Raw genomic sequence first — 72,089 nt, 5'->3', positions numbered from 1 at the left:
GGGTCGTAACGGAGAAACAGCGTCGTCGTCGTGTTCATGGGGAGGCAACGGAATGCGTCGTGTTCATGGGGAGGCAACGGGAATGCGTCGTGTTCATCGGGAGGCAACGGAACGCGTGGGAGCCAACCGGCTGGGTCGGAACGGAATGCGTGGTCGTGTATATTGGGAGGGCTTGGACAGAGCAAGTGATGGAAACGAGGCCTGGCGTACCGCACAATGGAGGAAACGGCCTTGTGTTCGACCGGCCACGTTCGAAACGGGATCCTGTTCATCGGGAGGGGTCTGGCGTACCGCAAAACGGAGGAAACGGACCTCCTACGGTCGAAACGGGGTCCTGTTGATCGGGAGGGGTGTGGCATACCGCAAAACAGACAAAATGGACCTCCTACGGTCGAAACGGGGGTCTTGTTGATTGGGAGGGGTGTGGTGTACCGCAAAACAGACAAAATGGACTTGTGTTGGAGCGCTACGGTCGAAACGGGGGTTCTGTTCATCGGGAGGGGTGTGGTGTACCGCAAAACGGGACTCCACGGGATACTGTTCATCTCCACCGTCGACCTCCTCCAGCCTCCACGGGCTATCGTCGACCTCCTCCAGCCTCCACGGGCTCCTGTTCATCCAGCCTCCATCGCGCGCTACTCCACCAGCCCCTGTTCAACCACCCCTCCACGGGCACCCCTCCACCGTCTACAGTTCATCCAGCCCTCCACACCATGGGGTCCTGTTCAACCACCCCTCCACGGCCACCCCTCCACCGTCTACTGTTCATCCAGCCCTCCACACTACGGGGTCCTATTCATCCAGAGGCAACGCCACACTCACTGTTCATCCAAACCCCCCCCCCCCCGCAACGCTCACTGTTCAACCAACCGATCGGCTTCAGTTAGCAGCAGTAGCAAAGGAATCGCTCCATCGGGTTCAGTTAACAGCCATCGATCGGTCGCTCAGGTTCAGTAACGCGTAGCCTGCAGTGCAATCGCTCGGGTTCAGTTAGAGCCCAACACCTCGCTCGGGTTCAGTTAGAGCCAACGCCTTGCACACACGCGCATACCTGTACGAGAGAAACGCGCATCGCTCGGCCCCCGACCTCCCACCGTAACCGGCAACTTCCCGAAATTTTCCTCCCCCTCGCATCTACCACGGTTTTTTCCGTCATGGACGGCCCAAAGAATGTCATGCAGTTGCGTCTCCAGCCCGCCCAGGACGAAAAGCCCATTTTCTGTCATGATTTTTTGTCATAGAAGTAGGAGCCCACCACATCTATGATGATACCGGGTTTGTCCACCAATTATGTATGACAGAAAAAAAATCGTTCGGCCCAAAATGTCACGGATGTGTCTTTTTTTTGTAGTGATTACATGGTAAATCTCATCCAACCCATCACCATCCAGCAAGCCTACGATGGAATTACTCATGCACGGCAATGATCATCATGAAATTGGTGATGGAGGATGGTTGATGATGATGACGGCGACGAATCCCCCTCTCCGGATCCCCCAACAGACTCCAGATCAGCCCTCCCGAGAGAGATTTGGGCTTGGCGGCGGCTCCGTATCGTAAAACGCGATGAAACTTTCTCTCTGATTTTTTCTCCGTGAAATGGAATATATAGAGTTGGAGTTGAGATCGGTGGAGCATCAGGGGGGGCCACAAGACAGGGGGGCGCCCAGGGGGAGGGGGCGCGCCCCCACCCTCGTGGACAGGGTGTGGGCCCCCTGGCCTTGATTCTTTCTCCAATATTTTTTATATTTTCCAAAAGTTATCTCCGTGGATTTTCAGGTCACTCCGAGAACTTTTGTTTTCTGCACAATAAACAACACCATGGCAGTTCTGCTGAAAACAGCGTCAGTCCGGGTTAGTTTCATTCAAATCATGCAAGTTAGAGTCCAAAACAAGGGCAAAAGTGTTTGGAAAAGTAGATACGTTGGAGACATATCAACTCCCCCATGCTTAAACTTTTGCTTGTCCTCAAGCAATTCAATTGATAAACTGAAAATTATAAAGAAAAATTATTACAAACTCTGTTTGCTCTTGTTGTTGTAAATATGTAGAGCCAGCATTCAAGTTTTCAGGAAAGATTATGAACTAACCATATTCACAATAACACTTAGGTCTCATGTTTACTCATATCAATGGCGTAACCAACTAGCGAGCAATAATAATAAATCTCAGATGACAACAGTTCCCTAAAACAATCATATTATGATATAACAAGATGGTATCTCGCTAGCCCTTTCTGAGACTGCAAAACATAAATGTAGAGCACCTTTAAAGATCAAGGACTGAATAAACATTGTAATTCATGGTAAAAGAGATCCAGGCAAGTCATACCCGATATAAACTAATAGTAATGAATGCAAATGATAGTGTGCTCTCCAGCGGGTGCTTTTTAATAAGAGGGTGATGACTCAACATAAAAGTAAATAGATAGGCCCTTCGCAGAGGGAAGCACGGATTTGTAGAGGTGCCAGAGCTCAATTTTGAAATAGAGATGAATAACATTTTGAGTGGTATACTTTCACTGTCAACGGAACAACTATGAGATCTCGATATTTTTCATGCTTCATACATTACAGGCGGTTCCCAAACAGAATGGTAAAGTTTATACTCCCCCACCACCAACAAGCATCAATCCATGGCTTGCTCGAAACAACGAGTGCCTCCAACTAGCAAGAGCCCTGGGGGAGTTTTGTTTAATTATTTCGATTTGCTTTGATCTTTTTGATCATGGGACTGGGCATCCCGGTTACCAGCCATTTTCTCGTGAATGAGGAGCGGAGTCCACTCCTCTTGAGGATAACCCACCTAGCATGGAAGATACAGACAACCCTAGTTGATACATGAGCTGCTCGAGCATAGAAAACAGAATTTCATTTGAAGGTTTGGAGTTTGGCACATACAAATTTACTTGGAACAGCAGGTAGATACCGCATATAGGAAGGTATGGTGGACTCATATGGAATAACTTTGAGGTTTATGGAGTTTGGATGCACAAGCAGTATTCCCGCTTAGTACAGGTGAGGGCTAGCAAAAGATTAGGAAGCGACCAACTGAGAGAGCAACAACATTCATGAACATGCATTAAAATTAATCAACACCGAGTGCAAGCATGAGTAGGATATAATCCACCATGAACATAAATATCGTGAAGGCTACGTTGATTTGTTTCAACTACATGCGTGAACATGTGCCAAGTCAAGTCACTCAAATCATTCAAAGGAGGATACCATCCTATCATACCACATTACAACCATTTTAATAGCATGTTGGCACGCAAGATAAACCATTATAATAAGCTCCTAGCTAATTAAGCATGGCATAAGTAACTATAATCTCTAATTGTCATTACAAACATGTTTATTCATAATAGGCTGAATCAGGAACGATGAACTCATCATATTTACAAAAACAAGAGAGGTCGAGTTCATACCAGCTTCTCTCATCTCAATCAGTCCATCATATATCGTCATAATTGCCTTTCACTTGCACGACCGAACGGTGTGTATAATAATAATAGTGCACATGCAGTGGACTAAGCTGGAATCTACAAGCATTCAATTCAAGGGAGAAGACAAAGTAATATGGGCCCTAAGTTAAATCAACAATCATGCATATGAGAGACACTAAGCATTTTCAATATGGTCTTCTCCTCGCAACCCCCAAAGGAAAGAAAAGAAATAAAACTATTTACACGGGAAATCTCCCAACAAGTAAAAGAAGAACGAGAAATATTTTTGGGTTTTCTTTTTAATTACTACTACAAGCATGGAAATTAAACTAACTTTTTTTGATTTTTTCTTAAGGTTTATCAAAAACACAAGAAGAAAGCTAGAAAAAGAAATTAAACTAGCATGGATAGTACAATGAAAAAGCATGAGCACCGATGACTAAAATAAGTGTGTGAACATGAATGTAAAGTCGATGAGAAATATGTACTCCCCCAAGCTTAGGCTTTTGGCCTAAGTTGGTCTAATGCCAAGGATAGCCTGGCTGATATCCGAAGTTATAACTGGGATCATACTGAGATGCAGCAGCCAATGCCTCCTGAGTTGTGGCATGTTGGCGAGCTGCCTCCACTCTACTCTCGTGTTCGGCTGCCTCCTCCCTGGTGACAACATATCTTCGTTTTTCCTGGTAATCAAAAAGGGAAGGAGCAGGGAGAGTAACATGGACAGCGCGACGTCTGTCAAAGATTAGTCGATACTGGAGGAATTGTTCATTCCTCACAAGAAAACGGTGCCTGGCCATAGCGTCAAAATCTAAATAAGTGGCAGACAACTCTATATCACCCTCACGTGGAGATATACCAAGATAATTAGCAACACGGGTCGCATAAATTCCTCCAAATAAATCTCCAGATATACCATTATTATGCAACCTAGTGCAACTATTGCCCCCAAGTTGTAATCTTTATTACCTAATACAGTACTCTTGAGGACACAAAGATCAGGGACGCACATGTGACATGCTTCATCTTTACCGTTAATACATCTACCAATGAAGAGAGCAAAATAATGTATAGCAGGAAAATGAATGCTCCCTATGGTAGCTTGTGCTATATCCCTAGATTCTCCCACGGTGATACTAGCAAGAAAGTCTTTATATTCAGATTTGTGTGGTTCATTAACATTGCCCCACTGTGGGAGTTTGCAAGCAGTTGTAAAATCTTCTAGGTCCATGGTATAAGATTGATCATAAATATCAAACAGGACATTCTGAGAATTACGCGAAGATGTATATTTAAATCTTCTCACTAATGAATCAGTCAATTGGTAGTACTGAAGACACTTCTCTTGTATGAAGTCCTCAAGATCGGCATTATGCACATATGCGTCAAATTCATCCTTGAAGCCTGCATTAACCATGAACTCTTCTGACGGCCACTCACAAGACCGTACCTCGGCTTCCCTTGGTGGTTCATCGTCTTGCTCACGCATAGCATGCCTAGGTCCTCTCTTTGTTGAGGAACCACCTTGGTACATTTTCCTGGACATATTTCTTCCTCTGAAAAATTTCTGAAATTTTTAGTAACTCAAAATAAAAGTGAATCAAACTAGACAAGATTGATAGCAACTACTCCCACAAGTGCCTAGAGCCTATATCATGCATTAGAATTACTTGGGACCTCATAAATTTGACATGCAAGCTCAAGAACAGGGTCACCTATGTAGCAAAAATTTGCAATGAATAAAGCACTAGAACAAAAACTAATTGGACCAATGGAGGAGTCACATACCAAGCAACAATTTCCCAAAGCACTTTTGTGAATGGAGCTTTGAGCAAGGATATCGAAAATTGCAGCAAAATGAGCTAGAACTCGTGCTTGAGCTGGATGGGGATTTTTTTGGGAGGAAGATGGAGTGTGTGGGTGCAGGAATAAGTAGAGGGGGGCCACCGTGGGCCCATGAGACAGTGGGCGCGCAGGGGGAGTGGGCGCGCCCTCCACCCTCGTGGCCAGGTGCTTGCCCCCCCTGCTGTGTTCTCAGTGCCTAAAATCCTCAAATATTCCATAAAAAATATACTAAATTTGCAGGGCATTTGGAGCACTTTTATTTTCGGGAAATTTGTTATTGCATGGATAATTCAAAAAACAGATAGATAATACTATTTTTCTTTATTTATTCTAAATAACAGAAAGTAAAAAGAGGGTACAGAAGGTTGTGCCTTCTAGTTTCATCCATCTCATGATCATCAAAATGAATCCACTAACAAGGTTGATCAAGTCTTGTTAACAAACTCATTCTGAATAACATGGAACCGGAGAAATTTCGAATAACACTAGGTTACCTCAATGGGATATGGACATCCCCAACAATAAGAATATCATACTTTTTCTTGACAGTGGGAAGAGGAAATTAAAAACCTCCAATAATGATAGGTGGAACTTTTCAATAGAATTGATGCTATGAACTTGAGGTTGTTTCCTCGGAAAGTTTACCGTATGCTCATTACCATTAACATGAAAAGTGACATTGCCTTTGTTGCAATCAATAACAGCCCCTGCCGTACTCAAAAAGGGTCTACCAAGGATAATCGACATACTATCGTCCTCGGGAATATCAAGAATAACAAAGTCCATTAAGATAGTGACATTTGCAACCACAACAGGCACATCCTCACAAATACCGACAGGTATGGCAGTTGATTTATCGGCCATTTGCAAAGATATTTCAGTAGGTGTCAACTTATTCAATTCAAGTCTACGATATAAAGAGAGAGACATAACACTAACACCGGCTCCAAGATCACATAAAGCAGTTTTAACATAATTTCTTTAAATGGAGCATGGTATAGTTGGTACCCCTGGATCTCCAAGTTTCTTAGGTATTCCACCCTTAAAAGTGTAATTAGAAAGCATGGTGGAAATTTCAGCTTCCGGTATCTTTCTTTTATTTGTAATGATATCCTTCATGTACTTAGCAGAAGGGTTTACCTTAAGCATATCAATTAAGCGCATACATAAGAAGATAGGTCTAATCATTTCAACAAAGCGCTCAAAATCCTCATCATCCTTTGTCTTGGATAGTTTAGGAGGAAAGGTCATGGGTTTCTGAACCCATGGTTCCCTTTCTTTACCGTGCTTCCTATCAACAAAGTCTCTCTTATCATAATGTTGATTTTTGATTGTGGGTTATCAAGATCAACAACAGGTTCAATCTCTACATCATTATTATTGATAGGTTTAGCATCAACATGAACATTATCATTAACATTATCACTAGGTTCAGGTTCATCACCTGATTGTGTTTCAGCATCAGAAATAGAAATATCATTGGGATTCTCAGGTGTGTCTATAACAGGTTCACTAGAAGCATGCAAAGTCCTATCATTTTTCTTTTTCTTCTTTTTAGAAGGACTAGATGCATCTACATTATTTCTATGAGAATCTTGCTCAATTCTCTTAGGGTGGCCATCAGGATACAAAGGATCCTGAGTCATTCTACAAGTTCTAGTAGCCACTCTAACAGCAAAATCATGTTTATTATATAATTCATCGAGCAATCACTTTTAGCTTTAAGTACTTGTTCAGCTTGAGTGGTAACCATAGAAGCATATTTGCTATTGAGTTTAAGTTCACCTTTAACTCTAGCCATATAATCACTCAAGCGTCCAATCATGAAAGCATTACTCTTTAATTCTCTACCAACATAAGCATTAAAACTTTCTTGTCTAGCCATAAAGTCATCAAATTCATCTAAACATTATTGGCTATGAAATTTAGTAGACGGGATTTCAACTTTATCATATCTATAGAGAGAATTTACCTTTACTACCTGTGTCGGCTTATCAAGACAATGTGTTTCTTCAACAGGCGGTATATTAAGACCATGTATTTCTTCAATAGGAGGTAAATTCTTAACATCTTCAGCTTTAATACCTTTTTCTTTAATAGATTTCTTTGCCTCTTACATATCCTTAGGACTGAGAAATAGAACTCCCCTTGTCTTCGGAGTAGGTTTAGGAACAGGCTCAGGAGTTGGCTCAATTTGCTCAGGAATTGGCTCAGGGAGAGTCCAACTATTTTCATTAGTCAACATATTATTCAATAACTATTTATCTTGGTCGACTGTTCTTTCCCTGAAAACACAACCAGCACAACTATCCAAGTGGTCCTTGGAAGCATCGGTTAGTCCATTATAAAAGATATCAAGTATTTCATTTTTCTTAAGAGGATGATCAGGCAAAGCACTAAGTAATTGGAGAAGCCTCCCCCAAGCTTGTGGGAGACTCTCTTCTTCGATTTGCACAAAATTATATATTTCCCGCAAGGCAGCTTGTTTCTTATGAGCAGGGAAATATTTAGCAGAGAAGTAATAAATCATATCCTGGGGACTACGCACACAACCAGGATCAAGAGAATTAAACCAAGTTTTCGCATCACCCTTTAATGAGAACAGAAATATCTTAAGGATATAATAGTAGCGAGACTTCTCATCATTAGTAAACAGGGTGGCTATATCATTTAACTTAGTAAGATGTACCACAATAATTTCAGATTCATTGCCATAAAAAGGATCAGATTCAACCAAAGTAATTATTTCAGGATCAACAGAGAATTCGTAATTCTTATCAGTAACAAAGATAGGTGAAGTAGCAAAAGCAGGGTCATATTTCATTCTAGCATTCAGAGTTTTCTGTTTAAGTTTAGCTAGTAATTTCTTAAGATCAAATCTATCATTGCAAGAAAAAAGATCTCTAGCAGTTTCTTCATCCATAACATAACCCTCAGGAACAACATGCAATTCATACTTAGGGGGAGAACTTTCATCATCACTATCATCAATAATTTCATCTTCAATAATTTCATTCTCTCTAACCCTAGCAAGTTGTTCATCTAGAAATTCACCTAATGGCAAAGTAGTATCAAGCACAGAAGTAGTTTCATCATAAGTATCATGCATAGCAGAAGTGGCATCATCAATAACATGCGACATATCAGAATTCATAGCAGTAGCAGGTTTAGGTGTCGCAAGTTTACTCAAAACAGAAGGAGAATCTAGTGCAGAGCTAGATGGCAGTGCCTTACCTCCCCTCGTAGTTGAGGGAAAAATCGTAGTTATTTCGTCTTTCAAGTTCTTCATAGTGATCAGCAGATATAAATCCCAAGTGACTTAAAGAATAGAGCTATGCTCCCCGGCAACGGCGCCAAAAAATAGTCTTGATAACCCACAAGTATAGGGGGTCGCAACAGTTTTCGAGGGTAGAGTATTCAACCCAAATTTATTGACTCGACACAAGGGGAGCCAAAGAATATTCTCAAGTATTAGCAGTTGAGTTGCCAATTCAACCACACCTGGATAACTTAGTATCTGCAGCAAAGTATTTAGTAGCAAAGTAGTATGATAGTAATGGTAACAGTGGCAAAAGTAACAATAGCAGTTTTGTAGTAGTTGTAACAGTAGCAACGGAAAAGTAAATAAGCGAAGCACAATATGTGAAAAGCTCATAGGAATTGGATCAGTGATGGATAATTATGTCGGATGTGATTCGTCATGTAGTAGTTATAACATAAGGTGACACAAAACTAGTTCCAGTTCATCAATGTAATGCAGGCATGTATTCCGAATATAGTCATACGTGCTTATGAAAAAGAACTTGCCTGACATATTTTGTCCTACCCTCCCGTGGTAGCGGGGTCCTAGTGGAAATTAAAGGATATTAAGGCCTCCTTTTAATAGAGTACCAGACCAAAGCATTAACACATAGTGAATACATGAACTCCTCAAACTACGGTCATCACCGAGAAGTATCCCGATTATTGTCACTTCGGGGTTGTCGGATCATAACACATAATAGGTGACTATAGACTTGCAAGATAGGATCAAGAACTCACATATATTCATGAAAACATAATAGGTTCAGATCTGAAATCATGGCACTCGGGCCCTAGTGACAAGCATTAAGCATAGCAAAGTCATAGCAACATCAATCTCAGACCATAGTGGATACTAGGGAACAAACCCTAACAAAACTAACTTGATTACATGGTAAATCTCATCCAACCCATCACCGTCCAGCAAGTCTACGATGGAATTACTCACGCACAACGGTTTGTGATACGTGTCCAACGTATCTACTTTTCCAAACACTTTTGCCCTTGTTTTGGACTCTAACTTGCATGATTCGAATGAAACTAACCCGGACTGATGCTGTTTTCAGCAGAACTGCCATGGTGTTGTTTATTGTGCAGAAAACAAAAGTTCTCGGAATGACCTGAAAATCCACAGAGATAACTTTTGGACAATATAAAAAATATGGCAAAAGAATCAAGGCCAGAGGGCCCACACCCTGTCCACGAGGGTGGGGGGCGTGCCTCCTCCCCCTGGGTGCGCCCCCCTGTCTCGTGGGCCCCTTGATGCTCCTCCGACCTCAACTCGTAGGCAGCCCTCACAGAAGAAAGTGGACTGACCCAAACGAGAAAGTCTCCAGAGCTTTGTCTGGGATCTCCTTGTACATATGTGACATAGTATTGTGTCCCATTTTCTTCTTGGCATAGACATCCAAGTCATCTTCACTCTCCTTGGGGGCATTGATCAGACTAGCCCATTCCTCTATGGTTGACTGGTACCTTGTGCCTTCTGACATCCAAACTATCCTCCCATCTGGATAGAAGTGTGCTGTGGAGTAGAATTGCATAATGAGTTCATCATTCCAGTTGGTGAGCTTCTGCCCAACAAAATCTGCAACTCCAAAAGCAACAAAACTATCATACACTCCAGGATAGTGTTCTTCATTCTCCTTCATGTAGGTCCAGTCGACCCACCTCATATCACACACTATGGGCTTCTTATCCAACAAGATTGTCTCATAGAAGTCCTGCTGTTCCTTTGTATGGAACTTGTAATCAACATCAGTCCTTCTCCTGGTGGCATATGGATCTGTCATTCTCCATAGCCTTAACCCTGAGTCTCTCTTGATATTCATGTCCTCAGCCACAGGATGAGCATCATTGTGGTCTGGAATCTTGGGCTTTAGCTTCCTCAGGACTTGTCCTTCATCCTCTTCCTCATCAGCAACTTCAGGCACTGGGGCCTTGTTCTTCTCAGCAGCTGGAATACTCCTGGTATTCCTCTTTGGTGCAATCTTGGGCTTGGGGAAGCTTTGGGTGCTTCTTTGGGCTTTGATGTTGCAGCCCCTGATTTTATAGCATCACCCATCAGCTTTTGTGCCTTGGGTGCTGGTGCAGCAACCTCTTCTTCCTCTTCCATCATGGAAGGTTGCCCAACAACTCTGGCCATGGTCTTTTTGACCCTTTCTTTCCTTTTCTTTCCTTTTGCAGCAGGCTCATTGGGATCAGGCTTTTCAGGTATTTGTGTTGATCCTCTGACCTTCAGCATAGGTGTCCTCTTGGCAGGGACCTTCCTATTAAGTCCAGGCTTTGTGGTCTTTGCTGAGCCATACTCCTTTTTGAGCACTACCTTCTTGGAAGTAGCCTCATCTTCTTCTGCCATATAATCCTCATCATCAGATTCTGAGGTTCTCTTCTTCCTTGTCCTGGTGGCAGCTTTAGGCAGATTGCTTGGGGTGCTCCTGCTGCCATCATCTGAAGAACTTGAGGGACTAGTGCCCTCACTCATGTGAATCTGCTCTTCTGACTTGTTCTGACTATCACTTTGGTCTGACATGCTGCAAATCACTGACTGCTGACCCTGTGGATAGTTATAGATGAGATAGAATGGATGAGCATCACAAAATGCAGAGATTTTTGCAGAAAAATGATTCAAAAACTCAGTTTTAGTTTTCCACAGAAAGCATTTCGGATCAATCGATTTTCAAACTCGGTGATACTGAAGCAGTTTTGGAACCTAAACTGGTAAACTCGGTGGGACCGAGTCACAGTTTGGTGGCACCGAGACTGCTAGGGTTTCACAAAGTTCTAAAATCGGTCACACCGATTTGTAATTCTCGGTCAGACCGAGAGTTACTAGTGCAATGGCGTTAGCCAAATCGGTGGGTCCGAGTTTTTCAACTTGGTGGGTCCAAGATGGTTTCGACGGAAACCTAACCCTAAATTCTCAAATCGCACCTATTTTAAGGATTGTATTGACTGGATAGGTGTGTTTCAATCGTGGCAAGATACATAATGAACACAATGTGCTAGGAATCAGATGAGGATAGCACTGTGATCGAGTCCATACCCTAGCTTGGCGATGAACTCGCTACGGCAAGGGTGAATTCCGTTGACGGCGGCGAAGACCAGCGACTGGAGGCGGCTGGCGACAAGGAGACGATCCGGAGACCCTGGAGGCAGAGCGAGCAATGCGCGGGCGAAGGGGTTTGGAGAAATTTCCAAATTTTTGCCCGTGAGTATATATAGCCCAACCCTGTCGGTGTGACCGAGTGGAACAACTCGGTGGCACCGAGATGCATAACTGTATATAGTTACAGCAACTCGGTGGGACCGAAAAGTTCAAATCGGTTGCACCGAGATTGAAAACCTAGATCGACTTAGTGATCTCGGTGGGACCGAAATGGAGGAATCGGTCAGACCGAGAATCACAAAGAAGTTTTGGAAGTTTAAGTCTCTGACAAATCGGGGACTCCGAGTGCTCCTCACAAAGAGTGGTTCGAATCTGACTTGATCAAATTTTCTGATGTAGCATGAATAGAGTTTGAGACGAGAAAAGCATAGATAGCTAGAGAGGGCTCTTAGGCATTCTTGTCCATCCACTTGGCAAAAAGAAAAGAACCCAAACAATCACAGCAACAAGTGGATGTCCACGAATGAGTAAAGTATGCAACCAACATGCTCACACAATAGAATGGCAAATGAAATATGTGGCAAAGCATGCACAACCAATTCTAGCATCTATCAAACAATTGGCGATGACTAGGTCATCTATATATGAGTATATTGACTTAGGAGTCAAATGAGAACATTTGATCATAGGTCATACTCATCGTTTAAGCTCAAGTGGGGTTACCACTTTTACATAATACATTGATGTGTTCACACCATTAGAGTTGTTTTGACTCAATTCTTAGAGTTAAGCTCCCCCTAGATGTGAGATCCCCTTTTAGAGGGATGAACTAACCTTGGGTTTTGTCGATGATGACTTCATGTAGGTGTTGAAGATGTGGATGCTCAATGTTGATGTAGATCATTTGGAGCAATCCTTTGGAGTGAGTTGAACTTTCAACATACCTACATGGGTTAGTCCCACAAGGAACAAACAAGAATATCCATAGACATAGAGTGATGCACACACAAGATGATGTCCATGAAATCATTAGGTTACCTTGTCCCTTGCCTTACCAACATGAGGGTTTGTGACTCCTTGAACTAGTGCAAGATGTGGAAGTTGATTGCACTTGTCCTTGCCATAATGATACGAGGGAAGAATGTTGGCGGAGTCACCCTCAAGAACTCTCTAGTTCTTCTTCTTCGGGATCCACATCATCTTGATGGGAATCCTTGGAGTTGTAGTTGTACTTGATGAAGTAGAACTTGACGTAGTCTTGGGAACCCACTTTACCAAGGCCTTAGGTGCTTCCTCAAATGCATCAATCTCCTCTTGAAGCTTGTCTTTGCCTTTGTTCTTGTGGTCTTGTGGTGGAAGATCATCTTGTGCTTGTGTTCCCTTGAAGGAAGTAGGATCATACTTCTCTTGTTGAGGAACAAACTTCGTCTTGGGGTATTGATCTTCTTCCCACTCAACTCCATTGGCATTGAACTTTCGTTCAAAACCAACACCTTGATTCTTCTGGTGCCTTCCTTGCTTGCGTACAATTTCCTCGAATTGCTTACTCCTGGCAAGGCTCTTGTATACACCTTTCTCTTTGGACCTTTGTCCATGAAGCATCTTCCAGTTCCTTCATTTGGTGAGTCAAATATGTCGTAGGAGTTGGTTGACACAAGTGCTAGACCGGCAACACCTTCATCTTGATTATATTCGGAGTCGGAGTGATAGCTTCTCTTAGAGTGATTGTCGGCGTTGGAGCCGGATACCCATTCACCAACATGAGCTTGATGTCTTCGTTTTGTGTAGCTCCTTGATGACTTGTCCTTCCTTTCCGAATCCTTGCTTCTCCATGAGGGTCTTCGTTCATAACGATCATCTCTACTCCTCCTCTCTCTTGGTGGTGATTCTTCTCTTTTGCTTCTTCTTTTTGGAGAATCTTCTTTTCTTTTGTAGGGTGCCGTACACTCATTGGAATAGTGTCCGGGTCTCCCACAATTGTAGCAATTTCGCTCTCGACTAGAAGATCTTTTGTCATTGTAGGACCTTGACTTCGAGCTTCTTTCTTTGCTTCTACTCTTGTAGAATTTGTTGAAGTTCTTCACCATTAAGCTCAATTCTTCATTGAAGGTTTGTTTCTCACTTGATGATGTGGGGGCTTCACATGAGGCTTTGTAAGCACCACTTGACTTGTTGTGAAGTTCCTCCTTATCCTTGAGTGACATCTCATGAGCAACAATTCTTCCAATGACTTCCGTTCGCTTGAGATCTTTGTAGTTTGGCATCATTTGGATCAATGTGCACATGGTATCGTACTTTCCATCCAATGCTCTTAGGATCTTCTTGATGATGAATCTGTCGGTCATCTCTTCACTCCCTAAGCCGGCAATCTCATTTGTAATAAGAGCAAGCCTAGAGTACATTTCAGCAACACCTTCACCATCCTTCATCTTGAACTTGTCAAGCTGACTTTGGAGCACATCCAGCTTGGATTCCTTGACGGAGTCAGTACCTTCATGCATATCAATCAAAGTATCCCAAATTTCCTTTGCATTCTCAAGACGGCTGATTTTGTTGAATTCTTCGGGGCACAATCCGTTGAAGAGGATATCACAAGCTTGAGCGTTGTATTGCAGCATCTTCAATTCATCCGCATTAGCTTCACGGTTCGGCTCTCTCCCATCAAAGAATTCACCTTGCAAGACAATACAAATAATAGCCCAAATGGCGGGGTTATGTCTGAGAATATGCATTTTCATCTTATGTTTCCAACTAGCAAGATTAGTACCATCACAGTAAGGACCTCTACGGTGATAATTTCCCTTGCTAGACGCCATAATCTCCTAGGTTGTGAAACCAAGGCTATGACCACCAAAAGCTATGGAAATCAAAGCAAATGGAGACCAAGGCTCTGATACCACTTGTAGGACCTTGAAGTATGTCTAGAGGGGGTGATTAGACTACTTGACCAAATAAAACTTAACCTTTTCCCAATTTTAGAGTTTGGCAGATTTTAGCAATCTTTGGACAAGTCAAGCAATCATCACACAAATCAAGCAAGCATGCAAAGAGTATATAGGCAGCGGAAATTAAAGCATGCAACTTGCAAGAAAGTAAAGGGAAGGGTTTGGAGGATTCAAACGCAATTGGAGACACGGATGTTTTTGTCGTGGTTCCGATAGGTGGTGCTATCGTACATCCACGTTGATGGAGACTTCAACCCACGAAGGGTAACGGTTGCGCGAGTCCACAGAGGGCTCCACCCACGAAGGGTCCACGAAGAAGCAACCTTGTCTATCCCACCATGGACGTCGCCCATGAAAGACTTGCCTCACTAGCGGTAGATCGTCACGAAGTAGGCGATCTCCTTGCCCTTACAAACTCCTTGGTTCAACTCCACAATCTTGTCGGAGGCTCCCAAGTGACACCTAGCCAATCTAGGAGACACCACTCTCCAAGAAGTAACAAATGGTGTGTTAATGATGAACTCCTTGCTCTTGTGCTTCAAATGATAGTCTCCCCAACACTCAACTCTCTCTCATAGGATTTGGATCTGGTGGAAAGAAGATTTGAGTGGAAAGCAACTTGGGGAAGGCTAGAGATCAAGATTCATATGGTAGGAATGGAATATCTTGGCCTCAACACATGAGTAGGTGGTTCTCTCTCAGAAATGGTAAGTTGGAAGTGTAGGTTTATTCTGATGGCTCTCTCCACGAATGAAGAGGAGGTGGAGGGGTATATATAGCCTCCACACAAAATCTAACCGTTACACACAATTTACCAAACTCGGTGGGACCGAATCAACAAACTCGGTCGGACCGATTCAGTAAACCTAGTGACCGTTAGGATTTTCGGTGGGACCGACATGCAACTCAGTAGGACTGATATGGTTAGGGTTAGGGCATAACGTAATCTCGGTGAGACCGATTACACAAACTTGGTGAGACCGATTTTGGTAATTAGCTAACCAGAGAGTTGGTCAGGTAAACTCGGTGGGACCAATTTGCTCTTTTCGGTGAGACCGAAATGTTACAAAAGGGAAATAGAGAGTTTACATTGCAATCTTGGTGGGACCGATCGCTCAATTCGGTTAGACCAAAACGTTACGAAGGGAAAGAGAGAGATTACAATCCCATCTCGATGAGACCGAGATCCCTATCGGTAAGACCGATTTGCCTAGGGTTTGTGGCAGTGGCTATGACATTTGAACTCGGTGGCGCCGGATAGAAATAATCGGTGTTACCGATTTTGACTTTTGGTTTAGGTCATATGAGGATGTGAGAAAGTAGTTGAGGGTATTTGGAGCATATCACTAAGCACTTGAAGCAAGAGGCTCATTAAGCAACACATCATCCCTCCTTGATAGTATTGGCTTATCCTATAGACTCAATGTGATCTTGGATCACTAAAATGTAAAATGAAGAGTCTTGAGCTTTTGAGCTTGAGCCAATCCTATGTCCTTGATATTTTGAGGGATCCACTTTCATCATCCATGCCATGCCATTCATTGAGCTTTTCTGAAATAATAGTCTTGGAATAGCATTAGCTCAATGAGCTATATGTTGTTATGAATTAGTAAAACCACCTAGGAATAGTTGCACTTTCAGATAAGGATTATGAATTCTCTGTTGATCCAAAGATAATTACTTTGGTTGAATCTGATCCTTTTTATGGCTATGAATCTGAAACTGTTGTGGCACATCTTACCAAGTTAAATGATATAGCCACCCTATTTACTAATGATGAGAAGTCTCGCTACTATTATATCCTTAAGATATTTCCATTCTCATTAAAGGTGATGATAAAACTTGGTTTAATACTCTCGATCCTGGTTATGTGTGTATAGTCCCCAGGATATGATTTATTACTTCTCTGCTAAATATTTCCCTGCTCATAAGAAACAAGCTGCCTTGCGGGAAATATATAACTTTGTGCAAATCGAAGAAGTGAGTCTCCCACAAGCTTGGGGGAGGCTTCTCCGATTACATAATGCTTTGCCTTATCATCCTCTTAAGAAAAATGAAATACTTGATATCTTTTATAATGGACTAACCGATGCTTCCAAGGACCACTTGGATAGTTGTGCTAGTTGTGTTTTCAGGGAAAGAACAGTCGACCAAGCTGAATTGTTATTGAATAATATGTTGACTAATGAAAATAATTGGACTCTTCCTGAGCCAATTGAGCCAACCCCTGAGCCTATTCCTAAACCAACTCCGAAGAAGAGGGGTGTTCTATTTCTCAGTCTCGAAGATATGCAAGAGGCAAAGAAATCAATGAAAGAAAAGGGTATTAAAGCTGAAGATGTTAAGAATTTACCTCCTATTGAAGAAATACATGGTCTTAATATACCGCCTGTTGAAGAAACACATTGTCTTGATTACCCGACACAGGTAGTAAAGGTAAACTCTCTCTATAGATATGATAAAGTTGAAATCCCGTCTACTAAATTTCGTAGCCAATGCTTAGATAAATTTGATGACTTTATGGCTACACAAGAAAGTTTTAATGCTTATGTTGGTAGAGAATTAAAGAGTAATGCTTTCATGATAGAACACTTGAGTGATTATATGGCTAGAGTTAAAGGTGAACTTAAACTTATTAGCAAATATGCTTCTATGGTTACCACTCAAGCGGAGCAAGTACTTAAAGCTCAAAGTGATTTGCTCGATGAATTAAATAACAAACATGATTTTGCTGTTAGAGTGGCTACTAGAACTGGTAGAATGACTCAGGAACCTTTGTATCCTGAAGGCCACCCTAAGAGAATCGAGCAGGATTCTCAGAGAAATAATTTAGATGCACATAGTCCTTCCAAAAAGCAGAAGAAGAAAAATGATAGGACTTTGCATGCCTCTAGTGAACCTGTTGTAGACACACCTGAGAATCCCAATGATATTTCTATCTCTGATGTTGAAACACAATCAGGTGATGAACATGAACCTAGTGATAATGTTAATGATAATGTTCATGTTGATGCTCAACCTAGCAATAATAATGATGTAGAGATTGAACCTGCTGTTGATCTTGATAACCCACAATCAAAGAATCAATGTTATGATAAGAGAGATTTTGTTGCAAGGAAGCACGGTAAAGAAAGAGAACCATAGGTTCAGAAACCCATGCCTTTTCCTCCTAAACCATCCAAGACAAAGGATGATGAGGATTTTGAGCGCTTTGCTGAAATGATTAAACCTATCTTCTTACATATGCGCTTAACTGATATGCTTAAAGTAAACCCTTATGCTAAATATATGAAGGATATCATTACAAATAAAAGAAAGATACCGGAAGCTGAAATTTCCACCATGCTTGCTAACTATACTTTTAAGGGTGGAATACCAAAGAAACTTGGAGATCCAGGAGTACCAACTATACCATGCTCCATTAAAAGAAATTATGTTAAAACTGCTTTATGTGATCTTGGAGCCGGTGTTAGTGTTATGCCTCTCTCTTTATATCGTAGACTTGAATTGAATAAGTTGACACCTACTGAAATATCTTTGCAAATGGCCGATAAATCAACTGCCATACATGTCGGTATTTGTGAGGATGTGCCTGTTGTGGTTGCAAATGTCACTATCTTAACGAACTTTGTTATTCTTGATATTCCCGAGGACGATAGTATGTCGATTATCCCTGATAGACCCTTTTTGAGTACTGCAGGGGCGGTTATTGACTGCAACAAAGGCAATGTCACTTTTCATGTTAAGGTAATGAGCATACGGTACACTTTCCAAGGAAACATCCTCAAGTTCATAGCATCAATTCTATTGGAAAAGTTCCAACTATCATTATTGGAGGTTTTGAATTTCCTCTTCCTACTATCAAGAAAAAGTATGATATTCTTATTGTTGGGGATGTCCATATCCCCGTTGAGGTAACTTAGTGTCATTCGAAATTTCTCCGGTTCCGTGTTATTCGGAAGGAGTTTGTTAACAAGACTTGATCAACCTTGTTAGTGGATTAATTTTGATGATCATGAGATGGATGAAACTAGAAGGAACAACCTTCTGTACGCTCTTTCTTTTTACTTCCTGTTATTTAGAATAAATAAAGCAAAAATAGTATTATCTATCTGTTTTCTGAATTATCCATGCAATAAAAAATATCCCGAAAATAAAAGTGCTCCAAATGCCCTGCAAATTTAATATGATTTTTTATGGAATATTTGAGGATTTTAGGCACTGAGAACATAGCAGGGGGGCAAGCACCTGGCCACGAGGGTGGAGGGCGCGCCCACTCCTCCTAGGCGCGCCCCCTGTCTCGTGGGCCCACGGTGGCCCCCCTCCACTTATTCCTGCACCCACACAAACCATCTTCGTCCCAAAAAAATCCCCATCCAGCTCAAGCACGAGTTCTAGCTCATTTTGCTGCGGTTTTCGATCTCCTTGCTCAAAGCTCCATTCACAAAACTGCTTTGGGAGATTGTTGCTTGGTATGTGACTCCTCCATTGGCCCAATTAGTTTTTGTTCTAGTGCTTTATTCATTGCAAATTTTTGCTGCATAGGTGACCCTGTTATTGAGCTTGCATGTCAAATTTATGAGGTCCCAAGTAATTCTAATGCATGATATATGCTATAGGAACTTGTAGGAGTAGTTGCGATCAATCTTGTCTAGTTTGATTCACTTTTATTTTGAAGTTACTAAAAATTTTAAAAAAAAAATCAGAGGAAGAAATATGTCTAGGAGAATGTACCAAGGTGGTTCCTCAACAAAGAGAGGACCTAGGCGTGCTATGCGTGAGCAAGACGATGAACCACCAAGGGAAGCCGAGGTGCGGTCTTCTGTGTGGACGTCAGAAGAGTTTATGGTCAATGCAGGCATCAAGAATGAAATTGACGCATATGTGTGTAATGCCGATCTTGAGGACTTCATACAAGATAAGTGTCCTTAGTACAACCAATTGAGTGATTCATTCGTGAGAAGATTTAAATATACATCTTCGCGTAATTCTCAGAATGTCCTGTTTGATATTTATGATCAATCTTATACCATGGATTTAGAAGATTTCACAACTGCTTGCAAACTCCCATAGTGGGGCAATGTTAATGAACCCCACAAATCTGAATATAAAGACTTTCTTGCTAGTATCACTGTGGGAGAATCTAGGGATATAGCACAAGCTACCATAGGGAGCATTCATTTTCCTGTTATACATTATTTTGCTCTCTTCATTGGTAGATGCATTAACGGTAAAGATGAAGCATGTCACATGTGTGTCCCTGATCTTTGTGTCCTCAAGAGTGTTGTTTTAGGTAATAAAAATTACAACTTGGGGGGCAATAGTTGCACGTAGGTTGCATAATAATGGTATATTTGGAGATTTATTTGGAGGAATTTATGTGACCCATGTTGCTAATTATCTTGGTATATCTCCACGTGAGGGTGATATAGAGTTGCCTGGCGCTTATTTAGATTTTGACGCTATGGTCAGGCACCATTTTCTTGTGAGGAATGAACAATTCCTTCAGTATCGACTAATCTTTGATGGATGTCGCGCTGTCCATGTTAGTCTCCTTGCTCCTTCCCTTTTTGATTACCAGGCAAAACAAAGATATGTTGTTACCAGGGAGGAGGCAGCCGAACACGAGAGGAGAGCGGAGGCAGCTCGCCAATATGCCGCAACTCAGGAGGCATTGGCTGCTGCATCTAAGTACGACCCCGGATATATCTTCGGATATCAGCCAGGCTATCCTTGGCATTAGACCAACTTAGGCCAAAAGCCTAAGCTTGGGGGAGTACGTATTTCTCACCGACTTTACATTCATGTTCACACACTATTCTAGTTGTCGGTGCTCATACTCTTTCATTGTATTATCCATGCTAGTTTAATTTATTTTTCTAGCTTTCTTCTTGTGTGTTTGATAAACCTTAAAAAAACTAAAAAAATTAGTTAGTTTAATTTCCATGCTTGTAGTAGTAATTAAAATGAAAACCCAAAAAGATTTCTCGTTCTTCTTTTGCTTGTTGGGAGCTTTCCCGTGTAAATAGTTTTATTTCTTTTCTTTCCTTTGGGGGTCAAGAGGAGAAGACCATAATGAAAATGTTTAGTGGCGCTCGTATGCATGATTTGTTGATTTAACTTCGAGCCCATATTACTTTGTCTTCTCTCTTGAATTGAATGCTTGCAGATTCCAACTTAGTCCAATGCACACACACTATTATTATTATACACACCGTTCGGTCGTGCAAGTGAAAGGAAATAATGACGATATATGGTGGACTGATTGAGATCAGAGAAGCTGGTATGAACTCGACCTTACTTGTTTTTGTAAATATGATGAGTTCATCATTCCTCATTCAGCCTATTATGAATAAACATGTTCAATGACAATTAAAGATTATAGTTGTTTATGCCATGCTTAATTAGCTAGGAGCTTATAATGGTTTACCTTGCGTGTCAACTTGCTATTAAAATGGTTGTGATGTGGTATGATAGGGCGGTATCCTCCTTCGAATGATTCGAGCGACTTGACTTGGCACATGTTCACGCATGTAGTTGAAAACAAAATCAACATAGCCTTCACGATTTTTATGTTCATGGTGGATTATATCCTACTCATGCTTCCACTCAATATTGATTAATTTTAATGCATGTTCATGACTGTTTTCGCTCTCTCAGTTGGTCGCTTCCCAGTCTTTTGCTAGCCTTCACTTGTACTAAGCAGGAATACAACTTGTGCATCCAAACTCCATAAACCCCAAAGTTATTCCATATGAGTCCACCATACCTTCCTATATGCGGTATTTACCTGCCGTTCTAAGTAAATTCGTATGTGCCAAACTCCAAACCTTCAAATAAAATTATGTTTTGTATGCTCGAGCAGCTCATGTTTCAACTAGGGCTGTCTGTATCTTCCATGCTAGGTGGGTTATTCTCAAGAGGAGTGGACTCCGCTCCTCATTCACGAGAAAATGGCTGGTAACCGGGATGCCCAGTCTCATGATCAAAAAGATGAAAGCAAATCAAAATAATTAAAACAAAACTCCCCTAGGACTGTTGTTGGTATGGACGGTACCCCGTTGTTTCGGATGGCCCAGGAGTGTGCTTGTTGGTGGTGGGGGAGTATAAACTTTACCATTCTGTTTGGGAACCGCCTATAATGTACGTAGCATGGAAGATATCGAGATCTCATAGTTGTTGCGTTTACAGTGAAAGTATGCCGCTCAAAATGTTATTCATCTCTATTTTAAGACCGAGCTCTGGCACCTCTACAAATCCCTGCTTCCCTCTGCGAAGGGCCTATCTATTTACTTTTATGTTGAGTCATCACCCTCTTATTAAAAAGCACCCGCTGGAGAGCACACTGTCATTTGCATGCATTACTATTAGTTTATATTGGGTATGACTTGACTGGATCTCTTTTACCATGAATTACAATGTTTAGTCAGTCCTTGATCTTTAAAGGTGCTCTGCATTTATGTTTTGCGGTCTCAGAAAGGGCTAGCGAGATACCATCTTGTTATATCATATTATGATTGTTTTGAGAAAGTGTTGTCATCTAAGATTTATTATTATTGCTCGCTAGTTGATTATGCCATTGATATGAGTAAACATGATACCTAAGTGTTATTGTGAATATGGTTAGTTCATAATCTTTGCTAAAAACTTGAATGATGGCTTTACATATTTACAACAACAAGAGCAAACATAGTTTGTAAAAGTTTTTCTTTATCACTTTCAGTTTATCAACTGAATTGCTTGAGGACAAGCAAAGGTTTAAGCTTGGGGGAGTTGATACGTCTCCAACGTATCTACTTTCCCAAACACTTTTGCCCTTGTTTTGGACTCTAACTTGCATGATTTGAATGAAACTAACCCGGACTGACGTTGTTTTCAGCAGAACTGTCATGGTGTTGTTTATTGTGCAGAAAACAAAAGTTCCCGGAATGACCTAAAAATCCATGGAGATAACTTTTGGAAAATATAGAAAATACTGGCGAAAGAATCAAGGCCAGGGGGCCCACACCCTGTCCACGAGGGTGGGGGCGCGCCCCCTCCCCCTGGGCACGCCCCCTGTCTCATGGGCCCCTTGATGCTCCACCGACCTCAACTCCAACTCTATATATTCTGTTTCACGGAGAAAAAATTAGAGAGAAAGTTTCATCGCATTTTACGATACGGAGCCGCCGCCAAGCCCTAATCTCTCTGGGGAGGGCTGATCTGGAGTCTGTTCGGGGCTCCGGAGAGGGGGATTCGTCGCCGTCGTCATCATCAACCATCCTCCATCACCAATTTCATGATGCTCACCGCCGTGCATGAGTAATTCCATCGTAGGCTTGCAGGACGGTGATGGTTGGATGAGATTTACCATGTAATCAAGTTAGTTTTGTTAGGGTTTGATCCCTAGTATCCACTATGTTCTGAGATTGATGTTGCTATGACTTTGCTATGCTTAATGCTTGTCACTAGGGCCCGAGTGCCATGATTTCAGATCTGAACCTATTATGTTTTCATGAATATAGGTGAGTTCTTGATCCTATCTTGCAAGTCTATAGTCACCTATTATGTGTTATGATCCGACAACCCCGAAGTGACAATAATCGGGATACTTCTCGGTGACGACCGTAGTTTGAGGAGTTCATGTATTCACTAAGTGCTAATGCTTTGGTCCGGTTCTCTATTAAAAGGAGGCCTTAATATCCCTTAGTTTCCATTAGGACCCTGCTGCCACGAGAAGGTAGGACAAAAGATGTCATGCAAGTTCTTTTCCATAAGCACGTATGACTATATTCGGAATACATGCCTACATTACATTGATGAACTGGAGCTAGTTCTATGTGACCCTATGTTATAACTATTACATGAGGAATCACATCCGACATAATTATCCATCACTGATCCAATGCCTATGAGCTTTTCACATATTGTGCTTTGCTTATTTACTTTTCCGTTGCTACTGTTACAACTACTACAAAACTGCTATCTTTACTTTTTCCACTGTTACCATAACTATCATACTACTTTGCTACTAAATACTTTGCTGCAGATACTAAGTTATCTAGGTGTGGTTGAATTGACAACTCAACTGCTAATACTTGAGAATATTCTTTGGCTCCCCTTGTGCCGAATCAATAAATTTGGGATGAATACTCTACCCTCGAAAACTATTGCGATCCCCTATACTTTCGGATTATCTGTGAGCATCATGAAATTGGTGATGGAGGATGGTTGATGATGATGATGGCGACGAATCCCCCTCTCCGGAGCCCCGAACGGACTCCAGATCAGCCCTCCCGAGAGAGATTAGGGCTTGGCGGCGGCTCCGTATCGTAAAACACGATGAAACTTTCTCTCTGATCTTTTTCTCTATGAAACGGAATATATAGAGTTGGAGTTGAGGTCGGTGGAGCATCAGGCGGCCCATGAGACAGGGGGCACGCCCTCCACCCTCGTTGACAGGGTGTGGGCCCCCTGGCCTTGATTCTTTCGCCAGTAATTTTTATATTTTCCAAAATTTATCTCTGTGGATTTTTAGGTCATTCCAAGAACTTTTGTTTTGTGCACAATAAACAACACCATGGCAGTTCTGCTGAAAATAGCGTCAATTCGGGTTAGTTTCATTCAAATCATGCAAGTTAGAGTCCAAAACAAGGGCAAAATTGTTTGAAAAAGTAGATACATTGGAGACGTATCAATATCATTGCAATTCCTACAAGAATATGTTCCTCCCTCATAATAATTTTCAGTAGCATCATGAATGAATTCAACAATATAACCAGCACATAAAGCATTCTTTTCATGATCTACTTGCATAGAAATTTTACTACTCTCCATATAAGCAAGTTTATTCTTTATGGCATACGTATCATCACAATACTCATCATAAATAGGAGGCATGCTTTCATCATAATAAATTTGCTCATCAAAACTTGGGGGACAAAAAATATCATCTTCATCAAACATAGCTTCCCCAAGCTTGTGGCTTTGCATATCATTAGCATCATGGATATTCAAGGAATTCATACTAACAACATTGCAATCATGCTCATCATTCACATATTTAGTGCTAAACATTTTATAGATTTTTTCTTCTAGCACTTGAGCACAATTTTCCTTTCCATCATTCTCACGAAAGATATTAAAAAGATGAAGCGTATGAGGCAAACTTAATTCCATTTTTTGTAGTTTTCATTTATAAACTAAACTAGTGATAAAATAAGAAACTAAAAGATTCTATTGCAAGATCTAAAGATATACCTTCAAGCACTAACCTCCCCAGCAACGGCGCCAGAAAAGAGCTTGATGTCTACTACACAACCTTCTTGTTGTAGACGTTATTGGGCCTCCAAGTGCAGAGGTTTGTAGGACAGTAGCAAATTTCCCTCAAGTGGATGACCTAAGGTTTATCAATCCGTGGGAGGCATAGAATGAAGATGGTCTCTCTCAAACAACCTTGCAACCAAATAACAAATAGTCTCTTGTGTCCCCAACACACCCAATACAATGGTAAATTGTATAGGTGCACTAGTTCGTCGAAGAGATGGTGATACAAGTGCAATATGGATGATAGATATAGGTTTTTGTAATCTGAAATTATAAAAACAGAAAGGTAACTAATGATAAAAGTGAGCACAAATGGTACTGCAATGCTAGGAAACAAGGCCTAAGGTTCATACTTTCACTAGTGCAAGTTCTCTCAACAATAATAACATAATTGTATCATATAACTATCCCTCAACATGCAACAAAGAGTCACTCCAAAGTCACTAATAGCGGAGAACAAATGAAGAGATTATTGTAGGGTATGAAACCACCTCAAAGTTATCCTTTTTGATCGATCTATTCAAGAGTCCGTAGTAAAATAACACGAAGCTATTCTTTCCGTTCGATCTATCATAGAGTTCGTACTAGAATAACACCTTAAGTCACAAATCAACCAAAACCCTAATGTCACCTAGATACTCCAATGTCACCTCAAGTATCCGTGGGCATGATTATACGATATGCATCACACAATCTCATATTCATCTATTCAACCAACACAAAGAACTTCAAAGAGTGCCCCAAAGTTTCTACCGGAGAGTCAAGACGAAAACGTGTGCCAACCCCTATGCATAAGTTCACAAGGTCACTGAACCCGCAAGTTGATCACCAAAACATACATCAAGTAGATCACGTGATATCCCATTGTCACCACAGATAAGCACATGCAAGACATACATCAAGTGTTCTCAAATCCTTAAAGACTCAATCCGATAAGATAACTTCAAAGGTAGAACTCAATTCATTACAACAGAGTAGAGGGGGAGAAACATCATAAGATCCAACTATAATATCAAAGCTCGCGATACATCAAGATCGTGCCAAATCAAGAACACGGGAGAGAGAGAGAGAGAGAGATCAAAGACATAGCTACTGGTACATACCCTCATCCCCGAGGGTGAACTACTCCCTCCTCGTCAGGGAGAGCGCCGAGATGATGAAGATGGCTACCGGTGAGGGATCCCCCCTCCGGCAGGGTGCCAGAACAGGGTCCCGATTGGTTTTTGGTCGCTATAGAGGCTTGTGGCGGCGGAACTCCCGATCTATTGAGCTCCCCGATGTTTTTAGGCCCAAGGGGGTAGGGCACGCCTCCCTGCCTCGTGGCTTCCTCGTTGCTTCCCCGACGTCTACTCCAAGTCTCCTGGATTGCTTCCGTTCCAAAAATAACTCTCCCGAAGGTTCCATTCCGTTTGGACTCCGTTTGATATTCCTTTTCTGCGAAAAACTGAAATCGGCAAAAAACAACAATTTGGGTTGGGCCTTCGGTTAATAAGTTGGTCCCAAAAATGATATAAAAGCGTAAAGTAAAGCCCATAAACATCCAAAACAAGTAATATAATAGCATGGAACAATAAAAAAATATAGATACGTTGGAGACGTATCAATGATGCAAAATACTGTGGCACCTCCTTGGGAGGGTGACTTTACCCATTACTAATGCTTGGTCGTTTGACCGTGGAGGTTTTCCATTGATGATCTGACAATGAGCACAAACATCTTCTACCAACTATGTATTCTTCTCTGCCAGGGTTTTGACAAGGGTATAGATCTCAACCGCTACCAGTGTGCTTCAGGTGATTTTTGGAGGCACAACACAACTATAAGAAATATGTGCAACTTCCTGCATAGGGTTAACAACAAAAGGTAGGATAGTAATAGTGCCCACCAGTATCTGGATGCTTGTCCTGAGAAACTCAACATGGTCGTCCCTTGGCTGAGGTAGACGGGGTTCCTCCGCTTCTTCTTCAGGGGCCTCATCCTCAATCCCCCCCTCCCCTCAAGTTTGCAATGAATTACTTATCTGTAGTACACCGGTTGACATCATGGTGAAGGTTCCCCTCATCATCCCACACAGTTATCCTCTTGAGAACTCCGAGTCAATCCATGATGAAACCCCTCCACTAGGCTCCATACGTCTCCTCGGCAGCAAGTAGTCGTGCTACATACTCCTTGTTAGATGATCCACGAGAAGACATGGTGATGTACATCCTCAAAATGTAGATAGAATAACTTGATATAAAATAGAGGCTAATAGGTTCGATACACATACTAGAAAAATTTGAGAAAAGTATATAAGAGAGCATCAGGCAAAAGAATGGATAGAGGGGGACCCCACAAGCTTCACACACCCCTGGCTCATGACCAGGGGTGGACCGTGAGGTAGGGACACATGGACCCCAAGTGTCTCACCTCTGTTACTTCTTTCGTCCGATATTCCTGACTTTCATAAAAGCTCGCGAAAAATTGCATAATTGTCAGGGGTCATTTTCAAACCTTTTCACATACCTATTTTTTCCGGTTGTTGTAACGCCCGGATAATCATGCTACAGTAATCTCACGTTAATGGTGCCACGTCACCTCTGTCACTGTAGTTAATCTCGGGTTAATTCAAAACAGTTTCAAAATTCAAATTCAAATTAATGTCAACAAATGAAGTTTTCAAAAATTGAAACAAAAATGGTCGGACAATGCCAAATGTGGCATAGGCAATTATGGTGTAGAAGACACGATTTTATAAAATACCTAAATGCCTTAGAATAATTAAAACAGCAAGGGAAAAGGAAATAAATGAAAGAAAATACAAAACAAAAACAAACAAAAAAAGGAAGAAGAAAAGGGAGAAGCCCCCCCCTGGACCAGATGGCCCAGCTTGCAGCCAGCCCGGCCCACCTGGCCCATCCGACCGAACTGGCCTGCCTCCCCCTGCCGCCTCCCTCCCCTGTTCCCCCGACCCGGGTCGGAACAGGGGCGCGTCCCCGTCGCACCACCTCGCCGTCCCCGCCGAGGGGATAAGGACGACGACGTCGCGCCCCCTCGGGCTTCCCTCCCCACTCGCCCCCACTCTCGCTTTGGCTCCTGCGCCTCTCCCTCTCCCCTCCAGATCCATCTCCCCCTCATTCCCCACCGCAACCGAGCGCCGCCATGACCTCGCCGCCGTGAATCGCGCGACCACAGTCACCGCCTCGCCGCGCCTGCGTGTCCGTCATCACCGCCGTCATCTTCCTCGTCGACCGGTGGCCTCAGCTGGAGCTGGGGAGCCCCGAATCAACGGATTCCCTTCAACCACATCTCCGGCTGCCGCGTTCTTCTTCATCTCCGGCGCCGGCCTCTACTGCTACTAATCCATCACGGGCCTACGTGTGAGCCGCACGGTGAGCCCTCCCGCCTCCTGCTCCTCCCCGTTATCTCCCGCACGCGTTATAGCTAGCTCGGTGTCGCGCCCGAGAGCTCACCGCCGCCGGTCGCTTCGCCGCCGTGGCCATGGCCTCTGTCGTGCTCGCCTGAGCACGACATCATGCTCCTGATGCTCACAGGAGCCCAACGCGCACGCGCACACTCCCTCCCGTGCCTCCTAGTGTGTTTCCCGTCGGGGACCCGACCACGCTGCCGCCAAAGCTCGTCGCCGGCCGTGTTTCCGGCAACCATTTGGTCCAGCGCCACCGCCAAACGACATGGAATGCCTCTACGGTTCGAACGCAAGTTGTTGCGCACGGTTTGGTGCTTCCTAGCGCGATCCCGATGATGTCCCGAACGACACCACCGCCTCTGCTCGTCGCCGGTGCCGATTACGGCCAAGTCCGGCCATACCACCACCCCCACTCGATACGGCATCGAGTGGCCGTTCGATTAGACCAAGCTGCGCGCCTAACGGCGCCGTGTAGCGAAATCACGACGAGGCCCGGGTGCCCCCGCCGCGTTCTGACGTCGCCAGCGGCCAAACGCCGGCCGCCGCCTACGTGGTTGGCCTGGGGCCACCCCAGAGCCACTGCCAGTGGGCCCTGCGGGTCCTAGTTGACTGGGTTGACCTAGTCAACTGCTGACGTGGCAGCTACTGCCACTGACATGCGGGCCCCATGTCATAAACGAATAAAAATAAATAGATAACTTGCTAATTAATTAAATAGTTAATTAAACATTAATCTCTCACTGACTACCGGGCCCCACCCACTAATTAGCCTATTTAGTTAGTTTTAAAACTCTGTTAGTACCCTGTCAATGACATGTGGGTCCCACTGGACCCACCTGTCTGGTTTGACTGGTCAACCGACCAGTTGACATGCTGACATCACTCTGATGTCATGCTGATGTCATCATTTACTATTCTGGATAATGTTGGATTTAAATAATTAATTAAATTCCTGAAAATGATTTAAATCTTTAGAAAATCATGTCTTTTAATCCGTAACTCGGATGAAAATACTTTCTACATCAAAGTTTCTCAGAACGACGAGACGAATCCGGATACGCAGCCCGTTCGTCTGCCACACATCCCTAACCTATCAGAATCGCAACTTTCCCCCTCCGGTTCATCTGTCCGAAAACGTGACACACCGGGAATACTTTCCCGGATGTTTTCCCCCTTCATCGGTATCAACTACTACCGCGATTGGGCACACCTAGCATCGATACTTGTCATGTCATGCATTGATATGCATTTGTTTGCATTGTATTCATTGTTTCTTCCCCCTCTTCTCTCCGGTAGACCACGAGACAGACGCTGCTGCTGCCCAGTTCGACTACGGAGTTGACGACCCCTCCTTCTTGCCAGAGCAACCAGGCAAGCCCCCCCCCCCCTTGATCACCAGATATCGCCTATTCTCCTCTATACTGCTTGCATTAGAGTAGTGTAGCATGTTACTGCTCTCCGTTAATCCTATTCTGATGCATAGCCTGTCATTGTTGCTACAGTCATTGATACCTTACCCGCAATCCTAAAATGCTTAGTATAGGATGCTAGTTTATCATCATTGGCCCTACATTCTTGTCAGTCTGCCTTGCTATACTATTGGGCCGTGATCACTCGGGGGTGATCACGGGTATATATTATACATATATACATACTATACAGATGGTGACTAAAGTCGGGTTGGCTCGAGGAGTACCCGCGAGTGATTCACGGATTGGGGGCTGAAAGGACCTTTGTCCCGACGGCCCTCTGTGTGGATCTTTGTGGCGGAGCGACAGGGCAGGTTGAGACCACCTGGGAGACAGGTGGCCCTGGCCCTGGTCGGTGTTCACGATTGCTTCATAATAACACGCTTAATGAGATCATGGTATTTGATCTGAGTCTGGCCACTGGCCTATACGCACTAACCAACTACGCGGGAACAGTTATGGGCACTCGACGTCGTGGTATCAGCCGAAGCCTTCTTGACGTCAACGATGGAGCGGCGCGCGCCGGATTGGACTGGAACGCCTACTCTTGTATAAGGGAGGCTAGGTCTGCTTCCGGCCGCCTTCGCAACGTGCAGGTGTGCAATGGGCAATGGGCCCAGACCCCTGTGCGCATAGGTTTAGAGCGGCGTGCTGACCTCTCTGTTCTGCCTAGGTGGGGCTGCGACGTGTTGATCTTCCGAGGCCGGGCATGACCCAGGAAAGTGTGTCGGGCCAAATGGGATCGAGCTTGTTGGGTTATGTGGTGCACCCCTGCAGGGAAGTTAATCTATTCGAATAGCCGTGATCTTCGGTAACAGGACGACTTGGAGTTGTACCTTGACCTTATGACAACTAGAACCGGATACTTAATAAAACACACCCTTCCAAGTTCCACAGATATCCCGGTGATCGCTTTTCCACAGGGCGACGAGGGGAGGATCGCCGGGTAGGATTATGCTATGCGATGCTACTTGGAGATGCTACTTGGAGGACTTCCATCTACTCTCTTCTACTTGCTACAAGACGGAGGTTGCCAGAAGCGTAGTCTTCGATAGGACTAGCTACCCCCTTCTTATTCTGGCATTCTGCAGTTCAGTCCATCGATATGGCCTCCTTACACATATACCCATGCATATGTAGTGTAGTTCCTTGCTTGCGAGTACTTTGGATGAGTACTCACGGTTGCTTTCTCCCCCCTTTTTCCCCCTTTCCTTTCTTTCTGGTTGTCGCAACCAGATGCTGGAGTCCAGGAGCCAGACGCCACCTTCGACGACGACTCCTACTACACTGGAGGTGCCTACTACTACGTGCAGCCCGCTGACGACGACCAGGAGTAGTTAGGAGGATCCCAGGCAGGAGGCATGCGCCTCTTTCGATCTGTTTCCCAGTTTGTGCTAGCCATCTTATGGCAACTTGTTTACTTATGTCTGTACTCAGATATTGTTGCTTCCGCTGACTCGTCTATGATCGAGCACTTGTATTCGAGCCCTCGAGGCCCCTGGCTTGTATTATGATGCTTGTATGACTTATTTATGTTTTAAAGTTGTGTTGTGATATCTTCCCGTGACTCCCTGATCTTGATCGTACACGTTTGCGTGCATGATTAGTGTACGATTGAATCGGGGGCGTCACAAGTTGGTATCAGAGCCGACTGCCTGTAGGAACCCCCCTTCCACACTCCTTGGCCGAAGTCGAGTCTAGTCACTACAAACTTTTACTAACTTGGCTGTGTGCCTTACGGGCCCACGTCGCCATTGGGTGGTATTAGGATCTTTTACTCCTCGACCTTTACTCTGGGGCTCTGAACTCTCTCATACTCGGGTTAAACGAATTTACTAACTCTGACATTAGGATCCCGTTACCATGTTCACCCCAAAGTTGGATAAGCCATAGTTATTCTGTAGGGTAGTGTTTTGAATAGTGCCCATATTGTCATTTGACTCCATTCAAACATCTTCGTTTTCAGATGGAACCCACGAGGCAGGTCGTGCGCCACACGGCGGCCATTGGTGCCTCAGGATCACCTGCTGTGCTAGCTAAGATGATGACCTATCTGGGTTATCGCTGGCACCCTGAGTACACCGTCTACGAGGAATACCAGGACTTTAATCAGGAGCAGTACCGTGCCATCGTCCACCTCTACTCTCGGGAGTATGAGTCCACTACTGTGCTGCACACCGCTCATGGTGTTGGAGTGACCATCGAGATGGCAGTCCACGATGCTGCTCATGCTGCTCTGACACGTCTTCGTGGAGAGTATCAGGCGTTGGACACTTCCCCTTTCAGGCACATTCCTATCGCATCTGACGTTGGTGCGGAGGGATACTACACTGCCGCCTACTCCACCGTCACCCGAGAGCCCTTCCACCATCAGCGCCTGGTTCTGCATGCTGATGGGCTGGACCGAGCTAACAGAGCTCTTCGCCACGAGTTGTACACCACTCGTCAGCACCTTTACAGGGCTCTGACGCTGTTGCACCCCTTTGTGCATTATGTACAGTTGCCGCGTTCTGCGATCTACCCAGCCAGAACCGTGATGCCCCATGGTGTCGGTTGGCCAGAGGTGGGAGGCTACTCTCCCGCACTTGGTCCTCTTCTGCCACCTGAGCGTCGGGTTCTACACCAGAGTATCCGTGGCCCCCAGGCCACTAACGTGGAGGACTATCCGTTGCCTCACTACCAGCTGTCAGGCTACAGCTACCTTCACAGTACCTCCTGGGACTGATGTAGTCTTGCTCATTAGTATTAGATGCATTCGCGAGCCTGCGTGCCGCCTATGATGACTTAGTCTATGTGACCTGTACTGAACTCTGTGTACTGAACTCTGTGTACTGAACTCTATGTCCGACCCCTTTTGTAAGTTATGCCGACTACTATGTGGTATCTGTCGTGCTCCTTTCATTATGCATGTTTCATCATGAATGATTCTTGTCTATGCAAATTTCTCAATACTGAACTACCCCTGTTATATATTAGCAGGATGGTTAGACCAGCTGGTCGTGGTCGTGGCGGCAATGCCCCACCACCGCCTGAGTACATGGCTGGTATGGTCCAACAGCTCGAGATGAATCGCCAGTTCATGGAGAATGTGATGGCTCAGTTCTCTCGTCCCAATATGAACGAGCAGCCAGCCCAAGTGACTCTGCAGGATTTCATGTGCCTCAACCCAACTGTGTACCGCAGCTTAACTCAGCCGCTGGATGCTGATGACTGGCTCCGTGACATCACCTATGAGATGGAGTCTGCTGAAGTAGCCCCTGCCCGCTATGTCACCTTTGCTTCCTTCTTTCTGAAGGGACCCGCAGCTCAATGGTGGGACAGCCACAGGCATACTCTGCCAGTTGGGACAATCATCACCTGGCCAGACTTTCAAGCTGTCTTCCGTGCCCGCTTCATTCCTCAGGGGATCATGGACAGGAAGAAGCGTGAGTTCCACAACCTCACCCAGGGCAACAAAACTGTGCAAGCTTATCAGCGGGAGTTTCTGGACTTGTCCCGCTATGCTGAAGAAGACATTGCAACTGATGCACGTAGACAGGAGAAGTTCCATGACGGCCTTCAAGCTGACATCAAGCTCGCACTTCTAGTGCATGGCTTTGCCGATTTCGCCACCTTGGTGAACAAGGCCATCAATGTCGAGACTGGTCTGCAGGAACACCAGAGCTCTCAAAGGCGCAACCGTGACACGGGCTCATCTTCGGGCCCGCCCTCACAGAAGCGTAAGATATGGATCCCGAACAGCATGTACCGTCCAAATGCACCTGCCCCAAGGTAGTCTTATGCTGCACCTCGTCTGCCGGCTGCTCCAACTAGGCAGCCAAGGCTTCCAGCTCCACCACCCCAAGCTCCTGCTCCCACTCCCAATAATGGTCTGTGCTTCAGGTGTGGTCAGCCAGGACACCGTGCTAGGGAATGCAACTAGAACCAGAATCAACTGGCCCTTCCAGCAGCTGGTCGTGGTAGCAACCAGCCCCGCAACAACAATGCCAAGTCTTATGGCCGTGTTCATGCCAACCACGTTGATCAGAACGAAGCTCAAGACCAGCCTGCTACTGTGATGGGTACACTCCTTGTAAATTCAGTACCAGCATCTGTTTTATTTGATACAGGAGCATCGCATTCATTCATGTCAGAAGATTTTGCATTCATGCATGGCATTAAAAGTGAAGACATGAATGCTTCTCTATTAGTGCACACCCCTGCGGGCCAATGTCGGGCCTCCATGATTTGCAACAACGTCCCCGTTGAAATCGAAGGACTAGAATTCCTTGTCTCTCCCATCGTACTGAAGTCCTGTAGCATTGATCTCATTCTGGGAATGGATTGGTTAAAAGCGCATACTGCTTCTATTGTTTGCGCCACCAAGACCGTCCATCTGCTACACCCTTCGGATGAAATAATAAGCTATAATGCTCGTCTCGTTCAGAATGCCGAGGCAAGGCTCTATGCATTGAATGCATTGAACGCTGCACCACTCGAGGGCATTGAACATATTCCCGTCGTGCGTGAATTCCTAGACGTCTTTCCTGAAGAACTCCCAGGGATTCCCCCTGCTAGAGCTGTCGAATTCATCATCGACTTGAAACCAGGCACCACCCCTATAGCCAAGCGACCCTACAAGATGCCGCCGCATGAACTCCTTGAGCTTAAGGAGGAAATCGACAAGTCTCTTCGCAGTGGTTTCATTCGCCCAAGTTGTACTCCTTGGGGAGCACCTTCTCTCTTTGTCAAGAAGAAAGATGGGACAAACCGATTAGTCCAAGACTACCGTCCTATAAACCAAGCTACCATTCAGAATAAGTATCCTCTTCCTCGGATCAATGATCTGTATGATCAACTGGCTGGTTCATCAGTGTTCTCTAAACTCGACTTGAGGTTGGGTTACCATCAGATCCGTCTTCGTGAAGAGGATATCCCAAAGACTGCCTTTGTTACTCGATATGGTTCATACGAGTACACCGTCATGTCTTTTGGCTTAACCAATGCTCCAGCCACCTTCTCTCGCCTGATGAACTATATATTCATGGATTACCTCGACAAGTTCGTCGTGGTTTATCTGGATGATATTCTGGTATTTTCCAAGAACGAAGAGGAACATGCTGAACATCTTCGTCTTGTGTTGGAAAAGCTACGAGCATCAACTTTATGCCAAGTTCTCCAAATGTGAATTCTGGCTTCCCGAAGTAACCTATCTTGGGCATGTCATCTCTAAGGATGGTATTGCCGTCAACCCTGAACGAGTCCAGGCTATTCTTGATTGGACTCCTCCGAAGAACGTTAAGCAAGTCAGAAGTTTTCTCGGTCTCGCCAGCTATTGCCGTCGATTCGTCGAGAACTTCTCCAAGATCGCTAGACCTCTGACTAACCTGTTGCATAAGGGCGTCAAGTTCCAATGGACAGACAAATGTCAGGAAAGCTTCGAGGCACTCAAGGAAAAGTTGACTTCTCCCCCAGTACTAGCTCCACCTGATACTAAGGACTTCGTCATTTACTACGACGCTTCACATCAAGGCTTAGGCGCTGTACTAATGCAAGAGCGCAAAGTGATTGCTTATGCCTCTCGTCAATTGCGCCCTCACGAAGAGAACTATCCAGTTCACGACCTTGAGCTTGCTGCTGTTATCCATGCACTAAAACAGTGGCGACATTACCTTCTCGGTAATCGTTGCGAGATCTTCACCGACCACCAAAGTCTGAAGTATCTGTTTACTCAACCAGATCTGAACCTCCATCGGCAAAGATGGATGGAGATTGTTGCAGATTTTAACTTGGGTATTTCGTATACCCCAGGCAAGGCTAACGTAATGGCTGATGCCTTGAGCCGCAAGTCATATTGCAACCACCTCCAGATTCACAAAGTTCAGCCCTCGCTTGTTGAAGAATTCAGGAAGCTGAACCTCCATATTGTTCCTCCTGGTGCTCTCACTCCCCCTCCTCCTGAGAGCCGCAAGATGAACCTCCATGTTGTTTCCCAGGGTTCTCTCAATACCATGGTTGCTATACCAGATCTCGTGGAAAGCATCAAGACGCTGCAGAAGTATGACTCTCAAGCCCACAAGATTAAACACTACCTTAAAGAAGGGAAGCCCTCGTTCTTCACTGTTGATGATACTGGCACCTTGTTCTTTAAAGGTCGCCTAGTGGTCCCTTCAGAAGGTAACCTGGATATGACCCAGGAGGTTATGAAAGAAGCTCACGATACACCTCTGTCTATTCATCCTGGTAGCACCAAGATGTACCAAGACATTCGTCAGAGATTCTGGTGGTCTAATATGAAACAAGACATTGCTCGCTATGTTGCTGAGTGTGACGTTTGCCGTCGTATCAAAGCAGAACATCAAAGGCCTGCTGGAACTCTTCAACCTATCTCTATTCCTGAATGGAAATGGGACCAAGTTGAGATGGACTTCGTTACTGGATTTCCCAAATCGCAAAAAGGTAATGATGCTATTATTGTCGTCATTGACCGACTTTCTAAGGTTGCACATTTTCTGGCGGTCAAAGAAACGATCACTGCTAGTCAGCTTGCAACTCTCTACATGTCCAGAATTGTTTCGCTTCACGGTATTCCACTGGTTATCAGTTCAGACCGTGGCAGTTTATTCACTTCTAGATTCTGGGCAAGTTTCCAAGAAGCTATGGGAACTCATCTGTCATTCAGTACTGCGTTTCATCCGCAGTCGCAACGGCAAGTTGAACGTGTCAACCAAATTCTCGAAGACATGCTTCGAGCTTGTGTTATTTCCTTCGGCAAGAAATGGGAGGAATCTCTCCCGTATGCTGAGTTCTCTTATAATAATAGCTATCAAGCTAGTCTGAAGATGGCCCCCTTCAAAGTGTTATATGGTCAAAAGTGCCGAACCCCTCTGAACTGGTCAGAAACTGGGGAACGTCCACTCTTCGGTCCGGATATTATCCAACGTGCCGAAGAACAAGTCCACATTATCCGCGAGAATCTCAAGACTGCTCAGTCGCGTCAGAAGAGTCAGTATGACCGTAAACATAAGGACATGGTCTATCAACCTGGCGAAAAGGCCTATCTTCGAGTTACCCCAATGAAGGGTGCTCACCGCTTCGGGATCAAGGGCAAACTAGCTCCTCGCTATATTGGCCCATTCACTATTCTCAAAAGGCGTGGAAAGGTGGCATACCAACTGGAACTTCCGCCAAACCTTTCTCAGGTTCACGATGTGTTCCACGTGTCACAGCTCCGCCGTTGCTTCAAGGACCCAATTCGAGGAGTGGATCATGAAGTGCTCGAATTGCAACAGGAGCTCTCCTATAAAGAGCATCCGGTCCGCATTCTCGACCAAGCTGAACGCCGCACACGTCAGAAGGCAATCAAGTTCCTCAAAGTTCAGTGGTCGCACCATTCTGAAGATGAAGCCACTTGGGAACGAGAGGATCGTCTGCGTGATGAATACCCCGCACTCTTTCCTGCTACCTCCCAAATCTCGGGACGAGATTTCTTGTAGTGGAGGAGATTTGTAACGCCCGGATAATCATGCTACAGTAATCTCACATTAATGGTGCCACGTCACCTCTGTCACTGTAGTTAATCTCGGGTTAATTCAAAACCGTTTCAAAATTCAAATTCAAATTAATGTCAACAAATGAAGTTTTCAAAAATTAAAACAAAAATGTTCGGACAATGCCAAATGTGGCATAGGCAATTATGGTGTAGAAGACACGATTTTATAAAATACCTAAATGCCTTAGAATAATTAAAACAGCAAGGGAAAAGGAAATAAATGAAAGAAAATACAAAACAAAAAAAACAAAAAAAAGGAAGAAGAAAAGGGAGAAGCCCCCCCTGGACCAGACGGCTCAGCTTGCAGCCAGCCCGGCCAACCTGGCCCATCCGGCCGAACTGGCCTGCCTCCCCCTGCCGCCTCCCTCCCATGTTCCCCCGACCCGGGTCGGAACAGGGGCGCGTCCCCGTCGCACCACCTCGCCGTCCCCGCCGAGGGGATAAGGAAGCCGACGCCGCGCCCCCTCGGGCTTCCCTCCCCACTCGCCCCCACTCTCGTGTTGGCTCCTGCGCCTCTCCCTCTCCCCTCCAGATCCATCTCCCCCTCGTTCCCCACCGCAACCGAGCGCCGCCATGGCCTCGCTGCCGTGAATCGCGCGACCACAGTCACCGCCTCGCCGCGCCTGCGTGTCCGTCATCACCGCCATCGTCTTCCTCGTCGACCGGTGGCCTCAGCTGGAGCTGGGGAGCCCTGAATCAACGGATTCCCTTCGCCCACATCTCCGGCTGCCGCGTTCTTCTTCATCTCCGGCGCCGGCCTCTGCTCCTACTAATCCGTCACGGGCCTACGTGTGAGCCGCACGGTGAGCCCTCCCGCCTCCTGCTCCTCCCCGTTATCTCCCGCACGCGTTATAGCTAGCTCAGTGTCGCGCCCGAGAGCTCACCGTCGCCGGTCGCTTCGCCGCCGTGGCCATGGCCTCTGTCGTGCTCGCCTGAGCATGGCATCGTGCTCCTGATGCTCACAGGAGCCCAACGCGCACGCGCACACTCCCTCCCGTGCCTCCTAGTGTGTTTCCCGTCGGGGACCCGACCGCGCTGCCGCCAAAGCTCATCGCCGGCCGTGTTTCCGGCAACCATTTGGTCCAGCGCCACCGCCAAACGACGCGGAATGCCTCTGCGGTTCGAACGCAAGTTGTTGCACGCGGTTTGGTGCTTCCTAGCGCGATCCCGATGATGTGCCAAACGACGACGCCGCCTCTGCTCGTCGTCGGTGCCGATTCCGGCCAAGTCTGGCCATACCACCACCCCCACTCGACGCGGCATCGAGTGGCCGTTCGATTAGACCAAGCTGCGCGCCGAACGGCGCCGTGTAGCGAAATCCCGACGAGGCCTGGGTGCCCCCGCCGCGTTCTGATGTCGCCGGCGGCCAAACGCCGGCCGCCGCCTACGTGGTTGGCCTGGGGCCACCCCAGAGCCACTGCCAGTGGGCCCTGCGGGTCCTAGTTGACTGGGTTGACCCAGTCAACTGCTGACGTGGCAGCTACTTCCACTGACATGCGGGCCCCATGTCATAAATGAATGAAAATAAATAGATAACTTGCTAATTAAATAAATAGTTAATTAAACATTAATCTCTCATTGACTACTGGGCCCCACCCACTAAGTAGCCTATTTAGTTAGTTTTAAAACTCTGTTAGTACCCTGTCAATGACATGTGGGTCCCACTGGACCCACCTGTCTGGTTTGACTGGTCAACCGACCAGTTGACATGCTGACATCACTCTGATGTCATGCTGACGTCATCATTTACTATTCTGGATAATGTTGGATTTAAATAATTAATTAAATTCCTGAAAATGATTTAAATCTTTAGAAAATCATGTCTTTTAATCCGTAACTCGGATGAAAATACTTTCTACATGAAAGTTGCTCAGAACGACGAGACGAATCCGGATACGCAGCCCGTTCGTCTGCCACACATCCCTAACCTATCAGAATCGCAACTTTCCCCCTCCGGTTCATCTGTCCGAAAACGTGAAACACCGGGAATACTTGCCCGGATGTTTTCCCCCTTCGTCGGTATCACCTACTACCGCGATTGGGCACACCTAGCATCGATACTTGTCATGTCATGCATCGATATGCATTTGTTTGCATTGTATTCATTGTTTCTTCCCCCTCTTCTCTCCGGTAGACCACGAGACCGACGCTGCTGCTGCCCAGTTCGACTACGGAGTTGACGACCCCTCCTTCTTGCCAGAGCAACCAGGCAAGCCCCCCCCCTTGATCACCAGATATCGCCCATTCTCCTCTATACTGCTTGCATTAGAGTAGTGTAGCATGTTACTGCTTTCCATTAATCCTATTCTGATGCATAGCCTGTCATTGTTGCTACAGTCATTGATACCTTACCCGCAATCCTAAAATGCTTAGTATAGGATGCTAGTTTATCATCAGTGGCCCTACATTCTTGTCAGTCTGCCTTGCTATACTATTGGGCCGTAATCACTCGGGGGTGATCACGGGTATATATTATACATATATACATACTATACAGATGGTGACTAAAGTCGGGTTGGCTCGAGGAGTACCCGCGAGTGATTCACGGATGGGGGGCTGAAAGGACCTTTGTCCCGACGGCCCTCTGTGTGGATCTTTGTGGCGGAGCGACAGGGCAGGTTGAGACCACCTGGGAGACAGGTGGGCCTGGCCCTGGTCGGCGTTCGCGATTGCTTCATAATAACATGCTTAACGAGATCTTGGTATTTGATCTGAGTCTGGCCACTGGCCTATACGCACTAACCAACTACGCGGGAACAGTTATGGGCACTCGATGTCGTGGTATCAGCCGAAGCCTTCTTGACGTCAGCGACGGAGCGGCGCGCGCCGGATTGGACTGGAACGCCTACTCTTGTATAAGGGAGGCTAGGTCTACTTCCGGACGCCCTCGCAACGTGCAGGTGTGCAATGGGCGATGGGCCCAGACCCCTGCGCGCATAGGTTTAGACCGGCGTGTTGACCTCTTTGTTGTGCCTAGGTGGGGCTGCGACGTGTTGATCTTCCGAGGCCGGGCAAGACCCAAGAAAGTGTGTCGGGTCAAATGGGATCGAGCGTGTTGGGTTATGTGGTGCACCCCTGCAGGGAAGTTAATCTATTTGAATAGCCGTGATCTTCGGTAACAGGACGACTTGGAGTTGTACCTTGACCTTATGACAACTAGAACCGGATACTTAATAAAACACACCCTTCCAAGTTCCAGACATCCCGGTGATCGCTTTTCCACAGGGCGACGAGGGGAGGATCGCCGAGTAGGATTATGCTATGCGATGCTACTTGGAGATGCTACTTGGAGGACTTCCATCTACTCTCTTCTACTTGCTGCAAGACGGAGGTTGCCAGAAGCGTAGTCTTTGATAGGACTAGCTACCCCCCTCTTATTCTGGCATTCTGCAGTTCAGTCAACCGATATGGCCTCCTTACACATATACCCATGCATATGTAGTGTAGTTCCTTGCTTGCGAGTACTTTGGATGAGTACTCACGGTTGCTTTGTCCCCCCTTTTTCGCCCTTTCCTTTCTTTCTGGTTGTCGCAACCAGATGCTGGAGTCCAGGAGCCAGACGCCACCTTCGACGACGACTCCTACTACACTGGAGGTGCCTACTACTACGTGCAGCCCGCTGACGACGACCAGGAGTAGTTAGGAGGATCCCAGGCAGGAGGCCTGCGCCTCTTTCGATCTGTTTCCCAGTTTGTGTTAGCCATCTTATGGCAACTTGTTTACTTATGTTTGTACTCAGATATTGTTGCTTCCGCTGACTCGTCTATGATCGAGCACTTGTATTCGAGCCCTCGAGGCCCCTGGCTTGTATTGTGATGCTTGTATGACTTATTTATGTTTTAAAGTTGTGTTGTGATATCTTCCCGCGAGTCCCTGATCTTGATCGTACACGTTTGCGTGCATGATTAGTGAACGATTGAATCGGGGTGTCACAGCTGTAGAGCCTCCCAGAATTTATTTTCAATGAACTCTTCTGGGGTACTTGCTTTTATAACATCGGTGTCCACTTTAAGAGGGTTACTAGCAATAAAATGTTGAGTCTTTCCCGTTCACCACTCCTGGTCTTTTGCCCATGGCATCATTGATCTTGATTGCACCTAACTAGTAAATGCCCTCCATGATATTTGGACCTTCCCATTTGGATAGAAAGTTTATTTGCAAAATGTCGGAAACTAGATTTGTAGAAGATAACTTTGTCTTCTATTTTTAACTAGTAGAATGCCCATGCGTTGCCACGGGCTTTGAAATATTTTGTGAAGTTATACAAACATAATGCATGTTAAATTTCACATGTAGAGAAAAAATAGCATGGGCATAATTAGGTAATAATTGAAGTCCACTTCACTTGCAATGTAAACTGATTAAAAAGGAAATTTGACGATGTATACAAATAGAGCGGTTATCAAACTAAAAATATGTTACAAATTAAAATTTACTTTATGCACTTAAGAAATTCTCGCACAATGAGGAATGTTGTCTATCTAGTTTTTTTAGCTTACCTGCTCAACCTTATTCTGACCTCAGCTACTCTCTCACCACAACCAGCCCTCTCACTCTCTCACCCCACGCACCCCTCACTATATGTGTTCCTGTGCCGACAAGGCTGACAATACGTGGACGATGAAAGTGACCGTCATGAACTACATTATTCCTCATCTCTTCACTAAATAGATCTTTCTAACATAATTCCACCAATTTCTTCCATTTCCATGGTTGCTCGAGATGGATGGTGCAAACAAAATGTTGTAACATGATGTGTCGGCCATCCCCCTAAACACTACCACCATCTCCGCCACCTGAGATCTCTTGTACCCTGCCTTCAAATCCGTTAATCCCCCGCCCCTTCTCATCCAATGATGGCCCTCCTCTAGTTTTCAGTCCAATCCATTATAGTTATGTTAGTGACTTTGTCGATCAACATTTTCAAAGCATCATTTGAAGCCAACGTTTTTACCTCTGATCTACAAAGGTGAACATATAAACATATATTAAAATTAAAAAATAAAAATAAGTGCATATACAATATATATTCATAGGCCTAGATGCAAGCAGGTGGCCGTTTTTCGTTAGAGTGAGTAGCATCGTGCCTTTAGTAGAGTGAGTTGAATCCCAATTTTAATAACATATAGTGAGTAGCATCGTGCTTTTTAGTAGAGTGAGTTGCATCCCAATTTTAATAACACATAGGTTCACCTCTAAATCACTTGTTGGTAATTATTCTCTAGAAATGACTTGTTAGGGTTTGTGATATTTTTTACTATATAAAAATTACGTGACGTTTCTCTCATAATAAATAATCACTTTTCCTTAAAGCCACTTCTCTTCTTATCTTAAAATAGTAATTCACCCTCTCACTCTCTCATGGCACAACACAACACTCACATTTCATTCCCCTGGGTTGCTCTGCCCACCAAGGCTTCTCACTGTCGCCTTCCCTCGATGCCACATCATTTAGCTCGCGCCTTGCTCTCACTTCGTGTCCCCTACTGTCCACGACGTTGCCCGCCCCCTTTCTCCCCCCTCTACAACACCCTAGGCTGATCCCGGTGCTAAGGAGTGCAAACCATCGTAGCTGAGGGTGACATCCATGGCAACATGATACGTCTCCATAGTATCTATAATTTTTTATTGTTCCATGCCAATATTATTCAACTTTCATATACTTTTGACAACTTTTTATACTATTTTTGGGACTAACATATTGATCCAGTGCCCAGTGCTAGTTCCTGTTTGTTGCATGTTTTATGTTTCACAGAAACCCAATATCGAACGGAGTCCAAACGGGATAAAAATGGTCGGAGAATTATTTTGGAATATTTATGATTTTTGGGAAGTAAAATCAATGCGAGACGGTGCCTGAGGGGGCCACGAGGCAGGGGCGCGGCCCAGGGGGGTAGGCACGCCCTGGACCCTCATGGGCACCCCGTAAGGCGGTTGATGCTCTTCGTTTCCTGCAAGAAAGCTAATTTTGTGAGAAAAATCTAGGCGAAAGATTCACCCCAATCGGAGTTATGGATCTCCATATATAAAAAAACGGTGGAAGGGCAGAATCTGAGAAAGCAAAAACCGAGAGGGACAAAGAGATAGATCCAATCTCGGAAGGGCTCTCGCCCCTCCCAAGCCATGGGAGCCAAGGACCAGACGGGAAACCCTTCTCCCATCTAGGGATAAGGTCAGGGAAGAAGAAGAAGAAGAAGGGGGGCTCTCTCCCCCTTGCTTCCGGTGGCGCCGGAACGCCGCCGGGAGCCATCATAATCACCGCGATCTACACCAACACCTCCATCATCTTCACCAAAATATACATCACCTTCCCCCATCTATATTCAGCGGTCCACTCTCCCGCAACCCGTTGTACCCTCTACTTGAACATGGTGCTTTATGCTTCATATTATTATCCAATGATGTGTTGCCATCCTATGATGTCTGAATAGATTTTCGTTGTCCTATCGGTGATTGATGAATTGCTATGATTGGTTTAATTTTCTTGTGGTTATGTTGTTGTCCTATTGTACCCTCCATGTCGCACAAGCGTGAGGGATTCCCGTTGTAGGGTGTTGCAATATGTTCATGATTCGCTTATAGTGGGTTGCTTGAGTGACAGAAGCATAAATCCGAGTAAGGGGGTTGTGGCGTATGGGATAAAGGGGACTTGATGCTTTAATGCTATGGTTGGGTTTTACCTTAATGATCTTTAGTAGTTGTGGATGCTTGCTAGAGTTCCAATCATAAGTGCATATGATCCAAGAAGAGAAAGTATGTTAGCTTATGCCTCTCCCACATAAAACTTGCTATCGGTCTAGTAAAGTAGTCAATTGCTTAGGGACAATTTCACAACTCCTACCACCACTTTTCCACACTCGCTTTATTTACTTTATTGCTTCTTTATCTAATCATCCCCTAGTTTACATTTACGTGCTCTTTATTATCTTGCAAACTTATCCAACAACACCTACAAAGTACTTCTAGTTTCATACTTGTTCTAGGTAAAGCGAACACTAAGCGTACATAGAGTCGTATCAGTGGCAGATAGGACTTGAGAGAATATTTGTTCTACCTTTAGCTCCTCGTTAGGTTCGACACTCTTACTTATCTAAAGAGACTACAATTGATCCCCTATACTTGTGGGTTATCACAACACAACCTGCTGCTCACCGCAACGCCGCACTTTCTCCGAGTACGGTGGCCAATTCAGGCTGGGGGCATGTGATGTCTCCACGTGTCGCCAAATAGGGACACAACATGCAAGGAAAGGTTGTCGGCATGGGGATGCGGCACCCACGGGAGAATGGGAGAAGGCATAGTGCGTTATGCAAGGAGGCACCATGAAATCTAGTGAGCCAATGCTTGATTTACCTAGTAAAGTCATGCAATCAAATCGGATCACGTGTAGGAGAAACATGCATTATGGGAATTAACATGAGAGATTGCATCACAATTTCCTTTCCCTCGGAAGATCTTGTGTGATTCAGGGCAGATGGACGAACGAGGAGAACTCGAGGGGAGGGATGGGTGTATGAACGACGACATACTAATGTACCATCACTATCGCAAACTCACCTTTAATAGTAAAGATACCCCCCCTCTCCCTCCCTTCCTTTGATCCCCATCCATCCCACCCTCTCTCGCTACTTGTCGCGGGCTACAGGGATGGACATGGATTCCCTTCCTTCGATCCCCATCCATCAGACCCTCTCTCGCTTCTTATCGCAGGCTACGGGGACGGACATGGATGCCAAGCATGTTGTATGGGAGGGTTAGGTGGGGGTCGGAACATGAGAGCAATTGGGAATAGGAGTCATAGGAACTCTAGAATCTCCCTAAATTACTATATATGGGACTCCCCTAAATTTTGTTTAATTCCAACATCACCCCATTTTTTATCTTAACCTTCATATCTCCTATATTTTATCAGTCTTGTGAAATTATCCAATCCATATGTACATCATTTTAATACCCTACATTTTCAGTTGTGTTATCAAATCCATATGTTTATCTCTCAAAAACAACAAAAAACAACACATTTTCAGCAGCAGCATACACATCTAGTGGCATATAGCTATCGCAATCAGTGCACACACACATTTTCATCTCTCTAGCAATCAACGATTACTATACAAAATCAGTAATCAGTAGCAACCTTAGGCAATCAACCCCTAGATAAACTGCCACGACACCTCCTTATAATCAGCTGGTATAATTAGCAGTAGTATTTGGCAATCAGCAGCATCAACCCCGCATTCCCTCTCACTTTCTCTCTACTCTCTCTCTCTCTCTCTCTCTCTCTCTCTCTCTCTCTCCCTCCCTCTTCCTCTTCTTCTTTCAGGACCACATTCTTCTTCTTCTATTCCTCCACTCACTATCTTTGCCTCTCCACCTCTCGGACCCAAGATCGCCACATTTTTCAATGGTGCATCCGGCTCTCAATCACTCCTTCCACCTCTAACCACTTACACTTTAAATTTCAAACACATAATCATGCACTTGTGTTGTAGTCCAAACAACTGGCTCTCAATTTCATGCACTTGTTCTGTAGTCAAAACAAATGGCTCTCAATTTCAAAAGTAAGACATGCATAAAATAAATTTCACTTCTTAGTATACATAATAACACAAGAAGCAGCGAAGTGGAACTTGACCAGTGTCAATCTCAAAATCTTTTGGTGGAAAACACATAAATAACATCTCTATCTATGTAAAATCACGGTAACCGAAAGACCACCTTCTTAGGAATTGTAGACTCTCAACAAGGATTTCATTGTTTCTCTCCCCATTGCCACATGGGTATCATAAAGAGTTAAAATGTTACAAGTGTTAGTGTTGAATAATCCTATACAAGTCTATAATAAAATATTTGCTGACGACCCTTAACATTTCCAAAACACTCATGGCTTTCGAAAATTCATGACAAAAATTATAAAATTATGAACAAAAAATAGTACAGAGTAAGTATAATTAAATTTAAACTGAACTTGACTAGATTCAAAATCAAAACTGAACTCATGGCTTCTGTAGCAAAGAATGGAAGGCAAGGATGGAAATATCCTTCCAACTGTGTGCCGGGCAAGAAATGGGTACCGTATTGCCCATGGACTCGCTAAGATTGAATGTCTGTTTTTATTCATTCATTGTCAGAATGATCATGTCTAATTTCCCAAAATTTCAGAAACATTTCTAGTCACAAATGACTGCTAACGGGAATCAATGAATACAAATCCAAGAGATATACCAAAAAAAGTACGTACCTATATAATATCATATGATCATGATAAGCACACCCCATTCACCTCATGACAACTATATATAAGTGTAAGGCTCCTATAACATATATTCATTTCAGATTTATGAGGCTATTTGATGCACCATCTATATGCAAATATATTAGATAAAAGACGGCTGAATTCCCAATTAACATTTGCACCACATCTTATGAAGTATTGTCGTACGATCAAGCACCAAATTTTGAATACTGCACCATGACCATAAATATTACCTAGCATGTTGTCACAAGCACACGCATGGCCCGCGGCCATAACATATCCACACAGGCGACACACATCACACCTAACCGAACACAGGAAAAATCTTGCAATGTGGAGAATCAGCGAATATGATACCCCAAGATCTTAGCTGACATATTAGAAGCCACACTACCGAACCAACATCATCTAAACCAACATGAAAGCCATCATCCTCAACACTCCTTTATTATGCAGAACAAATTTTGACACATCGCCAGGTGTCTCTGAAAACAAACAAGACCAAGATCAATACAACACACCACATGCCTGCAAAATTCAGAACAAGCAAATCTAATTCAAACAGAAAAGAACGAGGGCCAGCTGACCAAATTATTCTAACAATTCTGAAACAACTCATCATTTGAAAACAGGCAAACATCTTATTCTTATGGCGCATCACGTCCCACTGACTTCGATCTGAGAATAAAAAGGAACATAAACAAAAAAAATTGTGAGGGCAAAGGAAAGAGAGAAAGGGGAGCTCATCACCTACCATGGCCCAAAGCAGGGTAAGGTCCCGCCACTGCATCCAGTACCGTCCATGACGTTGTCTGGTACTACACGAGTTGTTCAGATGTCTTCAATTTTTTTGAGTTCACGGCGCCCGTTAATCAGGCGACCGCAGCGGTGTCCCATATGCCCGTCAGAGTCGTCTCCCAGTCTCGCGCCATGGGCTCAAACGGCGGTGGAAGTGAGGCATGGAATCAAGTGGTGGTGGTGGCTAGTGGAGATGTGAGATCAACTGGATGGCCCGGCCATGGATAAGGCCTCCTCCACCACCGAATCACACCATCGGCTGCCACGTCAGGGCAGGGCCACCCTGCACCAGCCGCCCTCCATGGCTCCCAGCTCTGACCGGACCTCCTCCGGCCAGGCCACCACCTGACCTCGTGTCCGCTCTTCTGAGGCTGGGGACATCCGCCTCAGGTGCCTAGCCAGCCGACCACCAGATCCCATCTGCTCAGCCTGACCTCTGCCAGCCGACGGCCACCTTACCATGGATGTCGAGGTTGCATGGCCGAGGTGCGTGGGCACCGTGGAGGCTGCTTGATGGTGCGTGCGGGCAACGACTGCTACGGCGAAGTGGAGAGGGTAGCAGGGTGACGGCGGCATGGTGAGTCGGTGAGCAGGGGTCGTGCGCCGTTTTTCGTTAGAAAGAATGCCTCATGTCTGATTCGGCTGACAAATAGATGGAAATAATGCCTCACATATCTGATTAGGAGATCCAGGATTGGCTATTTTGATTCCTAATTAATGTGATTGAGCGATTTAAGGTAAGGTTAATTAATTTAGATTTGATCTTTAATGATTGATCGTGATTGATTCTTTCACATAAAGACATTACTAAATAACGTGCGTCAGCATGGAAAGTTCTGATCCGTTCAGATTTTTTTCATTGTGTGAGAGGGTGACACGAAACTAAACAGGTGGGGTGGGGGAGGGGACGAAAAAAAAAACAGCGAAATAATACGGACGAAAGTGGTGGGACGAAAATAAACCGTGGATACTATTCACCAACTCAGACATTAGGAGTAGAGATTCATATTTTTATATCTCTTCTCACGGCAATTTTTAACTTTTTATTTAAAAATCTTTGCATTTTCGTAATATTCATTCCTCCATTCATCTAAAGCGCTCGTGTCAAACAACCTCTTCTCTTCGGCTAACTGTAAATTATAATTTATTTGATTGACATGCATCCCAATAAGCTTTCTGATCTAGTTCTAAAAGTAAATGACATGTCTATAAAGCATTTTTTTTATTATGACATACCCATAAGATTTTTTGTGTGTCATTTAATTTCTCTGACCAATCCTTCTTTGAATATTAATAATGTCTTACAAGATTAATTTGATCTCTCTATTTGTTAACTCTACTTACCCACTAGATCGAGGATGATACTACTTTGTGATTTACATCATACTTAGCTTCCAGCTTCCGTGCCTTTCCTCGAGGAAAAAGAGAGAATTTTTTCCTAAGGCCCTTGCGGAGTTTACCTAAGGATGGTTGGTAGTTACAGAGTGTCTTCTTTTTGAGGAGTTTATTTTGGGGAGCACTTGGCAAAGTCCTTGTTTACCGAGTACCCACAGAAAAGAACTCGACGAGCAGCCGAGCACTCGGCGCAGAACCTTTGTCCCGTAGTGGCATATCTAACTCTAATCTGAATCACTAGGCGTTTCAAAAGAATCAGTTCGGATATCACACCAAGAACTAATAATACGAGGCAGAAGATTACTAAACATGTTGGAGCAGGGATAGCATAATGTGCCTGATGCATCCACCCAAACAAACAGCATACGTAGGATGCAGTTCATCATGAGTTTCTCGGTGACTATGGTTGATCATCATAATTCACAACCATACCAGATAACTGTTACGCCATGCAGAACAAGATTAACGAACTGGGATGCACACATTTATTAATCTAGATTATTATCCTATGATCGAAGCAAATGCCATCACAGAAAATGATTAAACACATAGTAGTAGCGTGTTCAAAATCCCAATTTTTGACATGCTCCGAAACTGCAATTCGATTCGGTTGTCCCACAGAGACAAGATGCATGTCAGCATCACACTACCAGATTACAATTACAAGCTAAATTAAGAATATCCACGGTCCTCAGGAAATTAAACACAGATATAGTAGCGGCAGATTATGCAGATCAAGCTTAACTGATACCAATCAAAAGGTTGGATGAACTAGAGAGGCTAGATAAACTAAGCAATTGATAAGAACTCAATCGGCTTTGATCAACAATGCAACTGAAACCAATGTACGCTAGTTCTACCTTCAGGCACATTAACTAGGGACATCAGGCCACCACACATAATGACACAATTAGGCACCAGGTTTGGATGAACAGGGACATCAAGCAAACTGTGCCTGATCGATGCTCCCAGTCCCAAATAACCAACATGTACTAGCTACGAAGATTACCAAACATGGTAGTAACATCACATATAACGTGATTAAAACACACAACAGATGCAATTTTATCGTGCAATTCGATTCGATCGTCCACGAACAAAGATGCAGCTTCGGCATTGAACTAGTTCGGTAGCTCCTGCAATTCGATTCGATCGCCCCACAGATAAGATGCAGTCAACATCACACTACTACTATACTACATTGATTATCCCTAATTGATGACGCTAAGATAGATTGCATCCGGATCATAGTAGTATATGAGCAGGTTAGTCTGAAGGACCCAACTCAACTGAAGCCATAAGTAGTCTGCAATGCATGATGAACTATCTAGAGATCATAGATGAAGTCAACCACTGGTATATATGCTAGGAGGAGTATGGCTTAATTCCATCAGCAATTCATGGGATCCCACCCCCCTTCGATCGATCAGGTGAAGTTGTAAGCTGGCTAATCTGTTGATGGGTCAGCTGAAGTAGTGGGCTGGCTAATCTGCAGTGAGATGAACATGATGAATCGAACTGTCAGATTGATGCTCATGCCGGTAGATTCTACAGTAAGAAGGAAGACGAGAGAGATTTGGAGTTTGGACCTCAACTCCGAGGTAGGCGTGCTTGTCGGCCAACTCGGTGAGGCGGGCGACCTCCTCGGGGTCGGCGAAGCGGGAGAGGACGGTGACAGCGTGGTCGATGTGCTTCACGGCGAGGTTGGTGATCTTGTTTGCGCGGCGCAGGTAGTCGAGCGCCTTGTGCACGTCGCCGCTGGCTGCGCGACGGGGCTTGCTGCTCTTCTTGGCGGCGGCGTCCGGGCGGTCGGCGTTGGCGAGGCCCTCAGCGTCGGCGGAGGCGGCATCAGGCGCGGGCTTGCCGGGGACGGGGGCCTGGCCGCCGACGAGGCACTCGACGCAGCGCGGGAGGTGGTGCTCCTCGAGCATCTTGACGGCCAGGAGGGCGGCCTCGAGGCGGGCGAAGGCGTGGGCCTGGGTGGTGGGGCGGGGCGGGAGCCGCTGCGCGAGCAGCGCATCGTAGAGCTGCTCGTCGGGCATGAGCGCGAAGGCAATGTTGATGGCGGCTATGGCGTTGCTCTCCACGGCGATCTCGACGCAGCTCCCGAGCATCTTGGCGCCGGCTTCCAGGCCGAGGTAGTAGACCTTGATGACGTCCGAGCCGAGCTCCCCGAGCCTGGCGTCGGCGTCGGCGTCGGCGGGGGCGGGGGCGGCCGCCTTGTGGCGCTGCAGGCGGCGGTGGAGCTCCAGGAGGCGGTCGCGCTGCGCCCGCACGTTCTTGGCGGCCATCATGGCCTGCGTGAGGACCACTTCCAGGTCCTTCTTGCTCATCTGTCTCGCCATGGCCATGGCCGGAGGTGAGTTCGAGGAGAGGAGAGGAGAGGAGAGAAAGGTTGGGGTTTTCCGAAGAGGCGAGCGGCAGAGAATGCGGGTACGGTGAAAAGAGGACGGAGGGGGGGCACGTGTCGAGGGGCTATTGGAGAGAGTCAGGGCAATCCTGCTCTGCAGGTGGGCCCACCAGAACCGCGTCTCAGCCTGCACGTTGACGCCTTTTGACCGGGGTGGCGTGCTCCCTCCGCTACCACTACCAGACGTGCAATTTCAGAAATTTGGACAAAGGTGGCAGATGAATAGCATTTGGGAAATGCCATCAATAGTACCGTGAAACCTCTCTCTCTCCGGGGCTTTTACGATGAAATCAAAATGTCAAGCCATATTATAAAAAAATTGTTGGATTCGTATTCAAATGTATTTTTTTGAAATTTTTTTGCTACGTATAAATTATATTTGATTAGTTAAATTCACTATAAAAATATGACCAAATACGAGGACTAGTAACCCGGACGGAGGTAGTAGCACAACATCGCTGATTTACCTCCTCCCAACAAGCTCACGCCTCCCCCGCCACCTTTCTCCATTCGCCACCTCCACAATGAAAAGGGACAAGGATCTAACGGTTCCGTGTCGATGCTGGTAGCTGGGTTTTTTTATTAAGGTTTTCATCCTTTGTCGTCGGTGGTGCGGTGATGGAGCTATCGTCGAACATGGAGTAAGGCTTCCCTGGCTCATTCTCGCGCTAATGGTGTTTTGCGTTGTTGGGAGGAGTTTCCCTTGATCTGGTTCTCCGAGTCGGTTTTTTTATTCCGTGTGTTCGTTTCGGTGGCACTGTCCGGCAGAGCAGATGGCATGATTGTGTGTTTTGGTCATCCAGCTTCAGTTTCGACCGACAAAGGTTGGCTAACTTCGACCTCATCATAGAGTGTGTAAGAGTTGTGTTCCTTAACCTGTCCGGGCTATACAACGTGGTGATTATCAAATTGAAAATTTGAGTGATTCAATGAATTGACCAACATGTATAGCAACAAGAAGCAAAACTTATGGTCTCCATGGTTGACGAGCCTGATGGCCACATTGTCTCTGCTCGTGCAACCGCACCGCAAAACTTCATCTCGGTTCGGAGATGGTGTATCTTAACAAATAACACCAATGCAACTAATTAATTATTCCATAGAAAAAATCCATTGTTTTGATTTTGTTTTAGCTTTTATTTCATTATTTCTTCTAAATGGGTAATACCAATGCAACTAATTCTTAATTCCTTAGAAAAAATCATTATTCCATAGAAAATTACATTATTTTGATTTTTTAAATTTTTATTTAATTTCCTTTCTTCTAAAAGGGTAATACCAATGCCACTAATTGATTCTTCCTTATAAAAATTCATTATTTTGATTTTTTAATTTCATTTTATTTCTTCATTAATGGTAATATTAATGCCAACAATTTATTTCTATGTAGGAAACCTTTTTTAATAAATTTCAGTAATATATGCTTATCCTTGCATATTATGAAGAAAATCTAATTTCTCTGTGAATTATGTGCAAAAAAATTCATTAAGTGTTTCAATATTTTTATTTTCTTTTTGGGAAGAGTAATATCAATGCCACTAATTCATTATTCCCTAGAAAACTTTATTAATTTGATTTTGTTTTAGTTCCTTATTTTATTCTCTTTCTTATTTAAGGCTAATACCAATGCCACTAATTCATTCTTCCCTAGAAAACTTTATTGATTTGATTTTGTTTTAGTTTCTTATTTTATTCTCTTTCTTCTTTAAGGCTAATACCAATGCCACTAATCCATTCCTTCTTAAGATACTTATTATTCGCAAACCCCACTCTATATGCTTATTCTTGCATATTAAAAAGAAAAAACAATTTCTATGTAAACCATGTGGAATTTTTGTCATTACTTGTTTTATTTTATTTATTCTCCAAGGGTGTTTACCAGTGCCACTAATTTAGTCTTCTTTAGAAAATTTACTTAGATTTTTCTTTACTTTTTTTCATTTTATTCTTCGAGGGCAATACCAATGACACTAATTTATTCTTTTTTTAGAAAACTGAGTTTTTCAGAAATTCCATAGTTATATGTTATCCTTGCATATTATAAAAAATGTAATTTCTGTGTAAACTGCGGACAAGTTGTGTTATTATTGTTCAAAAAAATTCTTTTTTTCTTAAAGGTGATACCAATGCCACTAATTCATCCTTTCTTCGAAAACTTAATTATTTTAACTTTCTTAGTTTTTATTTTAGTTTCGTTCTTCTTTAAGGGTAATGCGAATGCTACTAATACATCCTTTGAACGGAATGTTTTTTGACGAATTTCAGTATTATATACTAATTATTGCATATTACAGAAAGTCCAATTTTCCATATAAACAGTGTGGGCAAATTTTGTTATTTTTGTTCACTTTCTTTTTTGAAAGGGCAATACCAATTGTACTAATTCATTTTTTGGGGAACTTCTTTTTGTGTGAATTCAAGTATTGGATGTTATTTTATGCATATTATGAAAAGCACAACTTGTGCAAATAATTTATTCTTTTTTTAGAAAACTGAGTTTTTCAGAAATAAACACTATTTTGATTTGTTTGTGAAATAAGTGACACTCATTTACCCTATAAGTGCACATAGCTCCGCTATTGCACAAGTTGTGCTTTTGATAATATGCATAAAACAAACATCCAATACTTGAACTTTGTTTCATTTTTATTTTATTTTATTTGTTCTTATAGGGTAATACCAGTGTCACATATTCATTATTTCTTAGAAAACCTTCATTGTTTTAGTTTTTCTTAAGTTTGTATTTCTTCTTTATTGGGGCTTTTAAACATGGTGGAACTTTGGAAGGAAGGGAGGGACTTCCGTCCTGGTTTATTAGAGAAAACAATGAAGGATTTTTTTGTAAGGGCTGAGATAGAAGAAAAAAGTAGTCACTAGCACCCCAAACAATCATATTTTATTCTCTGCCCCCCTACCATTCTCTGCTAGCTCCGCCACTGAACTTGTGTGTAAATCGTGTGCAAATTTCTTCGTTATGTTTTATTAATTTTCATATTGAAGGGTAACACCAATGCCACTAGTTCATTCTTTCTTTGAAAAGTTCATTATTTTGATTTGTTTCATTTTTATTTTATTTTATTTGTTCTTATAGGGTAATACCAGTGTCACTTATTCATTATTTCTTAAAAAACCTTCATTGTTTTAATTTTCTTAAGTTTTTATTTCTTCTTTATTGGGGCTTTTAAACATGGTGGAACTTTGGAAGGAAGATAGGGACTTCCGTCCTGGTTTATTAGTCCCTTTAGTATTTTGTGTCAAATTTTGACCATAAATTTAACTAAAATAATAATAATAATTCATGTCACTGAAAATTATATTGTTTGATTTGTATTTGAACATAGTTTACAATGATATTATTTTTTGTTACATGCATTAATATATTATTAATTAAATATAAAGTTAAAATTTAGCACAAAATATGAAGGGACCAATAAAACAGGATGGAGTACTCATGTGGCATCACATCACATCAAATCTCGAAATTCAGTGAGATGACCCTTGGTTTATTCGTTCAGCTCATGGCCTCCCGTGGCATCATATCACATCAAATCACATGAAGCACCGTATCATCTTGAAAGAAAAAGCATCTTGTACAGTGTAGCATATCTCTACTACTAGTACCTGTGACCGTAGGTCCGTAGCCTCAACAGGACTTTACCACCTTGGCTGTCAAAGTGGGGTCAAAAGTTGTCATCCATCGTACTGGCATGGCACTGGTAGCAGTCCCGTCCTGCATTCACTGTACACCCCATGGAAAATATAGTACCTCTGCCTTGCCGGTGATCTGATCATCACATTCTCACCTCATCCGGTGGCACAAACAGCGAACAGCAAACACCTTGAGAAAGTGCTGCTTGGATTAAATTTAGAGGTAATAGCAGCCCAGGTACCCTAACTTGCACAGAATGTGATGATTCAGTCACAAACTTGTAAAACTTGACTCGACCATACCCCAACTTGCACCTCATGTGATGATTTAGTCCCAAGCCAATCAGAGAACGACAATTGGCAGCCAGGTGGCTGGCCCGGTCAATGCACGCACTTTTGATAAAACCCCCCGCTTTTTTCCCTAATTAACCCACACTCACTCCACCTGAATTAAATCAGCACACTCCTTTTTTATGGTAAAATGTAGCATACATTGCGGACGCAGATTTTTGACTCCGAGGTGCTCCATCCACTGAAATCCTCACGTGTCGTTACTTTGGCCTGATTAGAGGCAATACATATTCAATACACTAGCGTAATACGAGCTGCGGTACAAGTTGGCCCAAGAATTAATTACGTGTGTGGTGCAGTCTGTTGTGACCGAATTAATTCAAATTCAGCGCCAGGTGTTGCAAGCCATAATGAATGGCAATGACTAAAGAGGAAGCCTCACGTTAATTTTGATTTCAGTTTAGGACTTCAATCAAATCCGCTGAACAATGCATCTCGTTTATGATGGATGAGAGTCAATTCATTTGAGCACCTAATTATGTGAGACTCAGATAGTTGCAAAGACAAATGTTTCATAACATTTGGGTATATAATAAGAAACCTAAAAACATGAAACGTGATTTTTCCTTAAGCAAACGGTACAAAAATGATTTGGGTAGCACAGTACATAAAAATCTGCCTACCACGGCAGCTTCTTGGTTTACTTAGTATCCTGGTTACATAAATTACACCATTAACATCCTGGTTTACTTAATACTATCTTGGAAGAGAAAGATCTTGGTTTAAGTAAACTATCTGAATATGACCAGCTTCTTGGTTAACTTAATATTGAGTATATTGCTGGTGCCTTCCACGAAAGTTTACTTATTAATATCCTATTTATATGTCAAAAAAAAAATACTACATCTTAGAAGACAGAAATACATCCTGGTTTACTTAATATCCAGCTTCTTGGTTATAAGTTAGAAAAAGACATCTTACTCACAATTAAATTCAGTTTAGTCAAAAATTCACATCCTGGAACCGAACTTAAACCATGATCTCTGTCTTCCAGGATATTAAGTAAACTTCTTGGAACTTAATATCCTGGTTTACTAAATTTCCTGGTTACATCTTGGAAGACAGAAAAGCTACATATAAACCTGAGTTTCCTGGAACTTTTTTATTTTCCCATGAACATCCTGTATCGATGGGCATGTAACAATTAACCAGGTGATTTTCCGCAAAAAAAGCAGATTAGCTACAGAGATCTATACTTACAGGTTCAGTTGAGCTTCAGGCAGAGGTACAGAACGGCGTTAGATTGAGGATCCCCACGACGAGGAGGACCTTGAGAGTTGGCTGCATGGATTTGCTGCTCCCGATCTCGTTTGCGCCACCTATTTCCTGCTGCTCCCTTACGCCGCAGGCTGCCGTTGCTCGCTTCTCGCACGAGCTTCCACCAGCTTCCCGACGTTCTCCCTCTCGCCTGCCAGCGACAGCAGCGCGGCCAGCGCGTCCTTCTTTGTGCTCGTCGGGCCCGTGCGCACGAGGTGGACTAACTTTTCCACGACGGAAGGCTCGGCGGCACGTATGGACGGACGCCAGGCTGAGCAAGGCCGTCGCGGCGTTCTCCTTGGCGCGCCACGTCGTGCCGGAGCTCATGATGTGGGTCACTGCCTCGATGGCGCCATCGGCGTGCATGATGCGCTTCTTGTTGGCCTCGAGGATCGAAAGGTTGAGCAGCGCGGTCACGGCGTTGAGCTGGAGCCCGGCGTCCTCGGACTAGAGCAAGGGCACCAGCATCGGCGCGGCTCCGGCCTCTCCGACGAACGCGCGGTTGTCCGAGCCGGACTTGGAGAGCAGCCGGATCTCGTGCACCACGCGGTTGGCCGCGTCAGGGGAGAATGAGACGGAGAGCTTCTTCACCAGAAACGACGCCGTCATGCGCGCCACCTCGAGCGCCGCCTTGTTGGCGGCCACCGCCTGGGCCTGCTCGCTCTTGCTGGCCTCGCAGACTTCCATGGCTACGCCGTTCTCCCGGCACCACTTGGAGATGAGGTTCTTGAGAGACTTGTTGGGCACCAGCTCCAGATTGGCCAAGACTTGCCCCGTCTTGGGGCACGACGGCACGTTGACTTGCCGGAGCCGAACCACCGGTCGATCGACTCGCTGGTCTGACCGCTAGCGGCGACGACTGGGTCGCGCATTAGATCGAGGGAGATGGGGCACCGGAGGTCCGGTGGGGGCGCCGGTGACTCCCCGTCATCTTCGACATCGATGTCCGCCTTGGAATCCGAAAAGGCCGGGGCGTGGCACTGAACAGGACACACTTGGCGTACCGGAGCAGGCCGACGAGGGCGATCATGGCGGCAGTCCATCTCTCCGATGCTCGGTCGCCGATGTCCCGCTCGAGGCTCTCGATCTCGTCGCTGCAGCTGGCCGGGTCGTTGATGCCAACCTCCTCCAGGATCTCCTCCAGCCTCTCCCGCTCGGGCACGATCTCCCGCTCGATTTCCTCGATCAGCGACAGCACGGTGGTCTTGAGCGCCGGCTCCGGCTCGGCGGCCGACGCGCAACGGCGGCACTGGCGCGAGGCGAGGGCGAGGAGGTCCATGACGTCGTCGGCGAGGCCGAGCTCGACGACGGGCAGGAGGTCGAGCAGCGTGGCGAGGTCGTGGTGCAGGTCCCGCAGCTCGGCGTCCATCTCGTCCGACTGCAGCAGCAGCAGCGTGCGGCTCCGCGCGGCGCAGTCGGCCACCATGGCCTTGAAGCGCTGCAGCACGAGGAGCACCTCCCGCAGGCACAGCGAGGCCGACCGCGGCAGGTCGCCTTCGCCCGCCGGGTTGATTAGGGGAAAAGGCAGGGGGGGTTTATCAAAAGTGCGTGCATTGACCGGGCCAGCCACCTGGCTGCCAATTGTCGTTCTCTGATTGGCCTGGGACTAAATCATCACATGAAGTGCAAGTTGGGGTATGATGGAGTCAAGTTTTGCAAATTTAGGACTGAATCATCACATTCTGTGCAAGTTAGGATATCTAGGGTGCTATTACCTCTTAAATTTAGTTTGGATCGCATCCTTCAGGAGGACAGTACGTTTCACAATCAACTCGTACGTTTCTTTGCCCAAACAAAAGGGCACTGCATGCCTTTGTCAAAAAAAAAAAGAAAAAGACAAGAGCACACTCCAACTGCAAGTGCAAGAGAGGTTGACGATTTGAATCGAGGTGATGGTTTGAACTATAAAATATATTTTTTCTGAATATACCAACATGCAATGACGATTTGAGTTATTTTAATGCATGCATGCTTGTAACTAGTGGAGAGGATTGAGGCCTTCTACCCCTCTAGAAGGACTGGGATGTACGCTCAAGACTAGACTGGGATGTTCTCTTGATAATTTTAACGAGAGGTTTTGTGGTGGAAACGGTCCATCAGAGCTCAAGTCATAGACTTGGCATAGGTGCTTTCATTTTTTTAAATTCATTTTAATCCATCCGATGATGTTCGTTCAGTAGGCGAAGGTGTTCCTGTCATGTAATGACTTGGTCAATCACAAGATGATGCGTACATACAGTATATCGGTCCTCATAAGGGTAGAGCCTGCATTCCTAGGGTTGATATATGTGCATATGTGTGAACATCTGCGTTTTAAAAAAACCAGTAGCAGCAGCAGTAGTAAACATTCAAACATCGAACCCGCACGTTCCGTGTTGTTTCTTGGAGGAATGGGATGAACTGGAGTATGTTATTTTGTTTTGCTTCGAACCGACCTTTGATTTGATCATCCCGGTTTAGGGGGTGTTTGATTGAGAAGTTCTAGGACTTTTTCTAGTCTAAAACTAATCAAAAAAGACTCTCTAGTAGAGTCTTTTTTTAGTCCCTGTAAAAAAAGTCCTTCCCGTTTGATTCCTAGGGACTTTTTAAGGACTTTTTTTTAGTCTCTGGCTGAACCAAACACCCCCTTACTCGTTCGTATGGGTGTCTCATTGCTTCCTGTGGCATCACATCACATCAAATCAAATCAAATAAAGAAAATGAACTTGTGCAGTGTACCACCATACAGTGTATCTTTTCTTTCCTGCGGCGAGTGTACCACCATACAGACTATTGATACGAGTTATAAGGTTTTACAAAAAAAAGTTAATTTGATTGGTCAATAGATGGGTAGGCGGCTCACCCTTCTGAAAATCAGGGGGGCAAGTTTATGATTGATTAGTAGACGAAAAAAATTATAGTCAGCGTGTAATTACGTGTAATTCTTTGTATGTTTAGCATTATTGCCGTAGGCACAACAGGTGTCACATGACACCGGATAAAATTTCTGCTTACCCTGTATAGCCTCGTATATCTCTACTCCTAATGAAGCAGTTGGTGAATAGTCTGCGTCGTTTATTTTCGCTGAGTTTTTTCGTCCGCCCTCCCACCTCTTAATTCCCCGGCAGCAACGATCCCACCTCTCAGTTTCATCGTTTTTTTTGTTGTTGTTTTTCGTCCCCGCATGCCATGCCGCCCCTCCTCTCGATCCACCGCTCCCGCTGCGACCTCCTTCTCTCCCTCGTCTCCCGCTCCACCGCCCCCGCCCCATCTCCCGCTCCGCCGCCGCCCCTACTGCTCCACCGGACCAACCTCTTCTTCGAGCGCGACGGCAGGAGCAGCTCCTCCTCTCCATTCCCCCACGTGATAACACTCCAGACCCCCACCCCATGCCCGGCCGCCGCTAGGGTTTCGAGAAGGAGATGATGAGTAGAGCGGTCAAATCTGTGGCGGACGGTGCCTCCCCAAGCTCCCGTCGGGGCGAGGCACGGGAGGCCGCCACCCTCCCCTCACGTGCATCGCGGTTCTAGATCGGCCGCCGGCATGCTTGAGGTTCAGCCTTTCTCCTTCCCCTATCTCTTCTCTCTCTCACTCCTACCATCCTGGTTTCCTGAGTTCGGGCTGCTTGCGGAGTGGGCATGGATGGAGCGGTGTTGGGAATAATATTTTAAATAGCACGCTATTTCGCCGTTATAACGCGGTTATAGTATATTTGGAAGGAAGACGTTACATTTTGGCAAAATCTGACGCTGCGGCGCTAATTGCGTAATTAGCACGCTACACACGCTATAACGTTGTAACGTTGTAACGTTACAACGTGCAGACCGTGCAAAACTGAAATAAGCACGGCCCAGCAGGCCCAGCAGGCCAAAACCAACCCACGACCACTAGCTTTCTCACTCCTTTTATCAGATTCTCCCACGAGACCTAACCGGCTAACCCTAGTTCTCACTTCTCATCCCTTTCTCACTCCTTTTTATGTGATGGATTTGGCCCTTATGCATATATTGCTTGCTCCTATAAAAAGTTTAGTTGCTTAAATACTTTATTTTTAGATATATTTGATTTTTTTGCAAACGCTATTTTAAATATAGCACGCTATTAGCGCGCTATAATTTGTATAGCATTTAGAGAAGAGCCTCGCTATATTTTGTAGTGCGCTATTTAAAATATTGAGGATCGAAGGGAAGTGAGTGGATCGGCCGCCGGCATGCTCGCCGCCGTGCCATCCGTGTCCCTCCAACGATGCCTTGTATCGCCCACGTCCAGGTCCTCCAGATCCTAATTATGCTATGGCATCTGATTTTGCACATATTACGTACCAAAGTTGATTTTGTACACTGTTGTTGCTGAGATCGCTACCCTTATTCTTAGTTTTTGCAGGTAGAAAAATTAAGGGAAATCAAAGTCAGAAGAACAGAAGATTCTATGCACTGTGTCTACAAGAAGTAAAAGCTGCCTATTCCTCGTCGGCCTCCACCGTAGGTGAATGTGGTTCCTCCCGCTGCCCAGTGATGTTCTGGTGGGCTGTAGTTAGTTGAGTTTGATCCGCTTGGTCTCACCGTCGATTTCGCATCTACGCGTACCTCCGCTGAATTTCGTGTAACTCGCGGGCGGTCCGGGCGAATTCTCTCCTTCTCGCGCCACACCAATGGAGATTTATGTTTTTTTTTGCTTCCTCTGCAGAGAACTCGCGCTTCGACTCGGGTCGGCAAGGTGCCGCTGGAGGGGCTGGAGCAGCGCGGCAGCCTGGCGGATGATGCGGGCCTGGACGGCGGCTATGGCGGCGGCAGGTTCGGTGTGCACGACGATGAGGCTTACCAGTTGTCTCCTGTGGGGGAAGAGGTGCGGCTCTTGCCGACTTTGTATCCGGCTTCCCTGTTGTTGCTATAGATTGTGTGCTGATGCACTGCTGCATGCTTCGGAAAGTCCTGATTGTGTGCTGGTGCTTGCTACTGTTCGAAAGCTGTGAAATTAGGTGCATTGCATGTTTCACACAATCCTGACTGTGTTTGTTGCTGCTTGCCACTGTTGAATGAGTCATGACTCATGAGTGGCTACTCTTTTCTGCAGTAGGATGATAGCTCCGTCCTTTTTAAGTACATTTGATTTTTGCCTTCTGTTTTTGTTTTTGCAAGGAGGGATCGCGGGCTTTGGATGCAATAGATCAAAGAGCGATGGGGATGCAAGGAGAAGCTGTTGTGGGTTCAAGGGGCTGCGAGGATGCCCACCATGAAGGTGCTCAACATCAAGGCACGCCATGTCCGGGATGATGTAGGTGATTTCGGCCAATTCCCTGTTGGCGTCGACATCTTCTATGGTGGGCCCCATAGGGGCTGACTGCCGTCTGCTCATCATAGTGGCGGCGGCCATGGTGTCTCTTCCATGGCGTCGGCGGGGCCTTCCCCTGCCAAGCGCAACGGCTCCTTGGCTGGATCACGGGGATACACATCGACCGGCCTCCCAACCGGTGTGACCAACTTCTCTTCACGCACCCCGGTGATGCTTCCTCACAGCTTGACACTGGCGCCCCCACAATCCGTCGGCCTCTCCTCGCCTTCACGCGTCAATCGCCCATGCCGCGCAGCCGCTGTACCATGTGCTTCCCCGTGCGAACCAGCGCCAATAACCACGGGCATCGAGGATAGTAGATTCGTCGTCTTTTGGGACGGCCACCACCACCAAGGACCGGCGTGACCACTTCCAGACAGGGGGTCGGGTTTCTCACACTTCCTCTATGAAGGTGCTTGCCCTGTCTGCAATGACCCTATTCCGAGTGTCTGCAATGTGGAAGATGTTGGTTTTAAAGGCTAGCAGGGGCAGCCAGTGGTGGAGTAATCAGTGGTTTATTAGGTCATGGAGCCCAAGACCGGATGCAGCAGAAGAAGCAGCGTCGTTGTCGTGCACTAAGCAGGTCAACAGAGTCTGTGAGGCGGAAGATCCATAGCATACAGGTGACTCAGTAGGTGCTCATTTTATCTTTCTGCTTATGTTCCAGTTTTATTGTTCTTTTCCGCATTAGAGTAGAATGAATATTTGTATTAACATCTCTTCTTGTAGTTGTAAATCATGTGCATCAGTTGGGGTAAGCTTCTCAAATGCCTAGCACCAATTAGGCTTCTAAAACTGAAGCATAGACAAAATTCAGTTAAGCATCCAAGTTTCTTTTTAAGCGGTACACTATATTGCTAACCGAGGGAACTTCTATTTGTGTTGCTTGTTTTTTCTAGCACTTGATTGTGTTTGCAGTTTTTCAACCATCCATCGTTGAAGCTATAGGAGCCTGGTACCAATCATACTACTTGAAGAACCTAAGAAAGTTGTTTATTCTGTCTCCACTAGAAACCGGAAATGAGAACACCATCTCTACATAACTGAACCAAGTGACTGAAAATTTATGTTATATGATACAACCTCACGAGAGAATTATTTCTGTACACGTAGAACATAGTTACATGTATGCCTTCAAAGTTATTAGTTATTTTAAAAGAGAGTTTTGAAATGTATAAATGAGCTTGGCTTTCAACCTGGCAAGGTCTAGAATTTCTTAGTTTTGTTAAGTCATACACCATTTTAGTTACCATATGTATAATTGTGGATACCTGATACTCTAAATGCCCATTCGGCAAGGTTGATTTGCAAGGGCTGTGTCGGTGTCAAAACCGGCGGATCTCGGGTAGGGGGTCCCGAACTGTGCGTCTAGGCGGATGGTAACAGGAGACAAGGGACACGATGTTTTACCCAGGTTCGGGCCCTCTTGATGGAGGTAAAACCCTACGTCCTGCTTGATTGATATTGATATTGTGGATGTTTACAAGAGTGGATCTACCACTAGATCAAGGAGGCTAAACCCTAGAAGTTAGTCTATGGTATGATTGTAATGGTTGTTGTTGTTGCTGTGTCCTACGGACTAGAGCCATCCGGTTTATATAGACACCGGAGAGGGCTAGGGTTACATAGAGTCGGTTATAATGGTAGGAGATCTACGTATCCGTATCGCCAAGCTTGCCTTCCACGCCAAGGAAAGTCCCATCCGGACACGGGATGAAGTCTTCAATCTTGTATCTTCATAGTCTTGGAGTCCGGTCGATGATGATAGTCCGGCCGATGATAGTTCGGCCGATGATGGTAGTCCGGCTATCTGGACACCCCCTAATCCGGGACTCCCTCAGGCTGTGTGGAGCGAACCCTGTTCCTCTAAACCAAGGGGTCCTTATGGCCCTTTTCCTGCAACTGGCACGCAACATAGCCGATGAGATATCCCTGAAGCTTCAAGGGATACAAAGGTTTATAAAATGTTTACACATAGTATTTGGTTCATATCTCCATTGTTTCATGTTCGATTGACTGCTGCGGTTCTCTTAAATAGTTTGAATCATTTAGCATTTCGGGAAAGTAGTTGTATATCTGACATCTGTTTGATAATTGATATCAAGGTGAAGGATAGATGCCGGGCTCTAGATTATGTACATACATATCAAGATCACTTGTTTTTAAAGTTGGAGAAATATGGCTTCCCTATTTTATTGTCCATTAATCAACATTTCGAAATGCTTCTATTAATGCAACAAAGGTTGGATTCAGTTTAGTAGTTTCTCATCTCCTGATGTGTATAACAGTTGTTTTGCAAACAAATATTTTATGGTATAATTTTTGTCTACATATCCAGGATGTTATTACTCAACCCACATGATTGGGAGTTATAGAGGGACTTTATGCCGCACATTCCTCAGGTACTACAGGCTTACCGGGCTAAGAATGAACACTGCTATATTGAGCAAATCTTCATGGATATATTATGTTGTTCTATCCTTTAGCTAGCGCTTGTTCTCTCTGCTTGCTCCAGAATTGTTACATATAACTTCAATTTGCATGAACTAATTTATATCTTACAGAGCTTTCAACTCCATATCATTCATGCAAGCTAAGCAGGTGTATCCTGGTCTTATGGGGTTTCCACCCACGATCATTAGCTGAGATACATTCTGCTATGCAGTACAATTTTGGGTATAAGCTAAATAACCTTAATTTGATGCATGTAACTGAAAGATGTGCTACATGCATGCTCATAATCGATTAATGGTATAATTAATCTTTCTTGAACTCATCAGTTTCGTTTAGGTAGTAAGCAACCTACACCTCTGTAGCCTGGAGTTCAGAAGTTGGCATGGTTTTAGTTGAGAATAATGTAGCATTATATTATTAGTTTAGACTTTGAGCAACCTGACAGCAAGATGTGAATAGCAGATCAATAGCGTACACCTTTGTGGTTATTGCCCTATCTCATGACAGAGAGAGAAGTAAATAAATCAAAGTTGTGAACAACAGATGAGGTTTAATTATGTCCACTCCGTGCTTATTAGCATATCTCATCGTGTCAAACTGAATATAACAAGTACCTACGAATTAGAGAGCAAAAATAGTAGAAACACGTAAAATGTTATTCACTATTTATGTTCATATAGGCTATGCCATAAATTTTAGATATTGGTTTACTTAATTATTTACTAACTCGCAAAATTTGCAGTACATGCAGTAAAATGCAGGAACAATGGGAAAATAAAATATTAACAGAGGTTGCGGTTGGAGAACCTCAGAATCATGCTCTTCTCTGAAATCCAGTTAGCTGGAGTAATCCCCCTTTGGAAACATTGATAGAAACTCAATATTATCCAAGGAACTTTCATTCCATTGGCTCTCTCTGTCCCCTCAAGTAAGCAGGTCATACATTAGGATGCTCAAGTTACAGTGACTTGATGTAGGCAAGTAACTTTCACACATTTTCTCTTCCAACCATCCCAACCCCGCCGAGCTCCTGATGTTAGGCCCGGGCGTGGGTGCCGTGAGAACCTGACCGTGCCTCACGCGAGAGACTTCCCCGCATTCGCGTGCCGCCACCAGAGCAGCAAGGCGCACAAAGGATGGGCGACATCGGGCTTGCGCCGTGCACAAGGTGTGCAGGAGAGGAGGCATGGTTCAAGGCCGTCTCTTGTCTCTTCTGCCACGTGTATATGTATATTACCAGCTTGCGCCTCACTGACCAGCTTGCGCCTCACTGGCCTCGGAGAGCGATTTCTGTTTTATTTTCTTCTATTGATCATGCCTACCATGCGTACACTTATTTTTACATCGATCATGCTTACTATTCGTACAACTGTTTTTTCAGTGCTTTTATTGGAGGGAGTTGGTATTATCCAGATCATAGTTTTCCTGGATTGTCTGAGACTAGTGCCTCAAAGCAAGGTCGCAGCTAACAAGGTTATTTGTATACTATTCTGCTACCAGTGTTGGGTCATTCATAGTCACGCACCCCAACCACATGACCGATGTTGCATCTTTGTTGCGCGGCTGAAGCCCTTCAATGCAGGGAGGAGGCGGTGTTCCTTAGCAGCACTCCATCTTATTACCTCGTCATTCATTTCTTAAATTTTTTTCATCAAGTTTGGATTGCTTGATGAAAAAAAATAAGAAATGAATGACGAGGTAAGTATGGTACAAGTGCCTTTTGTTTTTCCACGGTGGAGCAAGGAGTTACAAAGTCTATATGCGAAACCATAGAAATAATTTCTTATTGATATCTCTTCTTTGTTCATGTATTCATTTACTCATAGTTTTGTTTTCAGTTTCTTGTAACAAGGTCGGAGATGATGGAGAGGAATGGTCCTGAAGGCGAAAGTTGTGCTTGTCGATTATGTGTTGTCCAGACCTTGTGCCGGCAGTGAGAACTGCAGTGATGTGCCTCCACATCTGTCATCCATCTATTAATTTCTTGGTAGTCAGTAATGTTGTGACACTATCTTTTTTGCACCCTTGTGATTTCTGTGATGTGATGTGATGCTACTTCACAACTTTGCAAAGGAATGAATTATATCACTGATATTTATTTGTTACCATCAGTTCCTTGATTATTGAATGTCCTTATGCTTAAACACCAGCATGATGATTTTTGGGGCAGAAAAAAATTTACCAGATGTCATGCCATTGGACAATATTACAGTCTAAAGAAGTAGTTCTAGAAACTCATACTTGCATTGTAGTCATAGCAACGCACGGGCATCTAACTAATAACACTTTGTTTTGGTATTTATTCTGTCGGATCTCCACACACTTCATGGATGAGGGCATGCTTTTGTGTAGGTGAGCTTAATTGGTTCATTTGAATTTTGTTCAATGGCATGCCCTCATGGGATTTAACTAAGAACACTTCATGGTTGCCACAGGCTTATTTTTGAATTGTTGAGTTGGTAGGCTGGCGTCCATAGTTTATTTCCGCCTCACCTCACACCATCATTCCTCCCCGCTGGTTTTTCTCCCTCCCAGCAAAACTGAATTGATTCCCTCGACCCTGTACCCATCCATCGACCAAAAGACCTCGTCATCCATGCTCAAGAGGAACATCGAGCTGGACGAATGCCTTAACAAGGATAAGCTCAAGGAGTTCTGGATGGAGACAATTGGCCACATCTTTGATTCGTAGTTTTTTTGCGGGAATCTTTAACTCCACATTGTTGGGAGAAGTTATGTTTGCATCACCATTTTGGACTAAATCAATCGAATCTACTAAAAATAAATTCGTTTGGGTGTGTGACATTAACAGGCGTGACTGTGAAAAATATAGAAGCTATAATATTTGTTGTATTGATGTGACCCTTGTGTAGGGTATATATAGAGTACATGATAGAGGGATAGGCTTGGAGTACAAGGCAAGGTTGTGTAAACCTATTTTATCTCTAAATACATATTTATCTCTAACTCTCAAATATTATCTCTAACATTCCCCCTAGTGAAGCGAACGATTACGACTGAACCTGAAGTCTTGCACATCTGTAGTCTTCTCCGCTGCACTATCATCAACTGCGTCTCTGATGGCTGATGGGTCGGCACCTAGGGCGGTGACTGCGTCCCCTTCTGGTGCCTTTCTTGTCTTCTCCTCTATTCCCTCCCGCAGTCACAACGGGAGTGTCGTGAACGCAAGTGACGAGGCGGACGCTGTTGACTGAAACTGTTGTCGATGAGTAGCTGTAGACGTAGCCATGTATGTCAATGTCGATGTAGCCGATCATGATGTAGCCGTGGTCGAGGTAGTCGTGGTCGATGATGTAGTCGTCGTGGATGATGAAGCCGCACAAAGCCGGAGGCGCAAACAAATGCGCTATATTGTAGATGACGGAGCTGCAGTCGTGGACGATGCACCTTGTGGATGTCAGAGGGTGCCGTCGACGATGAGTCCACCAGTTTTGCCAAGACCGGAGGAAGCCCATCTAGCACACATTGGTTTTGCCAGAACCATGTGGCCGTGTAGGGTCGTCACTATAGTGACGCCGTGTCGATGTAGTCATGCCGTCAAGGATGACGCGGTCGATGCCGTCATCATGACGCGGTCATTGCCGTCGTCGAGGTCGCGTCTTGCAGAAAAGTTTGTCAGAGGGCGCTAGGTGTCCATCTTGTGGACGAGGTGGCGGCGGTTTGTTGACGATGATGGTGATGAAGACCATGTTGATGAAGACCTTGGCGATGAAGTGGCGGCGATGGCGTCGCAGCGGCGTGTCGACGATAATGTATCGTTTGAAGGTGTCCCTCGTGGCGACCAGGTGTCGATGCCGTGTCGCGCCGAAGAAGTCGATGAAGAATTGCATAGCTTTCCACACCGCCCTGGCGTGTGGATGATGCATGTTGAAGTGCTCGACAAAGTTTTTTTTAGACGATGTAGTCGTACAGCTCGGCGTTGAGGTGCGGGGTCGATGTAGATCGGCTTGATGCATTGCAGATCGGTCGGTGTAGATGTTGATGCAGTTGCAGTACAGCTCGGGGTAGATGTGTTCGGCTGATGCATAGTCCCGTACGCGAACGTGTTCAGACCGACTGATGCACGACGCAGTCGCATGGGCAGACGGCTAGAAGCTACGTGAGAGAGATAGGCACAGGACAGATACATATGCATGCCCATACCTGCACCCGCCCGTAAACTGCTGCTGCTTGACGGGGTGTGCATGAGAAGCTGATGCTGAAGATCGCGCCGGTCGATGAAGGTGGAGAGTGGAGCCGTGTCTCGATGAAACTACCGATGCTATCTGGTTGCAGCTCGATCGAAGCATGCCTATGGACCCGCCACATGCGTGTATGGCAATTGATTCCATCAGCATGCACACGCGCTTGTTGAGGGAGAGGCGTCTGTGGCTGTGTTGTTCCGGCCTTCCGGCCATGCGCGCAGCTTGTCGAGCTTGATGTCGAATCGGCCGTTGAGAGAGTACTGCCCGCCGCATGCACGCGCCGCCTGCGCGTGGATTTGGGTCAGATTGGATCTGAAGGATCCGAGGAAGACGCCCCGGAGTCCCGTCTCCTGTTTGCCGGCTTGTTTGGCCGGCCGGCGCAGCTCTTCCTGATTGCACCCGTGCAGATGGAGGCGTGCGCTCGTCCTCGCGTGCGCGCTGATCCTGGGACGCGCGTATGAGCACGCCCGTAGCCGCCTGCCTCGCTGGACGCTCGCATCCGCCGTACCGAGCCATATGGTGCGGCTGTGATGCATGACAAGTATTGGGTCCTCCCATGCGTTCAGAGGTTGGTGCAGATCCGATCAAAGCAGTCGGCCACTCGCTGCCATGGAGTCTGATGGAGCAACGACTTGATTCAAGACGTGAAGAAGCTAGCTGCATCCTGCAGGTTCGGAAGTGATTTCTACGCCGGTTGCTGCACAATTTTCTCACCGGATTGGATCTGATCTTCGGATTTATTTGGCTAACTGAAAAAAAAAACAATCTAATACAATTTGATCTACTGGAAATTGGAATATTTTCTAATCTAATCTACGAACCTATATGATCTTTGATCCATCGGGTGCCGCGCCCCCGAGGAGAGGAAATTAATCTCCCCGGGGGCGGCGCCCTGCGGAAGTGGTGGAAGGTCTTAGGATCGGCGTCGTGAGACTAACCGCTCTAATACCATGTGAAAAATATAGAAGCTATAATATTTGTTGTATTGATGTGACCCTTGTGTAGGGTATATATAGAGTACATGATAGAGGGATAGGCTTGAAGTACAAGGCAAGGTTGTGTAAACCTATTTTATCTCTAAATACATATTTATCTCTAACTCTCAAATATTATCTCTAACAGTGACAAGAACAATGATGATGGGATGCTCATGGGAGATGAGGTCAAGAAGGTGGATAAGCCAATCATGCATAGATACATTTATGAATTGTACGTGCACAAACATACTATGACAAGTATCTCATTCCAAGCTTGATATGCCGGTTCAGTCTCTCGAAGGTGCTCATAGGGGTAGGATGTGCGTGTGTGCATTCATAGGAGTGCATGTCTGTGCATATATATGAGCGCTCGCTACCGAGGTGGTGAGAGGAGGGGTTGGTCAACGCCGTGGCGGGAAGAGGAGGGGCCAAACGACTTGGGGGGGGGGGGGTGCCATGGAGAGGAGTGGCTGAGAGCCTGAGACTGAGAGAGAGGAGCGGGTGTGAGGGAAGAAAATGTGAGCAGTAGCTGCGGTGGACTGAGATCGGGTGACTTGCCTTGTGTAATATGCGCCTATACATCCAACGTCCATTCCAGATCCAAGGGATAACAACGATTCAACGCCAAAACTGCCTAAGACTTAGGCCAACTCTACCGCGCACGACAACAAACAGACGTACGTTTTGTCGAGATTTTGTTTATTTGGATTGTGAAAACAGACCGGTTAATAGCTGGAATGTGGCTTTTTGCATCAACGTAGCCGGCGCATCTCCAAACTTGCGACCAAAAGAAAGTTAAAATCAAAAAAAAAATTAAAGTAGATAAAGTTAATAACTTAAATGTCCCCAAAGTCCACTTACATTAATAATAAAGAACAAAAAAAGACGGTGGTGGGCGGATCTAGGGTGATAGAATAAAACGCGACTATAACAAGTTCGGTTGTTGCGATGAGATCTGGTGGTTCTTAACTCTGGCTAAGAGCATCTTCAATAGATGGTCTAAATTTTGGTGGTCCAAATCGGTGATGGTGCAAATTTAGAGCACCAAAAAGTGCTTTTTACATCTTCAAAAAAGGCTCAACTCCAACAGATGATCCAAAACAAGGATGTAAAATAAAGAGCAACTCCAACAGATGGTCCAAAACGAAGATTAAAACGGACAGCTACTACTTCATCTCAACATAGTTCAAACATGAAATTTTAACATAGTTTCATACACAAATTCAACTACTACTTATTCGAACTACTAGATGAAACTACTCCTCGTCGTCGGAGCTGTAGAACTGCTCCCAGAACTCGTCCTTGGTCGGGTCATCGCACCCCTCGTCCTCCTCCTCGGTGTCACCCCAGTCCTCATCCGACGACTCGATAGGGATCACAGTCGAGGGGCCGGCCTCATCCTCCTTCTTCACTCCCTTCTTTTTCGCCTCGACGTCGCGCTTTCAGTAGTGCTCCAGCTCGGCCAGGACGTACTTCGAATGCTCTCGCGCAAACCAAGCCATCGCCGCCTCGTCGCTCTCGCCCGGAGCGACAACAACCGTCGGTCTCTTCTTCGCCTTCTTAGCCGGTATCTCCTCCATCCGGATGCCCCGCGGCACGAGCCACTCCGCCACCGCCTGGGACTCGACCTCCGGGAAGTTCAGGTTCGTCTTCGGCCATCTGGCACGGCACACCGCCACGTCGTAGGCATGCGCGGCCTCATCGGCGGTGGGATACGTGCCGAGCCACCAACGCTGCCTGGCGTCGGAGAACTCCTGTCCGAAGTTCCCGGAGGGCTTCGCCCTCATGCCGAAGAAATCGGACTTGCCCTTCGGCGTCTTCTTCATCGCCATCGGGGAGCGGGCGGCGGCCGAGAGGGGAGCGTGGCGGCGACGTGCGGCGCGGGGCGGAAGCGGAAGGAGCGGGGTGGCGACGTGCGGTGCGGGGCAGAGGCGGACGGACCGGAGAGGAGGCGGACGGAGCAGGGCTGGAGAGGAGGCGGATGGAGCGGGGCCGGGCGGAGGATGGACCGCAGGTGGAGGCGGGCGGAGAGGAGGCGGGCGGGGTCGGGGCGGGGCGGAGGCGGCCGGAGCGGAGGCGAACGCGATGGGGCGGCGCGGCGGCAGGCGGCGGCCTAGGCGGGTGGAATCAGTGGCAGGGTTCTGGATCTACGACGGGGCGAGGCCTTAGAAAGTTAACATGTAACTCTTGCAAACTATTAAAAAAGCCTGTGACAACGCACGGGCACTCTGCTAGTTTAGGCTAGGACACCGGTCAATTCAAGAGCTGGACACCGACTGGACCGGACCGAAGCTAGCGAGGCAAGCAACGAGATAAACCAAGCGCGGCCCAACTAGCAGTAGCAGCCCATGCGATCGGTTGGAGGTAGCCAGATCTTGCTCTATTATCCATTTTTCACCTAAAAAAAAGGCGTATGATCGGTTGGATCAAATCTTCTCCTCTGTCACGGCGAGCTGGCATCCCGTGCTCAGCAAGTCGTCGTCGATGCTTCGTCGCTCTGCCAGCCGGCCCTACTCTCGCGGCCACCCACACTTCGGCCACTTGCAGATCGCAAAATTACTCCCCACTTGGTAACGTTGTCAATCTCTCACATGTTAATCTAGTTCTTTTTTTTTCTGAACTGTATTTCTAGGGATTTTAGATTTAGGTATTACAGTTGAAATTGGATTG

General features: G+C 45.2%; 1 protein-coding gene, 1 long non-coding RNA gene and 1 pseudogene across 2 annotated transcripts; 1 reads left to right on the top strand and 2 right to left on the bottom strand.

Annotated features, from left to right (window-relative positions):
* Positions 1 to 49,848: 49,848 nt before the first annotated feature.
* Positions 49,849 to 51,240, bottom strand: LOC123066323 (uncharacterized). The gene is made up of 2 exons (XM_044489431.1): positions 50,397 to 51,240; positions 49,849 to 50,296 (listed from the first exon to the last, which is right to left on the bottom strand). The coding sequence occupies exons 1-2, from the start codon at positions 51,156 to 51,158 to the stop codon at positions 50,255 to 50,257; spliced, it is 804 nt and encodes a 267-aa protein (XP_044345366.1). The 5' UTR covers positions 51,159 to 51,240; the 3' UTR covers positions 49,849 to 50,254.
* A 5,313-nt stretch (positions 51,241 to 56,553) lies between these two features.
* LOC123067812 (U-box domain-containing protein 16-like) lies at positions 56,554 to 58,923 on the bottom strand (annotated as a pseudogene).
* Positions 58,924 to 63,642: 4,719 nt separating this feature from the next.
* On the top strand, positions 63,643 to 65,356 carry LOC123066322 (uncharacterized). The gene is made up of 3 exons (XR_006431306.1): positions 63,643 to 63,738; positions 64,122 to 64,185; positions 64,980 to 65,356. It is a non-coding gene; the product is annotated as an uncharacterized lncRNA (long non-coding RNA).
* The last annotated feature ends 6,733 nt before the right edge of the window (positions 65,357 to 72,089 follow it).

This window comes from Triticum aestivum, chromosome 3B, assembly GCF_018294505.1.
Source record: "Triticum aestivum cultivar Chinese Spring chromosome 3B, IWGSC CS RefSeq v2.1, whole genome shotgun sequence".
NCBI classification, from domain to species: domain Eukaryota; kingdom Viridiplantae; phylum Streptophyta; class Magnoliopsida; order Poales; family Poaceae; genus Triticum; species Triticum aestivum.
The sequence above is the reverse complement of the archived record's forward strand: the minus strand, read 5'-3'. Positions and strand labels throughout refer to the sequence as shown.

Coding starts and splice junctions, on each gene's coding strand:
- LOC123066323 (XM_044489431.1), bottom strand. CDS start 51,158: ATGGCCATGGCGAGACAGATGAGCAAGAAGGACCTGGAAGTGGTCCTC. Junction 50,297..50,396: donor ACGCCTACCTCGGAGTTGAG/GTCCAAACTCCA, acceptor ATCTCACTGCAG/ATTAGCCAGCCCACTACTTC.